The sequence below is a fragment of the Anthonomus grandis genome, chromosome 3 (assembly GCF_022605725.1).
Source record: "Anthonomus grandis grandis chromosome 3, icAntGran1.3, whole genome shotgun sequence".
NCBI lineage: Eukaryota > Metazoa > Arthropoda > Insecta > Coleoptera > Curculionidae > Anthonomus > Anthonomus grandis.
The window spans coordinates 46,323,017-46,387,445 of NC_065548.1; the positions used below are offsets into that span (position 1 = coordinate 46,323,017).

The following is a 64,429-nucleotide window of genomic DNA, read 5'->3' on the forward strand; positions in this document are numbered from 1 at the left end:
TTTCTTGAACAACGAACAATCCAAGTAGCCGTCGATGGATACCTCTCCGACAAATTTAACATTAACGCTGGAGTCCCTCAAGAATGCATTCTATCCCCCACCCTTTTCTTGGTATATATCAACGATTTGCTAGGAACCACTGTCAATTCAATCTACAGCTTTGCGGACGATAGCACACTTATTTCCACATTTAAGTCCGCCAAACCAACGACAACCGCAAGTTCTCAGAATCTTAGGCAGCAACAAGTAGCTTCAACCAACAACGATATTAGAGCAATCTTGAAGTGGGGCGATATCAATTTGGTCAATTTTAACGCTAAAAACACGCAGGCTGCAGTATTTACGATGAAGACTAACCTTGGTGGCCCGGAACTGGTTATGGCAGGGAAAACATTGCCAATGAAATTATCTTTACATCTTCTAGGAGTCGAGGTCACCAACAGTGTGTCTTGGCATGACCACGTTGCCGAGGTCGCCAGGGTGGCTTCCAAAAAACTCGGAGTGCTTTTCAAAACGAAAAAACTTTATACACCAGAACAGCTGCTGATTCTTTATAAGGCTCAAATACGCCCTTCCCTTGAGTATTGCTCGCATGTCTGGAGCTCTGCACCCAGGCATAGTTTAAACCTGCTGGATTCTATACAGAAGAGAGCTATTCGTCTTATCGACAAACCAGAACTGACAAAGAGTCTGGATAGTCTGGAGCACAGGAGAAAGGTGGCTGATCTCTGTTTATTCTACCGTTATTATCACGGTAAGTGCTCCTCTGAGCTGGCAGGCCTGATTCCACCCAGGGCTGTTCTGGCAAGAAGGACGCGTCTAGCAGTTGCGGCTCATCAACATCGAGTCCACCTGCCTACCCCAAGGACGTCGCTGTATCGGGACTCATTCATCTGGAGAACATCTTCTTTGTGGAACGGGCTTCTACCTCACATATTTCCCGACGCATACAACCTACAGCGATTCAAAATAAATGCCCACAAATATCTTCGCGCAAGCACCACTCCAAGAGTGACATAGGACTTTCCTCTTGTGCTTATGTTTACCATAAAAAAAAAAACTAAGAACAAAGAATTAAGAGCCAAAAGCCACCTAAAATAGGGATTTATACAAACAAAAATACTTAAGGCATAGTAATACATATTCAACCCTATCAGGTAATATTTAGGAGTAAGCTTAATATATATATATAAGAATATTCGTCGGATTTCCTCGTCTTGAGCCCGGTTTACACGCGCAAGTAGACGGTCAAGTTGAGCAGTAAAATCAAGTATTTTTTTCTACGTGCATCATCTCAACAACTTCGGTCAAGTAAAGTAGCGACTCAAGTAACGAGGCAAGTCAAGTGGTTCTGCATGGTAAAGTTTAACTGATAGTAACTGGAAGTAACTTTACTGAACTGCTACCTTCACTTCACTGGATCAATAATAATAATGATATAATAATATCGTTAAATATATTATTATTCGATGGTTTTTTAGTAAATTTTAGGTTTTGGCATATTTATCAACTCGTATATGATCAAGGTATATTTAATAAACTGTAGGACATACGTTTAACATATTATACTATTCTGTTTTAAAAAGAAAGAAAATTTTGGCATTTTAAAAAACTAACACGGGATTTACATAATATCTAGTTTTTAAACTCGACTATTACATCTCAAATATTTGATGCTATTCTTCTAAAAAATAACTGTTAGGCGGCGGTTACATTGGACGCGAATTCATGCGAAATTTTATTCGTACGAAATCAATTCGTAAGAATAAGTGGTTACATTAGATGCGTTTAAAATTATTAATTCAGTGTTTTAAGTCAATTTTTATAATGGACAGAGCAAATTCGGTTGCAAATTTGTTTTACTTATATGAGACATCAACTTATTTAAAAATACTACTACTTGAAGAAAAAGAGAAACGGGGTTGACGATTATGTCTTGACACGCACCCAAAATGGAGAGTTTCAAAGATCCTTTAGAGAAATTAAAGAAAACGATGAAAAGTTCTTTGAATATACAAGGATGTCAAAACTGTCCTTCAATATTATTTTGGAAGCTATTAATAATGATCTTCAAAAATATTCAAATTTTCGAGAATGTATATCACCAGAAGAAAAGCTCATTTTAACGTTAAGGTAAGTAAAATAAACCAATTAATATTATTGACCAATTAAACCAATTATTATTACCCATTATTATTTATTTTAAAGTGGTGATAACAAAGTACATTAGGTTTATTGTTAAAAATATAATGTTTTCAATTTGGTTGGAAATTTGAAAAGTATGTAGAAGTATTATTAACTTTTTGGGCAGTGGTGTGCATTAAATAGAGAGAGAACTCTTCGTTTGCTGGTTGTGCTGGAAGTGAATATTCTGAAGTGGAACTGAAATATGCAGGCGAAGGTGTTGGAATTGGTGTGAAAGACTGAGAAATGGTTGAGGTTGTAGCTTGTTGATAAGTACCTTGACGATAGATGAGTTCATGTTCTTTTGTAAGTATGTCAATAAATTTTCCTCTTACATACAACTTTTTGTGCATTGGCAAGTCTTTGAAAAATGGTACCAAACTTAAAAGAAAATGCGAATCATCATTTACGTTTTGCTGTTGCGGCCTTTGCATGCTCTCTTGAAATTGTTTTAATTTTTGTTCTTCTATTTTAAGACATTTTTCCAATGTCTGCCCTTTTATATTATTTTCACTAAGTTTCCTTTTTTGGTGGATTTTTTTCGTGAGAACCTGTATCTATTATTGCCTGTCTCTTTTTAGGGAGTGGGGTGTTTATTAACGTGTCGTCGATTTCATGATCACTTTCTTCATCGTAATTTTGCGAATCCGCATAAGACGGCGATTCAATTTCTTCCATGTCAGTTTGACTTTGTGTATTACTGTTGGGAATATTTCCAGTGGTTTTCCGAGGCACAAATTGGTCTTTAACAAAGAACATATTATCAAAAAACTGCCACTTTGATTCTATAATTTCATCCGCCGCATCTCCACTTCGTTTTTGCTCTAATTTCGAAAGTTCCTTCCTAAATGTGTCCCGTAGGCCTCTCCATTTTTGTCGAACAAGACCATCTGTAAAAAAGTATTTTCATGGAAAAGCATTAGGCAAAAAAATATGATTTTTGATTGATATGATATGGCGAAAAAGGCGTTTTTAAGACTGAGAAGCCTATAAGCAAAGGGAATAAAGCCGGCGACCTCTTTTAGTTGAATACCCGGTACATACAGTGGTGGCCAATAAAATAAAAGTGGTCGAAAATTTAAAATAAAAACAATACTGCAGCAATTATTAAAGAACTAATAGTGTATTTGGAAACTTCAATCCATTTCTCAGTTGACCTGTTTCGGCGATTTTTTTCATAAGGTTTTTATAGTGCCTTTTTGTCCCCATTAAAAAAAGCTAAAAAATTAACTCTTTTCTGTGTAGTTCTAGGTAAAATTTCTTAAATTATGATTCCGATCACGGTTCGCTCTCGGTCCAGTCTCGATCCGGTAAAATCAGCCGACCTCTACATTTTCGTTCTAGCATTGGTTATGGTCCAGTCCTAGATTCATCGTTCGTTGCGTGAAGACGTATATAGATTTCGAATTTTTCACCAAAAAATGGCATTCAATTTTGATTTTGAAGATCTAGCTATTATGGCTATCCTGCTTGATGAGGAAAATTAAAATAAAAAATTAAGAGAAAAGAAAATTTCGAGATGAAGAATGTGGATTCATCCAAGTTTAATAAATAGAAAAACCTTTTAAAAAAACCTAAAAAAAAGTTTTTTGCAGTACTGCCGAATGGATTCTGGAACATTTGAAATGATCCTACGAAAAATACAAGATAAAATTTTGAAGAGAAATACAACTTTTCGTGAAGCTATTTCTCCACGTGAAAAATTACTCGTATGTTTAAGGTATGTGATCATTTTTATTATAAAAGTATCTAATAAAATCGAACAAATATTAACATAATACTAATAAATGTAGTAAATATAATAATCTGCGAAGAAATATGTTAATTATTATTATTATTATTGTTATGTGAGGATTGTGACTGATATAAATTTTGTGACGATTGATTTTCAACTTGTTGGTATTGCGGCGATGGTGAGAGATAACGTGGCGGGTATGGCATGGAATCACCGAATGTGGATGCGAGTGGAGTAGTTGCCTGTTGATGTATGTAGGAATATTGAGAGGATGATATTGAAAAATCGGGTGGAGAAGCGACGTTTGTGGCGTAGAAATTCGATGAAGATGATGACGACGCAGATGGAGCAGGTGATGGAACAGAAGATGGTCGTTGACCATGATAGTTTGGTGGTGGTAGCAAGAATTGTGAAGTCGGACTATCTCTTGAGCTTAAGTATTTTTCCTCGATTTGGCTAACTATAGTGAATATTTTCGTCTTTATTATATGCTGATCAATTCGTGTAAAGTTTTTCACAGTAGAAGCCATCAAAGAAAAGAAATTATCTATTGGATGTATGGCCCGTTCTTGATCTTTTTTTTCTAAAATGTACTTCATTAAATTGGACGATGCATTTTCTTGTTGTGTATGGCCTGGTCTATTTTTTACTTTTTAATTTTTGAAGCTGTCGGAGTGGCCTTAGTTAATGTGTAATATTTTTCGTTGGTTCAGCATCCTCATTTTCAACGCATCTAACCGAGCTGGTTTGCACACCTGGTGAATCCTCTTTCTCTACTTCAACAATTCTCTCACTGTCTTTGTCAATAATTGATGACGTTCGTGTCCTATCAATATTGACAAAGTCATTGAGGAATTGCATATGATCACAATGCCGCCATTTGGAAATTTTCCGTGCTGCTTCGCCACTTTTAGTTTTTAATTTCGACAAATATTTGCGGTATTGAGATCTCAAAGATTCTCAACGATTTTTGGAACCTGTAATTAAAAAGGGAAGCAGATAAGAAATACAATAATAAAACTTAGTGCAGATTTCTTACCAATTAATTAATTTTATGGCTGTCATTACTAATTAATACTAATTGAATTATGATCTAACGTTATTTTTTTTCATTGGTTTTCAGATATTTGGCTACTGGAGATTCTTATAAAACAATTGCTTTCAGCTACAGTCTGGGCCAACAAACTATCGTACTTGAAATATGTACAGCAATCAATGAAAACTTATTGGCAGAATATATTCCAGCTCCTTCTCGGGAAAAATGGCAACAAATTGCGCATGAAATGTGGACAATGTGGAATTTTCCAAATTGCTTAGTAGCATTAAATGGCAAGCATGTCATTATACAAGCTACAGCCAATAGTGGATATTTTAATTAAAAAAAAAACATTTTCGATTGTATTGTTGGCTTTGGTGGACGTTAATTGTAAATTTATGGCCGTAGACAAATTTTATATCTAGACTATTTAGGAATAAATAGTCTAGATATAAAATTTTTAAACCCCTAAAAACAGCAGGTTTTTCATGATTTCTGCAAAAATAGGCGATTTTTCGCAGTTTTAAAATTTTATATCTAGACTACTCGTATTTATTCTTCAATTGTCATGAAATTTTCAGGGGGTGTATAATTTTTCCCGCTCTTTCAAATGCGACTAGTAAATTTTACCTAGAACTACACAGAAAAGAGTTAATTTTTTAGCTTTTTTTAATGGTGACAAAAAGGCACTATAAAAACTTTATTAAAAAAATCGCCGAAACACATCAACTGAGAAATGGATTGAAGTTTCCACATACACTATTAGTTTTTTAATAATTGCTGCAGTATTGTTTTTATTGTAAATTTTCTGCCACTCTTATTTTATTGGCCACCATTGTACATCAAAATTGGGCACTTTTATTACAAAACCAAAATTATTAAAAGATACCGCATATATAAATTAATTTTTTTTCTTTGGTTTAGGTATCTAGCCACAGGAATTTCTTTTCGTGCTTTGGCCTTCTCATTTCGAATGTCTGATACTACAATAAGATTAGTAATTTATGAAACATGCGACGCTATATGGAATGCGTTGCATCAGAAGCACATGCCTTTTCTAATAACAGATATGTTTACATCAATTGCGGATAAGTTTTATAGAAAATGGAAATTTCCCAATTGCATCCGGGCAACAGATGGAAAACACATAAGAATTAAGTGCCCTGCAAATTCGGGGTCAATGTACTTTAATTATAAAAAATCTTTTTTTATAGTTCTCCAGGCTGTAGTGAATGCGGACTATAAGTTTATTGCCGTTGACGTGGGAAGCTATGGAAAGCAATGATGGTGGTATCTTTACACTTTCTTCATTGTTCAGTCACCTTGAAAACGTTACTTTTAATATTCCCCCACCAAAAGCCCTGCCAGGTACAACCATAATAGTACCACATGTTTTCGTTGGAGATGCCGCATATCCATTAAAGACATATTTAATGAGGCCATTTTCGGGAGCAGTTCTGACACCACAGCAAGAAAATTTTAACTATAATCTATCCCGAGCGAGACGCCTCATTGAATGTGCTTTTGGAATTATAACATCAAAATGGAGAATTTTAAAAATAGAAATTGAACTTCATCCTGACAAAGTAGATTTATTAATAAAATGTATATGTCTATTACATAACATAATTATAGATATAGAAGGGATGCCAGATCTGTTACAGAGTCACAATAAAGTGAATGAAAGCAAAAATAAAACGCAAGGGGGACGTCATCTTAACAGAGCTACAAACACAACCTATCAGATCCGAAATAATTTTCTACAGTATTTTACTCAAGAGAATAAATTTTTTTATTTAAAAGTTGTGTTATATTGTCATTAAGTTAAAAGCAATAATATGTTATCTAAAAATCACTTACCACTTGTTCGCAAATTTTCAGCCACTTCCCTCCATAGTTTTTTATTGAGTTCCCTATTATGGTAACTTTTCCTTTTCTGATCCCACAGAGAGGGCCTTTCTTGTACAAGATTTATTAACTTTTCACAATTTATCATGTTTTAATAATTGTAATATTAAAAATAACCGATATCTTTGACAACACGTTCATGCGAAATCGGATGAAAAACAAAACTATTTGGTAGCGACAAGATATTCGTACGAACTGGGCGAACTCGTAAGAACTTGTCGTGAGCAATATAACCACCCAAATACAAAATCATTTGTTTATTTACGTCCGAACAATTCGTACGAATTCGCGTCCAATGTAACCGCCGCCTAATTTTGTTTTCGTTCATATTAACAAATTAATCCAAAAATTAATCCAATAACGCTGTTTTTATACTAAATATTTATAAATCACATTTAATCAGATAGTGCTATTATATTAAATATAGGACAGAAAATACAGTATAGCCCAAATTGGATGTACCGGGTGGCCAACTAAGAATGGACGTCGGCGATATCTCAGGCCCTAATAGTCGTAGCGCCTTGAAAAAAAAAATTTTGTAATAAAAGTGGCCAAAAAAAAATGCTGGAAATTATTTTGAAGTTCATTGGTCAACCGCTAGAGGGCGCGACAGCTTCTTTAAATCTTAAAATTGCATTTTTGCCAAAAAACCTCCAATAACGTACACCTCAAAATATTATATTAGTATTCTAGGAAGATTTCCTCACAAAAAAGTTTCTACAAAAATTTCTGCCAGTTGTCAAATAAAGTGGTGGGGGGCGTTTTTAGCTTGAATAAAGAAAACAGCTGAAAATCAGCTGTGACTGGACCGATTTTTTTTAAACATATTTTTTTTTAAGTCTATTGTTGCCTTATTTTTTCAACCAAAAAAAAAATTCAAATTACTTTTCCTAAAATCCGCTAGAGGGCGTTGACTTGTGACTAACCCTTTCTGACGGATTATTTCAAAAAACTCAAATGCAACTATATATATTTTTTTACGTCATTAAAAGCGGGGAAGAAAACCAAAGAAACTGGCACAACACGAAAAAGTAAAACAACATGGAAAACTGGAAAAACAAAGTTCACAATACGGCGAACTAACAAGAAAACTATTGGATGTTATTAGCGAGACTTAAAAACGCTTTAACAATCGCAAGAAGAGACGCTAAAATGACATTTAACTGAAATATTTACATATTTTGCTTCCATGGTTGCCTGCCACTTTTGTTTCCATAGCCTACTAACTTAACTTTCCTATGCACAGTTTTCCCAAAATAGGCCAATTTGGTCAACTTTATTTAGTAACACCCTGTAATAAATAAACGTATAACGATCAATTCTATATCTCGGATTTTCTAAAACACTACTGAGTTTGTTTTTTTTTAAAAATACTTAGTTAATACGAGTTTATTCAGCTTGTGTAAGCAAATAGTAATTTATGGGCATTTTTATCACTTTTATTTTCGAATGGACACTATTTTGTTAATAAGTTTAGTTTAACAAGTGATATCGAAGTGCCGTTTTCACCAGTTTCTTTGGTTTTCTTCCCCGCTTTTAATGACGTAAAAAAATATATATAGTTGCATTTGAGTTTTTTGAAATAATCCGACAGAAAGGTTTAGTCGCAAGTCAACGCCCTCTAGCGGATTTTAGGAAAAGTAATTTGAAATTTTTTTTTGGTCGAAAAAATAAGGCAACAATAGACATAAAAAAAAATATGTTTAAAAAAAATCGGTCCAGTCATAGCTGATTTTCAGCTGTTTTCTTTATTCAAGCTAAAAACGCCTCCCACCACTTTATTTGACAACTGACAGAAATTTTTGTAGAAACTTTTGTGAGGAAATCTTCCTAGAATATTAATATAATATTCTAATTACAAAAATTTTTTTTTCAAGGGGCTACGATCATTAGGGCCTGAGATATCGCCGACGTCCATTCTTAGTTGGCCACCCGGTACATGTATGGGTATCTTGGAAACTATAAGAGATAGAAAATTGGTTAAATGTAGAAAGTTGTAGGGAATTTAGTTACCAATTTAATGCCGCTTTCAGAACGATTTTTTTTTTCGATTTTGAAATATTTGAAAAAAATCAAAAAGTTGCATTTTTAAAGAAGGGCTGTATTTCTTTTATTTCAACGTATTTTTAAAATCTGTAAAAATATTATTAGGACAACTTGTTAAAAACAACGCATCCCCGAATTCAGTTTTTGTTCGCGACGTTTCGGTTCTGAGATTCCATCCTCAACTTCTATTTTTCTTATGGCGGCCATTTTGTTTTTTTGCTAAATTAAGAAGATCTTTTTTTTCCCTTTAAATTGATGTATAACACTTTATGAAAATATTTCATTCTTATATCAAAAAGTTACATTTTTCGCGGAGTTGGCCATGACTACGGACTTACGAATGCCATTTGTCGTATAAACAATTATTATTGTTTAATGATTTAGCGTCATTTACTGACAATTTTTCAAAATATTAGTTATTGGATTTAACTTTTTATCTTGTTTAGTAGTTCTTATCATGTTAATTTTTTGTTCTTGTTCTTGTTAATGTAATGTATGTTTAAAGTAACCATAGAATAAACTGAAATGCTTCCTCAATTTATATATTTTGAATTTGTGCGCGGTAACCCTGTATCACCTAAACTATACATAATTAAGTAAATAAGTCAATAAAATTTTCAATGGAACAGCAAATGGCAGAAAAAAAGGGCGAAAGGCGTGCGCGAGACAAAACAAGGGCAGCTAACAGTAAATACATATATTAATTTTACAGGATATCCTATCTTATTTTATTTTATTTTTGCGGGAAAATCTGACAACAGCCCAGCACGCATGGCTTGGAAGAAATGTAGGTTATTTTTGCTCATTAATAAGAAATTGCTTAGCGTATTTATGGAATCTTTTATAAGTAAATTCCTTTACTTCATCTGGTAAATCATTCCACAATTAAATCCCTATAAATGTAAAAGATTTCTGAAAAGCTGCAGTGCGATGTTGAGGTACCCTGTATTTATTAACAAATCTTGTATGATGCTGGTGTAAAAATGGATTAAATAACGCTGCAAGGTATGAGGATTGTCCAGTTTTTAAGATTCTATGTAAAAAAGTATAAAAATGAAGTTTTCTACGGTAACTCATATTAAGGATATTTTTATTATTTAAATGAGGTTTAATATGTTCTCTAAATGGAATATTGTAAGAAAAACGCATACAGCTGTTTTATATTTTTTGTATTTGGTGTACTAATTGAACCGTCAAAGATGAACCATAAACCACATCACCGTAGTCGAATAGCGATAATATTAAACTGTCACATAATTGATACTTTATTTTGGATGGTAGCCATTTTTTAAAATAATTAAGTTTTTTCAATCTTATATAAGCAATTTTTAATTTATTATGAATATGTGCTTGAAATGTTAGCGAATCATCAAAAATTATACCCAAATTTTTCACCTCTGAAACTGAGGCCAGAGGCATATTATTTATTTGTGGAACAAATAATTGCCTAATTCTCTCAATCTGATATTTAGCATTAAAAAATAGCGTACAGGATTTAGAGGAGTTTAGTTTTAAATTATGATCATCGGAGAATTTTTTTAAATTATTCAAGTCCGTGTTAAATTTGTCAATATTTTCGTTTACATAATCTAAAGAAAATGAAGTGTATATTTGAGAGTCATCAGCATATTGTTGAATTTTCGAGCTTTCAATAGAATTGCTCATATCTGCCACATATATGAAAAACAACAGAGGGCCCAAAATTGAGCCTTGAGGCACACCTGTGGCAATTGGTACAAATTCAGATCGAACGCTTTGAAAATCTCTCACAATTTCCACACAAAAGGATCTATCTATTAAATATTGTTCGAAAAATGTTACAGAATTATCAGAAAGTCCATAGTAATGAAGCTTGGCTAAAAGCATATTGTGGCTAATCGTATCGAATGCTTTGCTGAAATCGAGAAATGCCAGGCAAGTTATTAGTTTCTTATCTTCACTGTGACGAACATCATTTAAAAGATTAACTAAACAAGTAGAGGTGCTGTAACCAGATCGGAATCCTGACTAGCTCGATGAGATAAAATTTAACGTGTTTAGGAAGTCGTACAATTGTTTATTAATATGTTTTTCAAGAAGTTTAGAAACTACCGAAAGAATACTGATCGGTCTTAGATCCTTTAGTCCTTTAGGATTCGTATTTTTAGCTAGCGGTTTCACGATTGCTTTTTTCCATGAAAATGGAAAATAACTTTCTAAAATACAGGAATTTATTATATTTAATAAGGGTGGAATGTAGTATGGCAAGCAAAGTTTAATATCCCTCACTGATATACCATCATAGCCAATTGCCCCAGTGGATATACGATTCAGAATCTTTAACAGGGAATTCTCGTCTATAAGCGTAAAATTTAGTTTGATATTAACATTGGGAAGGACATTTGAACGATAAAAAAAGATGTTGTCATCTGACGCAGAGTTAGAAGCTTGAAAAGTAGATAAAAAAAAGTTGCAAATCTGTTCTGGATCACATAATTCATTGGGAATTTCAACAGTCTTATTGGATGATATATTTAATTTTTTAACATTGTCCCATAAATCTTTTCCTTTTTTTGAAGAAAATTGCTTAAAATAAGTAGTTTTCTCCCGTGTAATAGCATGTTTTGTAAAATTTCTTAACTGTCTATAATATTCTAAGTTACCCAAAGTTTTGTTTTTTAAATATTTCTTGTGTGCCTTATCCCTTAAACGCATTAAAAGTTTTATGTTATCAGTTATCCAGGGCATAAAATTTTTCTCTTTAACTAATTTTTATTGAAGTGGAGCGTGCTTATTTATTAAATTTAATATATTTGTATTAAAAATATCTAATTTTGTATTAATACTGTTTGTGAAATAAATTCCGTTCCACTCTATTTGCTCAGCATCTCTGCGAAAATCCTCAGGACTAATGTTTTTATAATTACAGTTTTACTTTGTTTTGTATTTTTGGAAAATTTTATATGGCGTATACTAAATTATGGTCGGTTAGGCTTCTTGACACAGGTGTAGAAACGGCTTTTATCACTTTAAGTTCTTGACTTGAAATAATCACATGAATAAGACTTGACCTATTTGTCAATAAATTATGGTGTGTAGGTTCAGTTATTAATTGTTTTAAGTTGAAGACATTTAAAACATTTTTAAGGTTTTTTGTATTCACATTTTCATTTAGTAAATTAATATTTATATCACCAAGTAACAAAATATAATCGTAAAGCGTCATTGCTTGCGCCAGTACATTTTCTAACGTATCAAAAAAAGTGACAGTATTTCGAGAAGGTGGTCTATATATAGTAAGGGCCAAAACCCGCTTACCACTCACTTCAAACCCAACACTCATATGTTCAAAATCTGGAGAATTGACATTGTCGATATATATATATATATATATATATATATATATATATATATATATACCTACATATATATGCATTAAACAATACCTAAATTATAATAAGTTCTGTACCTAGTAAAAAACTAAGCCTTTCTTATTGCATATTCTAGCCCATATATTTTAATAATGAAAAAATAAATCTTAGATTATAGAGACAAAAAAAAGAATAAAAATAAATTTTAAATAATAAAAGCCAAACATTTACTTTAGGTTAATCAAATATACTATGCAATATTATCCAACCCTTTCCTATTTATTCAGAAACCATGCGAAGAGGAAAATGAAACAAAACAAAAAAAAATTAAAAATAAAGTACCAAACATTCATTATTCCAATAATACTGCCTCTAACCAATGACTTACAAGTTTTTTAAATATGTCCAAAATAAAGTATTAACCATCCGTTTTGAAGTCGGCAAGCTCTGATTGCGAGGAAATGCGATGCACAACATTTTTCACTTTTATGTACACGTTTCCATTGAGTACCCACGCATCCTTTTCGAACAAGCGAACGGCACTAGTTAGTAAATTAAGACGTGTCTTAGTTAAGTCTTCTTTAATTTATATACCGGAACCTTTCAAAAGTTTACGATTTTTAAGTACCGATACCCGTGAAATATCGGTGGAAAACCGCACGAGAACTGTAGGCGGCTTATCACTAGGCATTTTAGGTGCGATCCGGTGACAATTTTTTATCTCGGTATGCGGTATGTTTACCTTTAATTTAGTATTTATAAGTGAGTGAACTTTTTCATGCAAATTTTCTCCTTCTTCCATTTTTACGCCGAATATGCGTATATTTTGATTGCGCAGCGACTGTTCTTGATTATCGATGAGCCCCTTTAGATGCTTGTTTTCATTCTCCAAACTTATAACCTTAGTATTTATGGAGTCGATTATTTTTCGCTGATTTTCCAGTTGCTGTTCAAACTGTTTCTTTATGACGTATGATACCTTTTCTACTATTTCATTTAGAAATTTGTCATTGAAAGTGCTAACGATGGTTGATTTAATTTCACGCATATCTACTGATGACAGTCCCATGTTTTTGGCGGTAAAGGCAAGATCCTCAGAAAAACACTATTAAAATTGAACTTTTCACTTAAATCGTCAGCTGTTACGAAAATTATGTATCACTACTGTTGTTTAAACACACATTAAATTTTTTCATGCCCTTTTATAATTTAGTAATTAGAAAAATTGTAGAGCACTGTGACAGGCTAACGCTACTCACTCTAGCGCCATCTATCGTTCGTTAAATGCTTAGCTACTTGTTCGGTTGATTTTAATATTACATGGATTCTTTTGTTAAAAAGAGAGGTAGAACAGGACATTCTCAAAATTTATTAATAATTTAAAATATTTGATATTCCTATATTTTCTGTCATTAAATTACATTAAGATCACACCCCTTCAATTTAAAAGAAGTAACCTTTGAATTTTTTGTTATCTTTCAAAGGTAGTTCTGCAGTTTAGCGGCTTTTGTCAAAAGTAACAAAAAATGGTTGGGTTCTTTGCAAAATGAGTAGATTTGGATATATATCTTTCACTAAGAGTGGCGGAAAGCCACATTTTATCACGACGTGATTAATCATTAGAATAATCCTGTATTCGATTAGTTTTTTCAACAAATAGGTGACAACCTGAGGTGAGGTTTAGTGTGGTGTTGCCAGTTCTGTCGTCAACTGGGTTTTGTTACTTTGCAGCTTAAGCCTTTCTTCCCAGCCTGGCTGACCTTGTCTAAAATCTAGACAAGGACACATTTTGACCTTGTCTAAAATGGGATGGGATGGGTTGGGTATATCTATGGTCTGTGCGCAGAGCCTTATGTTCCCCTCGCAGTGATAGAGAAACGGAACAAACCGAAACACTGCACACATACTCCCAGAGTCGACCGAAATAAATGCCGATTTAAATAAATCAGTTTACCTCCATTTATAAGTACTTTACATTATTTATAAAGAAACTATTTGCAAAATAAACCTTCCGCCACATTATTTTTTTTACGCAAAATTAAGCCATTTAAAAAAGAAAACCGGTGAAAATACGCTAAATTTGACAAAAGTCGCCAAACTGTAGAATCATATTATTTTGAATTCAGACCAAAATCTAAACATTACCAAAATAATAATACATTATGGGTGTCTTCGGTATGTTTGTTGCACGAAAATAATAGATTTAGTTACAAGAAAAGGTAAAAACAGTTTTTGTGAAATTATATTACTTTATTTTACGCATAATACCTAAGATTTCACGTGACTAAAAAAATACAAAGTGAATTCTCCACTTTAGAGAAGGCACTCATGAGTCAGCCACACTGGGGACAAGGCTGACGCTGCAGAGTGACAAAACGCAGTTAACGACAGAACTGGCAACACCACACCTAACCTCACCTCAGTTGTCACCTATTTGTTGACAAAACTAATCGAATACAGGGTTATTCTAATGATTATGTAGCTGTTGCGGCGAGCAAATAAGCACACGGTTTAGTTTAAACTATTTATTAACACTAAACTACATAAAACTTAAACTAATTAGCGTAATGTAATTACAAACTACATTCGAAACGGATCGAAAGTCGCGTCGAGATCGTTGTCGTTTTTTCTCTCCCCAGACCGCCTTTTTTTTTCGACGTTCCTGACGTTGACGGTCATCAGCTGATGCCAGTGTTGCCGGTTGTCTGGGGCGGAGTGTTCCTACACCTCTGTCCGCCACAATTAATCACGTCCCATAGTGAGTGATTTAGTGCGTGTGATAACACCTTTGTCGTGATGAAATTTGGCTTTCCGCCACTCTTAGTGAAAAATATATATCTAAATCTATCCATTGTGCAAAAAGTCCCATCATTTTTCGTTAGTTTAGACAAAAGCCGCTAAACTGCAGAATACCAAATGTGAGTAGAATCCTAAATAAACCCTACGAATCAATTTTAACTACAGAATACTAATAAAATAGTACAAAAACTAGGAGAATAATTATTAACGTATTTACATTTTCATAATAATATTTTATCTATATTAACTCTTAGTTTTAAGATCATTTAAGATTATTATGACCTAGTAAATTATTTGTATTGTACAAATTTTTAAACCTGTCACTCTGTCAGTTGTACTTTTTAAAAAGTCTTAGTGTCGCATAACGTTCATAATTTGCTACAAAATATTAATGCGTGTTCTAATATCGTTTATTAATTTTTTTTTGAGAAATCAACTTCTTTGGTAATAGTGCATATTATGTAGCTGGTCTTTGGTCTTTGGACTTCGCTGGGTTCTCAATTTGTTCCATATGTTATTTTTAATAATGAAATGGTTCTAAAATGGAATTTGTAGAAATAAAAACATTGTGAATTCAGATATACAGGGTGTCTCACGACGAATAGACGCGTTCGATATCTCGGAAACTAATTTTTCAAAAATTTTGAAAATTTGGTAACATGGCACAGTCGATGGGGGCTACACAACTAAAATATTTTGACAGTTGTGACGTTTCCGGTTATACCGGAAGTAGGTGTCAACTTCGTTATTTTAAATGGAACACCCTGTATATTTTTACATTTTTGGCTTTTGCGTGAAATTCTAAGTATATTTTGTGTATAATGTTCTATACCTAAGTGTAACCGTTTTTGACATATTCTTAATTTCATGTGAAAAACTATGTTTATAAGCCCTAACATAATTACCGGTTACTCCCTTTTAGTAGCCTTTATTTAATGGTTAGTCTTGGTTTTATTTTAGAGAAAGGACCACTTTAAAAGACTATTTTAATATTTAGCTAAAAAAAAGATACAGGGGGGTCAAAAACTAGCATTAAAAATTAAAATGAAAAAATCATTAAAAGTCAGTTTTTTTAAATGGAAACCCCCTATTTTTATAATTTTTTCATAAAGATAATTAAAAATAAGGTTAACTTTGTATAAGGTTATCTAGTCCAAAAATTGATAGTTTCCCAAATATTGGCAGTTTAAATTTGGCCTAATATTAAAACCCGTATAGTAACACGGCTTAAGTATTGTTGATTAGTTGGGCATGACGGTTGTCATAGTAACCGCTAGAAGCGGCAGTAAGATAATGAATTATAACAGAAATGTACACTTTTTAATTAAATTACACTTTTACGAAGAAAACTTAAATAGCAGGTAACTTATAAATTTAATGCATATAATCCATTGTCTTACTGCCGCTTCTAGCGGTTACTATGACAACCGTCATGCCCAACTAATCAACAATCCTTAAGCCGTGTTACTATACGGGTTTTAATATTAGGCCAAATTTAAACTGCCAATATTTCGGAAACTATCAATTTTTGGACTAGATAACCTTATACAAAGTTAGCCTTATTTTTAATTATCTTTATGAAAAAAATATAAAAATAGGGGGTTTCCATTTAAAAAAATTGACTTTTAATGATTTTTTCATTTTAATTTTTAATGCTAGTTTTTGACCCCCCTGTATCTTTTTTTTAGCTAAATATTAAAATAGTCTTTTAAAGTGGTCCTTTCTCTAAAATAAAACCAAGACTAACTATTAAATAAAGGCTACTAAAAGGGAGTAATCGGTAATTATGTTAGGGCTTATAAACATAGTTTTTCACATGAAATTAAGAATATGTCAAAAACGGTTACACTTAGGTATAGAACATTATACACAAAATATACTTAGAATTTCACGTAAAAGCCAAAAATGTAAAAATATACAGGGTGTTCCATTTAAAATAACGAAGTTGACACCTACTTCCGGTATGACCGGAAACGTCACAACTGTCAAAATATTTTAGTTGTGTAGCCCCCATCGACTGTGCCATGTTACCAAATTTTCAAAATTTTTGAAAAATTAGTTTCCGAGATATCGATCGCGTCTATTCGTCGTGAGACACCCTGTATATAGTCCATTTCTTAATCCGTAGGAGCACACGAAAGGGTCCATAGCCATAAAACGGTCGCAAACCATTGGCGTCCCCCACTTTTCAAGTACATTAAGACCTGAATGTTTTCATTTGTCGGGTTTATTTAATAGTGCAAGAAATAGGCCAATTTTAGCCATATATTCTATGAATTACTTAAGTATCTAATGAACAAGTTCTTTTTAACCCTTATAAGTAGATATTGTCTAGGTAGGTAAATATGGAGGTATAAGTATTATAGGTACCTAAATTGTGCAATCTTAAATGCAAACAGGTAGTTATATTTTATGGTATATAATGTAGATATATCCTAAAAACTTAATTTATTTTTCAGTATTGTTGCGCATTTGTTGTAAGAATGTCAAAGTTTAGCCCCGTAAAGTGTGTAAAGGTGTTTTAGATTTTAAAGCAAGGACTATAGTACTAAACGTACATGATGCACTTGTGCATCAAATGCCTCTAAGTACTATTAGAAATCTAGTTTCTATATGTGCCAATATGACAGGCATAAGTAAAGCAACAATTTACAGACTTCTTAGTGACAGAAAAAGTGAAAATCGTGAGAACTTGCCTAAGAAGAGTGTAAAGAAAACTGCCGGTAGGAAGCCGATAGCAGTTGATGAGACAGCAAAGCATATCATCAGGAGGACAGTACATTCATTTTATTTTAAAAATGAAATCCCAACTATCGATAAAATTTTCATACTTAAAAAAGAAGACGAAAATGTACCAGAAATGGGAAGAAAAAAATTATGGAAAATTTTACACGAATAACATTTTTCTTGGCAAAAGCAAAATAGAAAATTTATTTTAATAGATAAAGAAGAAATAGTATTTAAGGCAAATTAAGGAGTATCGAAAGGACGGAAGAAACAGTTATTATTTGAATGAAACCTGGCTTAACGAAGGACACACCGTGAGCAAGTGCTGGCAGGATAAAAATGTTGGAAGCTCCCGTCAGGCTTTTTTAGAAGGTTTATCGACTGGCTTAAAGTCTCCTTCTGGTAAGGGCCACAGATTAATAATTACACCTATTGGGAGCTATAAAGGATTTTTAAATGGCGGTCTGTTTGAATTCGAATCGAAATCAACTAAGGATTACCACGAAGAAATGAACGCTGATGTTTTTGAAGATTATTTTTCCGAAATGATCAAGTCAATTCCCGAAAATTCAATTATTGTTATGGACAATGCCAGCTACCATTCAAGATTAAAAGAAAAATTACCATCATCCTGCTGGCGAAAAGGGGAAATAAAAAACTGGCTTACCGAAAAAGAAATACCTTTTGGAGATGACGCGGTAAAAGCAGAGCTTCTGACAATAGTTACAGAAAATAAATCAAAATATAAAAGACACGTTGTTGACGAAATGGCAAAACAACACAATATAACTGTACTTCGTTGTTGAATTGTTCGAATTAATTGTGAATTAAATCCTATAGAGTTAATTTGGGCTCAAGTAAAAAAACCTTTAAATTGAAAGATGTGAGAGAACTTCTGAAAGCAGCAGTGGATAACGTTACCCAAGAAAACTGGAGCAATGCTGTGAATCATGCTATAAAAGAAGAAGAAAAGATGTGGACCCTCGATAATCTTCTAGAAAAAACTGTCGAACCCTTAGTTATAACAGTGAGAATGTCTGATTCGAATGAAAGCGATGAGAGTAATGAAATGTGTGATTTATAAATTGATTTTTTTTGTATATTTCGTAAATATTTTTATTGTTATATATGTAAATATGGTTAATAAATTAAAAGATCCTTATATTTATGTACCTTTCTTATAAATGACAAGATATGTTTGGAGAGTTGCATTTTTTATTGGTTGTTATTAAAAAAATGAAATTTTACAACAATTTTTTAAACATTTATAAAACAATCAAATTGCGGTATTAATCAAATTTTTATATTTCATTTTATTTGCCATAGTTTTATAATGAGGCTTTTCCGCTTTTAAAAAATGTTTCTTGTTAATTTAATAAATATAGGTTATACCTACTAACCATACTTTTTCTAAAAATCTTTATCAAATAGATAATAGATAAAATCCAACATTATTTATAAATTTTTCAAAACAGATAATTATTTAACTTAAAAATTAAAATCAATATCCATAGTTGGGACGACACTGGCAACCCGTTTGTCATAAAAATGAACTCGAAACCATTGTTCCGAATTTTACGACCTATTTTATTTGAGACCATACAGGACTTGTCCACTTAAAATTGGTAAAAACAGTCTGGTTTATCATTTTGTTACATGTAGAAAAATGGAAGACTCACCCTATATGTATGCTACTTCTGCATAAATAATGAGCCACTGTGCTCTCACCAAAAAGGAAATAGAGTATAAATTCTATTTACATCCATGTAAAATAAACAAATAAAACATACCTATAATTATTTTAAATTGCTAAGTATAGCAAGCCTCCAATCAAACTATAAAATGTTCCTATAAAAATATTATCTATTTTTTATGCGCTATTTTAAACTCAGCAGTGGCCCGCACATTAATTTAAAAAAATAAATGCAAGTCAGAATTACTTAGCTCGGTTGTTTGTTCAAAGCCAACTGCCACTCAACAGTAATTGAGAGCTTAATTTGGGCCCTTCTTAAGTATAAAAAGCAACTGACAGGTTTTAGTTGTTGGGATAGTATTATAAGGTCAGACACTTTACTGCTACCTGCGTTCCCATGCCCGATAGATAAAAAAAAATAGTGGGTCTTCGTTATATATAAATTAGTCTATTTTAAATTAAAGGATATAATAATATTTTAGATTTATTTAGGTTTATATTTTTCAGTACTTTTTAATTTTATATAATTTGATAACATTGTTTTGTAGCGAACAATTTTAGAGTTATCATATAATTTGAATTTTAGGTATTAGGAGTAGTCCTGAGGTAGTAAAAACAAAGTAACAAAAATACGAAAAAGTGGTACGCAAAATAAAAATGGTATTAATGAGCAAGAGGTTATCAAGATATTTAATCGAATTTTAAGTAGTGCAAGGTGTTGAGGTGCCGTTATTATTTGATACCTATTATTTCTGATTATTGTGGTAAATATGATTGATAAAAATTTAAAGAGAGATTTTTTGTTGTTAATTAATATTCGTAATTATAGCTCTTACCAAAACATTTACTGATAAACAAGAGTAATTGGAAATAATACTTAAAAGTTCAATTAATGTAACCCGACCTGTTTTTGATATTGAATGTTCGTTTTAAATTTAAATTCAAATCAAATATGCTTTATTTTCATATAACATAAAAATGTTGTTGATAAAGCTGACTTAAACATAGAGAAAACAAACATACAATACAATAAACAAATATGAACACATAAAAAATAAATTAAAGAAGATTTAAAATAGTAGTAACTAAAATTAGACAAAATCTGTATAGTAAATTCAAATTCAAATTCGAATATTTTTTGCCCATATATAAAATTATAAAATACGGTTATAAATCTAATTAAAATGTTGACAAAAAGGATTAATTCTCAATTATAAAAACCGTCAATCTGTTGGTACAGATGAAATAACCCTTAAAAATAATTAATTTATATCAAATAAATCAAAAGGAAACAATTAATAATAATAATAATAAAAGGGGGGTAGTAAAGCGACTCTTATAGCCTCTTCTACCCAATTCCTAATCGCACCTTCAAGCTGGTAGGCCCTGGAAACTTTCCCGGAGCCTGAACCCAGGTAACCCAACCCGGTGGATGGCAAAGGGTGAGGCTGACGCGATAGGGAGCAACACCGTGTTAAATAAAAAAAATTTAAAAAAAATGAAAAAAAATAAAGAATTATTTAATTATAATTAATTATTAACAATTTTATTACTTTAATATCACTTTAATTATACTTGGATTAAATGAAATTTGAATGGAGGGATGGGGAATAACAGGAAGGAAAAAGGAGAGTAAAGATATGGGGTTAGAAAGTGGGTACAAGGGAACCAATGGAAGGAGGGAGGCTTACTATAGGCTATAGAGACAGCTCAGGGGATCTTCTCAAAGGGAAGCCGACTAGCACTAACCACTTTGGTAGAGTGGCGTGGATTCAACAAGAGATCAATAAAATATAAGCGCCACCTGTTTTATTCCAGATGGATAAGAAAATCCCGATGACCAAGAAAACAGGAAATTACTAAAAGCACTATAGGACCTATAAACCTGAAAGAAAATCTCACAAGGAAGAACAGGCAGTTTTAAGTGAATCTATATTAAAAGAAAAATTAATAATCAAACTTATTATTCTAAGAACAAGTTATGTTGCCCTTCCTAAATATAGTGTTTATATCAAAACTAAAATCTTGTATTATGTTGTTTGGGGCTAAAAGTTCGCATGAGTACTTTCGAAATAGGCCTATTTATCCAGTTTACAAGATCTATACGGTCTATTTCAATAAAATAAATCAATAAACTAATATGTACCTAGTTATTATGAAACTATTCAAAACAATGGTGTGGTAGTAAAATCTAATGATGAGAGTGGTAACAATGTAATTTTGAGGTTAGTATTTAATCTAATATACTACAGTAAAGCTAATGAATGTTGACAGGACTTTGGTTTACTGGTTAGGTTGTTTTACTGACTGCATGGTTCACTAAACGTCACAAACACTAATCAAACCTGGCTCCAAAAGGGCTGCATGATTGCGGTGGGGGACCTAGGTGGATCGGTTTAACAGTGAATGTCAATGTAGATGTTGTGGACGTTATTGGAGTAGATGAGTGGAGATTTCTACCTCTTATAATCGTGGATAAAGACCATACTGGGGGATGAAAAAAAAAAGCCTGAAAGTGGAAGAATACCCAGATTGAGGAATCGCCAATAGAGTAAGTAGATATAAGCATTGATGGTTAAACTTAACGGTATGCGTGAGTCTACTTATATAAAATTACATGTGTAATATGTAGATTATCAGAAACCAAGATGCCAAATCAAAATATTAGGACTTACCAATGGAATTGGTCTTTTCTCGGGAACACAAGACTGGACACTTAAGCAAAGAACCTTGAAAAAGTTGGGATTTAACTACACCACTTATAATCCTGCACTATTGCAGTATGGCATTTAGTATCCACAAGGTGAGTTTTCAACTTTTCATGGGAGTAAAATCGGCAAAAATACCAAGAAACAACCTTCTTCAAAGGCTTGTTCTTCAAGACTCCTAGGGGTCAAAGATTTTCGCGCCAGAAATGGTTTTAGTAGGGATATAGGAGAATGAGCTGGGATCTTATTGGCTAGGATATGACTTCTGACATTAGTGAAATCGAAACAATTAAAAAAAAATTAATGTTATGATTAATAATTTGAGTTTCATCATAAGGGTTGAAAATAATTGATATCAAAAACATAATTAATACTGAAATGATAACTGTTTATTTTATTAATTTTAGCACCAGAATAACTTAGAAATTGCCTCTTAAAGTTCTATAATCGAGCTATGCTTTCGCTAACATTTTAGATTCATTTTATTTTCTTATTCTTTATGTATCTGACGAAAATAAACTGTAACAACCGTGTTTCAGGCTAATCCCCTGCTACACGTGAATTATGGTTCCAAGAACACAGAACACAGCCTCGGACGAGAGTCGTAACGGTCGAGGACGGCGCGGGAACCCTACGCTCGACCAACCCATTGACGACCCCGCTACCAACAATGACCTACCTGCACTCGTGAGCACCCAAGAACATGTCGCTCATCCTGCTAACCGTGTTTTGGTGACAAATCAGCCACTAACCACCAAAGCAGAAAAACTCCGGCAGCGTATGCAATGGACTGACCAACTGAACAAGATCTCATGCGCTGCTCTACAAAGTCACCGAAGGAGAAACGATTTCTGTAGGAATAAGACCGTTACTACAACGTGCTTTTTCCGAAATTCACCCAGATCTCGCACACTTATCTGAGCAAAGGCAAATCGATCAAAAGCGAGTAATAATCAATAATGGACGCCTATCAAGGGAGCTGCTGGAAGCACTAAAGAACGAGGCCTCCCATCCTATTAAGCCTCGAGAATATTCACGCAGCAATACCAGCAGGAGCCGCGCAACCAGATCCAGATACTCCACCATCACCGGATCGAATAGTACAAAACCAAGAGTCCGGTGATAATCCTCAGTTGGAGAAGGTAAGGAGTTATTTCATTGGGGTTTTGATAGAATTTTCAGGTATGGACCCTACAAAGCGACCAGTTATTCCTAAGCAAAAATGCAGCAGGCAACTTGCTATCGTGGTAAACTTATAAGATATGGCAATCCTTCCACATAACACCTTTAATGAGCTGCATACTGCTCTGTATGCAGCAGCTGTAACCGCTATCAGAATGAATAAATCGGACGTCCGAAAGCACTCGGATACAAACTACACAAAAAAACATGTCCGACCTTGGGAAAGGCGATTAAGCAACAAAATAACCAAACTTAGAACCGATATTGGCCAACTCATCGCCTACATTCAAGGACAAAGAAACAGTAAGTTAACCAAGCAAGTCGAGAGTGTTATGCGGCAAAACAAAACCCATGCCACATATAACCCTCCCAATCATAATATAGCAGAAGTTTTAGACACTTTGAAACAAAAACTAAGCGTTGCTACACAACGACTTCGAAGATATAAAGAATCTAACCTTAGGAAAACATCCAATAGGCTATTTCAGAACAAGGAGAAACAGTTTTATCGGAGGCTTAGAAATGTCACCAATAAGGACAGCGGTAAACCACCATCTAAACGACAAGTTAGGGAGTTTTGGGAGTCAATCTGGTCCATACCTACAACTCATAATGTCGAAGCACCCACTAAGACCAATGGACGAGCCGATATTATCTCCTGAGCTGTTGAGGCAGATAGTGGAGAATTCCTTCAACTGGAAAGCAGCTGGTAACGACCGAATTCATAACTTTTGGTACAAACGGTTTAAATTCACTCATACACATTTAGCTCGTCATTTCAACAGATTTTTGCAGGAACCAACCACAATACCAACTTACATTGCGCAAGGACTAACATATTTGCTGCCAAAAGATAACGATACCGAAAATCCTGCAACATATAGGCCTATCACCTGCCTGCCTACAATCTATAAACTGCTTACAGCATGCATTGCAAAAATAATATATAAGCACTGCGAAGACCACGGAATTATCGGTCTAGAGCAAAAGGGCTGCATTAAAAAGTCTCAAGGGTGTAAAGAACAGTTACTTATAGACACTGTAATTATGGAACAAGCAATACAGAAGCAGAGAAACTTATACACCGCCTTTATAGATTACCGTAAGGCTTTCGATACCGTTCCACACACTTGGCTGCTTAAGGTCCTTGAGATTTATAAATTCGCTCCACCGCTTATCAATTTATTAAAACATATGATGGGTTTCTGGACCACTCAGTTGAATCTTAACTGCAGAAATGAAACTTTAACGATTGAGCCTATTAAAATACAACAAGGCCTTTTCCAGGGAGATTCCCTGAGTCCCCTCTGGTTTCGTCTGGCTCTGAATCCCCTCTTTCATATGCTTAAAGTCAACATGGATTTACCATTAAAGATAACAGGGAAAACCTATATAATATTACACATCTAATGTACATGGATGATATCAAAGTCTATCCTGGGACATCAACGCATGTCAACTCATTGCTGTGAACAATTGAAATATTTTCCCACGACATTAAAATGAGCTTTGGCATCGATAAATGCAAAACTCAAACAGTTATCAAACGTAAACACAACACCAACAACTTTGAATTACAAGATAGGTAGTCTTATTTGGGCTATGGACGAAGGGGAAACTTATAAGTACGTGGGCGTACATCAGTCAGCCTACAAGAAAATGAAGCAGAACCTCCAAAAGGAATATATCACTCGTCTTAAGCAAATTTTAAAAACTAAATTGAATGGTAAAAACATGATTAAAGCGGTTAATACCTAAGCTATCCCTGTCTTAACGTATTCTTTTAGAGTCATTAGGTCGACAAAGACTGATATAGAGGAGATTGAAAGGAATACCAGAACAACCCTCACGACGTTTCGAGCACACCACCCTTAATCAGCCATCGAAAGACTTACTCTTCCCAGATCCAAGGATGGCAGAGGACTAACTAATATTTCTTTTCTCTTCAAAAAACAAGTAGCAGATCTTCAGAAATTCAGGAAGCAGAAGGCAATACACGGAAAGCATTCTCTCGAACTTAATGCCGAACATTTCGATTATGAAACGTCGAACTACTGGTTGACTCGTGGAGATCTATTTCCTGAAACTGAAGGCTTTATGATGGCTATACAAGACCAAGTGATTGCTACAAGAAATTACCTTAAGTACATTACTAAAGATGAGAAAGTAATCGTCGATCGATGTAGAAAATGCCTGCACGTATCGGAGACAATTCAACATATAACATCAGGACGCACATCTCTATCAGCTGCCGAATATCTGCACCGACATAACTGTCTGGCAAAAATTATTCATCAAGAACTGGCAAAACTTTATCATATAATTGGCGAAACTTGCCCCTATTACTAGTACAAACCAGAAACTGTACTTGAAAATGACGACTTTCGCCTCTACTGGGACAGAACTGTTTTGACCGATAGGACGCTGACTTCAAACAGACCAGATATAATCTTAATAAACAAGGACCACAAGAAAACCGTTCTAATTGACATAGCAGTGCCAAATATCAATAATGTCCTAGAAATGACACACGCTAAACTTGCTAAATACGCAGATCTAGCTCACGAGATAAAACAACAATGGAGGCAAGATAATGTATATATACTCCCTCTAGTTATTTCATCCACTGGAATTGTCCCTTTAACACGGTCCAAAAACCTTAACGCATTGGGTCCTTCCTCCTGGACGATTACCACTATACCGAAATCTGTTATACTGAATACATGCAACATTGTTTGAATGTTCCTAAATCTACCATAGCAAAATTCATCTTGCCTTTAGGCCGATGAAATTGACAACACCGCTATCAGCGAGCTAAAACAGAATAATAATAATAATAATAATAATAATAATAATAATAATAATAATAATAATAATAATAATAATAATAATAATAAAGGGTAATAATAATAATAATGAAGTACAGGGTAAAGCGCAGTAAGTACAAACAACATTCTAATTCGAACAAGAATCTTCCAAGGAGACTCACTGAGCCCATTATGGTTCTGCCTTGCTATGAACCTTCTTTCGAACCGTCTTAACTCTACCAACTATGGGTTTAGCATCCGAGATAATAACACCGAGATTGCAAAGTTAAATCACTTACTGTATATGGATGATTTAAAAATAATGGCTGCAACTAGGAACCAGCTAAACCAAATGCTGCATATAGTAGAAGAGTTCTCTAACGACATCGGCATGCAATTTGGACTAGATAAATGCCGTACTCTCAATATAATCCGAGGAAAAATTCAGCCAGGAGAATATCAGATGTAGAATTTCCAGACCATCGAGGCCATGGGCGAACACGAAATTTACAAATACTTGGGGATGAAACAATCACAAACGATTGAACAACAAACAATGAAATGCGATCTGACTAACGAGTTTGTGAAAAGGGTAAGACAAGTTTTGAGAGCCAATCTCAACAGCAAAAATATGTTTAAGGCACTTAACTCCTACGCATGTTCAGCTCTTAGTTATTCTTTTGGGGTAATTAATTGGAGTAGGACAGACATAGAAAGGCTACAAAGAAAAGTGAGAACCCTACTTACTAAAACGCACAACCACCACCCTCGAAGTGCTACTGAAAGAACAATGCTTCCCCGCCACCTTGGAGGAAGAGGATTAATAGATCTGGGTGAACAACTTGAAAAACAAATCACTAACTTAGGATCCTATTTTTACAGGCAAGGAGATCATTCCACGCTGCATCGCACAGTAAATGAAATAGACGATTCCACTCCTCTACAACTTAAGAGCGAGGAAGCGCGCAGCTACCATCATACGGACCAGCAAAAACTCCGCATCTGGATGGAGAAGCCCCTTCATGGGCGGCATCCTAATGAGATCAGCCAAAATCATGTCGACACTGCTTCGTCGAACTATTGGTTGGTATCAGGCAAGATGTTTCCAGAAACCGAGGGCTTTCTACTCGCCATCCAAGATCAGGTTATACCAACAAGAAATTATCTCAAGCACATCGTCAGAAATCCGTCCGTACAAAACGACAAATGCCGGTATGGATGCCAAACATCAGAAACAATCCAACACATAACAGGAGGATGTCAGGCCTTTCCAGCGACAGAATACAAAGAACGGCACGACTCAGCTGGGAAAATTTTACATCAAGAGCTGGCAATGAAGTTGGAACTTATTACAACAGAGAAGGTTCCGTATTATAAATATACTCCAGAACCCGTAGTGGAAAATGACATATAGATGATATAAGTTATATTGGGACCGCAGTGTACTTACCGATCAACATGTAAGGCATAATAGACCAGATCTTATTTTAATAGATAAAATTTCCAGGAAAACAACTCTAATTGACGTAGCCATACCTGCAAGAGAAACACACTGAGAAAATCGCCAAATACAGAGATCTAGAAATTCAAATCGGAAGGCAATGGAGAATGGATAATGTTCAGACCATCCCAATTGTTATATCGACAACGGGTGTAATACCGAAGAGTCTACTGGAATATCTTAAACAACTAGGAACTGGCGAACATCTATATAAGCACATGCAAAAGGCAGTACTACTGGCAACTGCTCGCAGCACCAGAAAATTCCTAGGAGATAACTCTACATTTCAGGTCACTTAAGGGCACCGAAAAGGCCCCCATAGACCACAGAGCTTAATCTTTTTGATATCGCAGGTATCTGGGATAAGTAAATGATCCCCCCCCCCCTTAGAGGGAGTGCGAGCCTTAACTGGCTGTAAAAATAATAACAATAATAATAATAATAATAATCAAGAAAATTAATGAAGAACGGGCGAGGGGGAGATGCAGCAGCGAATAAAAGAATCAAGGAGCAAAATGCAAAATGTCGATGTCCACAAGGGGTTAAGACAGTATTCAACTAATGGCAATTAATAATGATTTTTTTTAGATTTTCTTTTCTTAGATTCTTACCCTCATTTGTATCTGATGTTAATTAACCTATTCTTTGTTAAACTAGCAACTGTGATTTATTTTTTTTAGAAAATATGTGTAAAGATAGTTGTTTAATGCTGGATAGAATACTATTCCACATTTTAACCCCCGGAAATGTAAAAGAGCGCTGAAATGCTGTGGTTCTATGGCGTGGCACAACAAAAATATCATTGTTTCGCGTCATGTGTTAATGCTCAAAATCCAAAAATCCATCTCGCAAGTTTGTTTTCATCATGCAATACTCCAAAAATCACCCTAAATCAACTTTTTTTTGCGCCTGTCTGAATCTTCCACAGTAAGTCAATAAAGTCAAAGTCAAATAAACATAAAAATGATCCAAGAAGTATTCTTCTATAATGTAGTAGCCTTTTATAACTAAAATTAACATCTTTCTTACCTTTTACCTAAATAACTGTCTTACGAAGAGGCTGTGAAAGATGGTTAAATATTTTCTTACTTTCATAAAAACTTGATTTTTTATTTAAGGAAGAAATAGGGATTGGTAAATTTATATTGTATATTTTGTTTGTATGATTTATTTAAATAATAGCTTTGTCGACAAAATTTTAAATTTTATGATAATAAAGCATTGATTAATTGATATTACATGAGGACCAAGTATTATTAACATTTTCCGATTGGATAACTATAGAATACTTCTTGTGCATTAAGCAAACAGTCTCCAATGTAAATAAAGGAGGAAGAGTCAAGATTTTCTGGATAATAAAGTGAGCTTTGCAAGACTCATGATACTTAAGAAGACATTAATGTCTTAGGTCACGCTTTTGCAGCACAAACACTGAGTTAAATAAATTTGAAAATGCGTGCTCCCAAAAACAAATCTCATAGCGTAAGTGTGATTCGACCAATGAAAAATAGACGTCCTTAGCTACTAATATACGTTGATTACTTCTAATTGTAAGTATAGCAAAACATCCAGATGCCAACTTAGAACAGAGCTGCTTGATGTGACCTTCGAACTTTAATCTACTAATTCTTTATTCATCTCATTACAACTTTCAAGATATTAACGTACGTCAACAAGACAAAGATAAGAACCAAATATATAAATAATTTTGTTCAGTACACTAATTAAAATTTACTTAAGTAAAAAAACTCTAGGCAAAATACACTTAATTAAAAACAAGGCACTGAACATGGACATAACTTGATTAAAAACACATTAAATACTTACGTCAGAATTTGTAGCGTTTTTTTTTTTAATTTTTCCTAGCTTAAATCCATAAAAAAAATCTACAGTTCTTTTTTTATTTCTCTTTTAGTTTTGATTTAATAAGTGAATTAAATTTATTAGCTGAGTAAAATTCTTAAACATATTGAGATCTTATTCTTCTTATTCAGGTTTATTATGAATTAACAACGCTTATAACACACGCTATACAGGGTGTTTCTTAACCTATACGCATAAACTTGGGAAATTATTGCTAATGATAAATAATGACTAATAGTGAAAAAAATTTAAGTAAAATATTTTTAGTTTCTGAGATAATTCTTTTTTTCAGAAAATATAAGAACTTTATCAGGTGGAATTTTGTTTTCAAATTAAGAAGTAAACAAGTCCGGATGATATTTATTATGTTTAGTAGTACCTACTTTGCTATCAGTTGATACAGTTGTGGTCGTATTTCGTTTTTTATTAAAATTATGCCGCATAATGTTTCAAATGAGGAACTAATGGACATGTTACTGGCATACGGGACATCAAGACAAAACAGTGTGGCTGCAGCTAATCGTTATGCACAAAAGTTTCCTCATAGGTCATGTCGCGTGAAGCTTTTTTCCGTGTGGTTCAGCGGGGTAGAGAAACTGGAAATTTGCGGCCGAGGCCAGGGCAACATGGTGGAGCCATTAGACCTAGGCGCATTTTAAATCTGGAGAATTTGATTTTAGATATCGTCGAAGAGCATCCTGACATAAGCACTAGAACAATTGCAACGCAATTTGGATTATCACCAGTCACAGTTTGGCGAATTTTAAGGCATGAATTACTGCATCCATTTTACGTCCAAAGGGTACAAGCTTTACTTCCAAGGGATCATGCGCCACGAGTAAACTTTTGCGAGTGGTTGTTACATCAGCAGCAATTAAACCCAAACTTTACCAGGAACATTTTAGCTACGGATGGAGCAGTTTTCACACGCAATGGTATTCACAATTTTCGCAACACGCATTTTTGGGCAATCCGCATGCCATTCGGCGAACAAACTTTGAACAACGATTTTCAGTAAATGTGTGGGCTGGAATTGTAAACGGAATACTTATTGGCCCTTCCATTTTGGATAATCGTCTAACTGGTGCTCTTTATTTACAGTTCTTGCGACAAAATTTGCCGGTACTCCTTGAAGAAGTCCCTCTTCACATTAGGCAGAGTTTGTGGTTTCTTCACGATGGTGCTCCACCACATTTTGCGCGACCAGTGCGACGGCATTTGGATCGAATGTGCCCCCAACGATGGATAGGCCGAGGTGGTCCAATTGGATGGCCTCCTCGATCACCCGACCTTAATCCGCTTGACTTTTATTTTTGGGGCCACCTAAAATCTCTGGTGTATGTAACTGAAGTTGGCAATGAACAAGAATTAAGAAATCGGATATTTGCTGCCGCCGAGGAAATTCGACTACAACCTGGATTAGCTGCTGTCTGCAACTCTTGGATTAGGCGTGCTCAATTATGTAATGAAAGTCATGGAAATAACTTCGAACAGTTACTATAATAGTTAAATAAACATTTATTTTGGAGAATTTACTTTTTTTTTTAATTTTAATTAATAAGTCGTTTATCTCCGTAACTAAAACTATTTTACTACATTTTTTTTCACTATTAGTCATTATTTGCCGTCAGCAATAATTTCTTAAGTTTATGCGTATAGGTTAAGAAACACCCTGTATAACAACGCTTTGACTTTCGTACACTAAACGTATTTAAAAATATTTTAACTAACGCTTTCCCCATACCTTCACCATTTTAAGTATTTGTGACTATGCTGGGTTGCATACATTTAAAAATCTTTAAGAGTGATTTCGCCAGTTAATGAATTATTAAATTAATCGGGCCGGCTTATTCAAGGGTATTTATTGAATAAAGATTCATATACATTTGAATTGAAATACTAAGTCGTATTTATTTAGGGGAACTACGAACAAAATAACATGACGAAGAAAGACCATTATTTCATAATTCGCGCCATTTACCACCCTACCGACTAGTATGTCACGTGCTCCAAGCGATTGGCGATCACCTGCGAAGCGGGCAATATTCAAAATTCAATTAGGCGGAGGCAGTCGTATAGTGAACGTACATGGTGTTCGAAAATTTTCAACGTGTGAATTTGTTTTTCGATTTTTTGGTAAGTTTTCATTATTTAATCAATTGATTTTGTTGTAAATCAATGCTCTATTGTGTATTGTAAGACATGGATCCATTACTTTGATAAATACATAACATTTATTGTACAATTTCAATATTAAATTGTTAAGTTTTCAATATGGACCAAATGACATAATGGTAATCGGGGCAAATTGACATAGTATGTCATTTTGTCCGTTATAATTTAACACGCTAAAAATTATCATTATATTTATTCGCTTATAGGTAACAGTGCTAGTATGCCGTGCGACTATAAAAGAAAAACCAATCGGCAATCTTGGAGTGACCTGTCCATGAAAAACGCAATCGAGGCTGTTCAGCAAAATAAAATGGGTTGGCTTTTAGCGTCCAAGACGTTTGGTATTCCTCAGGCGACTCTTAGACGACATGCATTAGGAAAGAATAAATCATTAAATGCCACTGATAAAGGATTAGGCAGATTCAAACCTATTTTTCCCCCTAAAATTGAAAGGCAGCTAGTTAATCATTTAAAATTACTAGAAACACGACTTTTTGGTTTAACTCGTAAAGACGTTCAAAACTAAGCTTTCCAGTAGGCCGAAAAAAATAAATTTGCCCATATTTTCAATGCAGAAAAACAAAGAGCTGTACAAGAATGGCTAACCGGATTTTTAAATAGGAATAAAGATATTTCAGTACGCAGAACCGACTTCAGCGGCTAGGGCTCAGGCGTTTAATAAACCGCAGGTTTATTTTAGCAGAAAATTTTAGCCACATCTGGTCGGAAGCAAGTCGGATGCTTAACAAGTGCTGAGCGTGGATCTCATGTTAGTGTTGTTTGTTGCATGAATGCAACAGGCTCTTATATTCCACCATGTTTAATATTCCCGAGGAAAAATTTTAAAAATGAGCTTTTGGATGGAGCTCCAACTGGCACTCTTGGAATTGCACAGGAATCGGGCTGGATGACCACAGATTTATTTTTCAAATGGCTCAAATACTTTCAAACCTATGCAAAGGCTAATCTTAATGAAAAGGTTCTCCTCATCCTCGATGATCATGCTAGTCACAAAGGATTAGAATCACTGACATATGCTAAAGGCAATGGTATAGTCATATTATGTCTGCCACCACATTGCACCTATCGGATGCAACCTTTGGATGTATGCTTTTATGGACCTTTAAAAACCTACTTCAATCAGAAAATATCAAAGTGGTTAAAGCTTCATCCAGGCCGCGTAGTGACTCATCTGCAGATAGGGAATTTATTTAATCAGGCATATGGCAAATCCGCTACCGTGCAAAATGCTTGCCAAGGATTTAAAAACACTGGTCTTTGGCCTATTGCTTCCGATATCTTTCCAGAATACATGTTTCAGCCTGCCCAGACAACAATTGTTCCAATAATGACTCCTGAACCTATGTCCATAGAGATATCAGCAAGCTCAAGATCTGATAATAATGAAACTGCTTCTACCCTACCAGATGAAATAATCCGTGATAAAGAGAAGCCTGGACCCTCTAAAGAAGCTTTACTCGTTCCGCTCGAAGTTTTATCACCTATACCGCAAGGAAATCTAGTCAGAGGTCAAGGAAAGAGAAGACCAAAGAAGCAACAAACTCATTTAGTCCTCACTTCTACGCCAAATATGGTGGAGGTAAAAGCCAAAAATGACACTAAAGTCGTCTCCGAAACAAAGAAGAGAAGGATTACAAGGACTGTATTTGATTACAATGAGAATGACAAAGATGATAAAGATCCATTCACAAGTGATACGCAAATTGACGAAGACGATTGCCCTTGTATATATTGCAACGACCTGTATTCGCGTTCGAAACCTGGTGAGAACTGGTTACGATGTAAGGTATGTTCACAGTGGGCTCATGCTATTTGCGCCAACATACCTCAAAAGACAAAAATGTTTATTTGCGAACTATGTGTTCCTGATTCAAAGTAGTTTTGGTGTTTGTCATTTTATCCATAGAACATATGTTATTTTGTCCATTTAGTATGGACAAAATGGTTTTCTGTTACATTTTAGTGTTTAGCTTTTAACTTTTTATACCTTTACAATTATTTCCAAAATATTTTGTTACATGAAAAGTTGATGTGTCAAAGATATTTGTTACATATTTTGACCTTCTTCACTGTTTAAATTAAAGTTTTATAGAGCAATATGAAAACTGTATGTCATTTTGTCCATAGTTCCCCTAAGAATATTGACTTTTGATTCAATTATTTATTTCCGCTCCCGTGTTTCGTATGCTGATAGCTTACGGATTCATTACTTGAGACACTCCCGTTTTCTTGGAAGTTAACCTTCATCTTGAAATTCATCATTAGTTACCGCTGATCTGTAAAAAGTAGTTTGTGTTATTGTTTTAAAATTTATAATGAAGTGTTGGTGTAATTGCCTGTTGATTAATAAAATAGATTTCAGTGATTTTCGAGAAGATTTTCCATCATGATTTCGAGTCTCAAGTGTGGTTTTCCAATATTTTTGTTTGTTTCACAATACTACTCGAAGTGGCCTGGTATAGTGAATTTTAGTAAAATGCATTGGCAACAAGATGCTAATCGTTGTCCAAACGTCTTCTTGGATTAAATTGTCCAAGGATGAAGCCTATTCGAATCTTGACCGAAGATCTGAGAGGTCGTTCGTTATTGGTTACCCTAAAAAGTAAAGCGCAAATGCAAGTTAAGGTTTCCTTTGGGATCTGTTACTAACTAAAAAACTTCAATTCAGTGCTTACTTACTTTTCTGAGCATTTCCTTCCTTTTGGTATAATTTTTATAGGTACCGGTAACGCGAAATTGTGTTTTCTGCAATGTCATGTAACTACCACATGATCTTAATTCACAAAAACCCATTCCAAAATGCAAATGGTCGCCAGCTCAAAATCAATACCGCATTGATGGTCAATGGAAACATTATAAAGCGAGTATTACGACTTAAATAACTGGGTGCCGTAATCAACGATGAAACTGCAATGAAGAAGTTTAATTTAGAACGAATTATGCAAAAGCAGCATTTTTCAAATATGAAATATAGTAACTTGCTATTAGTTCGGAGTCTCCCCCTAGCATCTACCATTGTCATATCATTTCATTTGATTTTTTTAGGATTTTGTGGCATGGTGTTATAACTAGCTCCCTGGCGGAGAAGGATTCAAGTAAATTAACTATATTTTAATTGATTCTTATTGCCCAAGAAATGCTCTTTTCAACGATACTAAATTTGTTAAAATCGGTCAAAGCGTTAAGATGCTAAAGCAGGTTATTGCAAAAATAATTGAACACCCACCACCATCTTTACTTTTGAAAAAACTGTTTTTTTTACAAAAATGAATTTCTGGTTCTCTTAAAAAAGTGAAAAAAAATTAGTTTATTATGCGAAATTTAAAGAAAATGCAATTTTAAAATATAGAATGGCAATTATGCCCTCTGATGGTCATTTTTTGAACTTCAAAAATATTTTTCAGTGATTTTTCATGACCGATTTACATAAATGTTTTTGCTCCTATGACGAACGGTTCCCGAAATATAGCTGAAGAACAGTCTTATTGGGTCACCCGGTATAAAAAGTACAGACATTCGCCAACATGCGGCTAAAGGTAGGATGATTTACTTTCCGACACTGCGACATACGATAACGACGTGCGACACTGCGGTGGCCATGTACGGCACCATTATTTAATCTGGCACCAGTCAAAGTGTTGTTTAACCCACAGATGTAAATAGCTCCCTGCGGAGCTATTAACCTATCGAATTGCGGCACCGATACGGGGGCATCGCAGATGTCGTCGCGGTACGTCGTCGAGAAAAATAAAATAGTTTCTGAACGACAGCGACAGCGTAGCTAGTACTTTTGTAGCATCCCCGGCATCGGTCTATTTGGTATTTTTGGCGGTTAAATTATTTGTTTTTTTTTTCTGCCATGTCACAAACCATAGATGATGACTTCGACGAACGTTTAGTAGATTGTTTAGTGATAAGGTGGCCAAAGACAACGCATGGAAAAACATCTCGGAGATTTTGAGGCATTCAGGTCAGTAGTATTACTATTTGATTTTAATATGAATGCAATCTCTTATTAATTGTTTGGTGTTAGAGTAAGAAAGATTGAAATACATACAGGGTGCCGATACTTAAGGCCGGGTGATAATCCTTGGATGATTCTAAGACTAAAGGTCCATATGGTCCATAGGTCCGGCACACCCTAATTTTTAAGGAGCATAATGTTAAACTAAAAAAAATAATAAATATATTTTTTATAATTACTGTGATACTATTCTGGATATCTTTATAAAATTTGGTACATATCTTCTATACATCAATATGCATTTTATGATGTACACATAATTTTAATATGTTTACCAGTGGCGTCCGTACGGGTTTTGCCTTGAATATTTTCGTAGAGAAAAATTGTACACCACTGCTTTCTCTTAAAATAAGAATTAGTTTTCGAATCTCTATTTATTGCCATAATACCTCCATTTATTTCTATAATACCCAGGTATAAGTATTTATATAAAAAAACTGAAATAAGTTTTTTCAAATTTAATTCCATCTGTACTTCCCACTATTCAGTACGGTCAACATAGTCGTTTTGCCTTCGGGACTGCAGAAGTAATTTTTGAATTGATCCCTTACACCATATGCCTGAAAATTTCCAATTCGGCCAACTGTCAACGGTAAATTTCTGAAGTGGGTTGTCAACAACGTTGCCTTTGCCTTTGGCATGTCATCCATCACATTAGAAATATTTTCCTCCCGAATAAAGTTATGGATTATACAACATACTAGGATAATATCGTCAACAGTTTCTGGTTTCACTGCAATTGGGGTATAAAAGATACGAAACACCTGACTTGGTAGCCCAAAAGCATTTTCTACTGTTCTTCGTGCACGGCAATGTCTGTAATTATATGTTCTGTATGCTTTATTATCTTTTGCTTGGTTGTGTGGGTAAGGCCGCATCAGACTAGTGGTTAGTTTGAATGCTTCGTCGCCCAACACAACATAAGGCAAGATGATATTTGCACCTGGCATAGCATCTGGGGATGGAAAATTAAGAGCTTTAATTAATAATCGTTCCTATAGGAGATTTGGCAAATATTCCGGCATCACTCTCTTTTCCTAAAGATCCAACGTCAACAGCCAAAAGCTTGTAATTTTGATCAACAAACGCAAACAAAATCACGGAAAAGAATTCTTTATAGGCGAAAAATGAAGATCCCGTATTTGGAGGACAGCGAATTCGAATATGCTTTCCATCTATACTACCCACACAGTGAGGGTAGCTCCAACGCCGCTCGTAACCTGCAGCAACTTTTCTCAATAAGTCTTCCGTGATTTCAGGCAATGCTGTCTTTTGTAGATTTCTACAGATGGCTGAGAGGGTTTTAGGAATAATTTTGCGTGATATCCAAGTGTAATGAATACGAAATTGATTTCCAAGGGATCTGTATGTCTCTCCAATCGCCAAGAATCTGGAAAGAACAAAATCAAACATTTCATTTATACACCATTTAAATATTGGGTGTATCGTGGTGGTGGAACACATGGAACATGGTGGAACACAACAAGACTCTTCCAACAGGTGCAAATACCAGCATAATTAAACCTACGATTTGTCAGTTAGCAAGTTTAATTATGCCTATGTTTTCAATATCAGGTATTTTTTACTTGTTTAATTCTATAGCTGCAAAGAGATACATTTCTTACAAAATATTAGTAAAATTAATAAAACTTTAGAAGCACGTCATCATTGATACTATGCGTTATCTTAGTTTACTGGTAGCCGTACATCTGAGGTTTTATTAATTTTACTGTGAAACCTACTTATTTCAGAGGAAGACTGCAAAAAACGATGGAGAAATATCCGAGATGCCTATAAAAGAAATAAAAAACGGGCAATAACTGGTTCTGCGGCAACCAAATCGAAGTATGGCGATAATGACCGCCTTAAGTTTCTGGACGCCTCTTTAGCTGAAAGGGAGTAAGTATATCTATGTCACATATTATTTTTTCATGTTTTCCTGCTGTTTGTTGCATATTTTATCTATTTTTTTTGTAGATTCACTGTTCAGTTGAACAAAATGAGCAAGAAGAATCGACGCAACAATCTAACAGAACTGATGAAAATGAAGCAGGTAGTTCATCTAGTGTGCAGCACATTGGTGCATCTAAAGAAGGTATGGTTGACAATGAAATCTTAAGCGATGTATTTCCGAATTCCGGAATCTGACAATGAGGCAAGCAATGATAAGACATTAAAATCACAACAAAGTTATGGCGAATGTACCACTTCCGACGAAAATACAATAAAGAAGCCAGAACGGCGCACTAAACGAAAATTTGAATGATAAAAATAAACGAAGAAAAACTCATCTTGCACCAGATGCAACTCAGATTTGGAACCAAATTCAAAAAAAGCAAACAGAACGATTCGAAGTGATTCAAAGTTTGCTACAAAACTCAAATAAAAGTAAAAATGTTGAGAACGAACGGCATCCTATTTATAAGTTTATTGAAAGTTTGGCAGAAACTGTAGTACAGTTCCCTCCGGATTTAATTGCTAATACGAGAGCTAGGGTTGCTCAAGTTGTTACAAATTTCGAATTAGAAAGCATTGCAAGGTTTTCACAACCGATAATGCCTCTAGAACGTCAATTCCTACCTTCTACTGTGCTCACACTTGATAACATGTTGAGAAGTAACTCTGCCTTATCTTCAAGTGAAGATTCATCTCATTCAGCAATAACCAGCCCTCATGATTCGGTTATTAAGCCACCTGAATATAGTAATGCTTTAGTGAAACCTTGTGAAAACTCTCGTGAACACTACTATGAGGAGTCTCAAAATATCGATGGTATGATTCAGGCAGCATTTAAATTACTTAATTAAATTATGTGGATTTGTTTCATATTTCTGTTTAGCGTTACCTACTTTTTATTTTGAGTTTATTTTCTTACCTACTACATGTATTGTATTTATTTTCTCCGAAAATTAATATTTAGTACAGACATTCGCCAACATGCGGCTATTTTTTTTTTAACAGTGGTTTTCGATAAATCCGTAGTGTTTAATCCGTAGTAAAGTTTTTAAATGAACACCCTGTATAGATATATATATATATATATATATATATATATATATCTAAAAGCATAAATTCGATAAAAATTAGAGACATGATTTTTTGAGAAAACGCTCGGACCCGTCGATTTTTATTTTAAGTTGCGCATTATTTCACATAAATTTTGACAGGAAACATTGAAACAAAAAAAAAGACGTCATCGGTCATTTTTTTAAAGGGAATGCTATATTTTTTATTGTATTTATGAAACATAGGCGAAATTCCAAGCAAGTTTCGTATAACACACCTTATCTTAAAACTCAAATGTTTCCGAAATATCTACATTTAAATAACAAGAAAACAAATAAGTTCGCTTATTACTACAAATTAAGGTAAAATCGAGGATAAAAATAATGTTATAAACAATGCCAATTGTTTCCATTTTCATGGTTGCACTTGTAAAGAATCTCAATTTTCAAATGTCACTGTCTGTTCGAAAATTAATAGTTTTTATAAGAATAAATAATGGCAAATTTAACGAAAACGCAACGAATTGAAATTTTAATGATGCTAGGGTACGGGGATCGAGTGCGCACGCAAAAAGAAGGGAACTGTTTAATGCCAAATACCCAGACCATCCTATTTCTTAGTCAACAGTTAGTAGAATAGAGCACAATTCATAACTTTAGGTCATGTTAGGGATTTGCCAAGATCAGGTCGTCCAAAAATTTCTGAAGAAACAAAATTAATCATTCTGCTGTCCGTCGAAGAAAATCCAAACAATGCAACTTTTACAAATTTCAGTTGATAATAATATTTCGGCTATACAGTGTGGCCCAAATTGGGTGTACATGTATGGGTATCTTGGAAACTATAAGAGATAGAAAATTGGTTAAATGGGGAAAGTTGTAGGGCATTTAGTTACCAATTAAGTGCCGCTTTCAGAACGATTTTATCTTTTTCCGATTTTGAAATATTTGGAAAAAATCTAAAGGTTGCATTTCTGAAAAAAGGCTGTATTTTTTTTTCAACGTTTTTTTAAAATCTGTAAAAACATTATTAGGACAACTTTTTAAGGACAACGCATAACTGAATTCAGTTTTTGTTTTTGACGTTTCGGTTCTGAGATTTCATCCTCAACTTCTTTTTTTCTTATGGCGGCCATTTTGTTTTTTTGCTGAATTAAAAAGATCTTTTTCTTCCCTTTAAAATGATGTATAACACTTTATGAAAATATTTTGTGTTTAAGTCAAAAAATTAGATAGTTTATTTTTCGCTGAGTTGGCCATGACTTTTATTGGCATTTTGTGATACACACAATTTTTATTAACTTACTAACTTGCTAACTTATACTTTTACGTAATTTCTAACTAAAACAATGAACTACTTGTAACAATAATATTACATTAAACTATTCAAAATGACGGCCATTTTTGTTAAAACATTCTTCACATTTCTTTAAAACACTTCTAGTTACCTTGCGCAGGGTGTTTCTATTTATATTATTTAAGACAGTCCGAACCCTATCCTCTAGTTGTTCGAGTGTCGCAGGAGGTTCAAATTCGTAAACTTCATTTGTAACATATCCCCAAAGATAAAAATCCAGGGGTGTAATATCTGGAGACCTAGCTGGCCAATTTACAGCACCGCGGTTCGCGATAAGTTTATTATTAAATGCTTGCGTTAACAAATTTTGAACGTCCCGAGTATTATGTGCGGGACACCCATCCTGTTGAAACCACACATCACTCAATATTTGTTCTTCAGGTATTATAGCTCTCACGGCAGGTAATATCTGCTCTTCCAAAAGATTTAGATATCTTTGACTTGTCAGTGTTTGGTTATAAATAAAGGGCCCAATAAGGTGATTATCTAAAAACAATTATAGCATTTTACTTGAAAATTATTTTGTGGAGTGGGTAATTAACTTACCTTACATACCACACCATACATTAAATCCAAATTTTACTTGTAGTCTACGTTCAGCTACTTCATGAGGATTCTCAGTAGCCCAAAAGTGACGATTATGCCTGTTAAATACTCCGCAGTTGCTAAAAAACGTTTCGTCGGTCCAAATAATTTTTCTGCTGAAATTAGGTATTTCTTGACATTGCCTTACAAACCAGTTTGAAAATTCTAATCGTCTTGGGTAGTCTGTATCCCTTAAACCTTGAACAATAGTAGGCTTATATGGATGATATTTATTTTTTTTAAGGACTCTTTGAATGGTAGTCCTTGGTATATTCATATAAGTTACAGCTTTTCGGGTCGATGTTTTCGGGTTGGCATTAAAATGATCTAAAATGTTTTCATCGCGAGCTTCATTGTCCCTTTGATAATTTTCTGGCGTTGGTATTTAAAAACTTCCATGAGTTCTAAGGTTCATGACAAGCCTAGCGAATAGTCTTGGACCTGGCTGTTGTCTCTCAGGATACAGTTCCAAATACCTAGCGATTGCAAAATTTGCATTTCTATTACATGTAATATAACATTCCAATATGTCAAATTTTTCTTCACTGGTATATCTCATGGCTATTTTCGGAAATTAAAAATTTAAACAAAACTCACTAAAGACAAACGAAAACAACTAGATACGAAAAAACTATTTAACACTAACAAGAACAAGAACAAAAAATTAACAAGATAAGAACTACTAAACAAGATAAAAAGTTAAATCAAATAAATAATATTTTGCAAAACTATCAGTAAATGACGCTAAATCATTAAGCAATAATAATTGTTTATATGACAAATCGCCTCCGTAGTCATGGCCTCCGCATTCATGGCCAACTCTGCGCAAAATGAACTTTGTAACTTTTTGACATAAGAATGAAATATTTTCATAAAGTGTTATACATCATTTTAAAGGGAAAAAAAGATCTTTTTAATTTAGCAAAAAAACAAAATGGCCGCCATAAGAAAAAAAGAAGTTAAGGATGAAATCTCAGAACTGAAACGTCAAAAACAAAAACTGAATTCAATATATATGTGTATATATATATATATATATATATATATATATATATAATAATATAATAATATATATTATATAATATAATAATAATATAATATATATATATATATATAATACATATATAATATATATATATATATATAATATATATATATTTTACTATATTTTCGTAATCTAGGTGACCCAAATAAGACGCTGGTAATTTTTGGTGAAAAAATTCGATACAGGGGGGTATACCCGAAAAATGAAAAAACCCAAATTTTGAAGGTCGATATCTCGGCTTCTATGGCAGCTATCGGGAAAATTCTAACGGTTTTGTCTTAGTTTCGTCGTTCTGAATCTCATACTCTTATACTCATACTCTTAGTTCTGCTCGGATCCTTTTATAACCCGGTGTTTTCGTAATCTAGGTGACCCAAATAAGATGCTGGTATACCTAGTTTGATTTTAAAAAAAATCAATTTTTGGTGAAAAAATTCGATACGGGGGGGTATACCCGAAAAAGGAAAAAACCCAAACTTTGAAGGTCGATATCTCGGCTTCTATGGGAGCTATCGGGAAAATTCCAACGGTTTTGTCTTAGTTTCATCGTTCTGAATCCAACGAGGCCATCCGCAAGATCGTAGCTTTTACGATAGCTGAGATATGGCATTTTTGATGCTCATTTTTGGCCTCAAAAACGGACGTCGAAAACGACTTTTTCAGGATTTTCAAAGTGCTCTCATTCCCTTAGTTCTGCTCGGATCCTGTTATAACCCAGTGTTTTCGTAATCTAGATGACCTAAATAAGACGCTGGTATACTTAGTTTGATTTCGAAAAAAATCAATTTTTGGTGAAAAAATTCGATACGGGGGGTATACCCGAAAAAGGAAAAAACCCAAACTTTGAAGGTCGATATCTCGGCTTCTATGGGAACTATCGGGAAAATTCCAACGGTTTTGTCTTAGTTTCATCGTTCTGAATCCAACGAGGCCATCCGCAAGGTCGTAGCTTTTACGATAGCCGAGATATGGCATTTTTGATGCCTATTTTTGGCTTTAAAAACGGACGTCGAAAACGACTTTTTCAGGATTTTCAAAGTGCTCTCATTCCCTTAGTTCTGCTCTGATCCTTTTATAACCTGGTGTTTTCGTCATCTAGGTGACCCAAATAAGACGCTGGTATACTTAGTTTGATTTCGAAAAAAATGAATTTCTGGTGAAAAAATTCGATACGGGGGGGTATACCTGAAAAATGAAAAAATCCAATCTTTGAAGGTCGATATCTCGGCTTCTATGGCAGCTATCGGGAAAATTCTAACGGTTTTGTCTTAGTTTCGTCGGTTTGAATCCAACGAGGCCATCCGCAAGGTCGTAGCTTTTACGATAGCCGAGATATGGCATTTTTGATGCCCATTTTTGGCCTCAAAAACGGACGTCGAAAACGACTTTTTCAGGATTTTCAAAGTGCTCTCATTCCCTTAGTTCTGCTCGGATCCTGTTATAACCCGATGTTTTCGTAATCTAGGTGACCCAAATAAGACGCTGGTATACTTAGTTTGATTTCGAATTTTTGGTGAAAAAATTCGATACGGGGGGGTATACCCGAAAAGTGAAAAAACCCTAACTTTGAAGATCGATATCTCGGCTTCTATGGGAGCTATCGGGAAAATTCCAACGGTTTTTTAAAATTCAAAAAATTTTTAGTGTTAGTGGCTCACTATAAAAATATTTTAAAAGCTTTATCCCATAGACTAACTATGAAGCAACTAGAAGACAGATTCAGATAAGACATATCAAAAGTTCGAAAAGTGACCTCGAAAACCGCCTGAATAATTTTTGGCTAAAATGGGTAAATATGGTCAATTTGTTCAAGTAGGAACAAACGTAGAAATATGAAAAAAGGAGTTATCAAGGAGCACTCTTACTCTTCTTCTTCTTTTTTTCTTTTTTAGACAAGTTACTTTCTTAATACCAAATAGTAATAAAACCAACTATCATTTCTTAGGAAAATGTTAAATAGTAAAATAAGAATGTTCTGTGCTCCATTTGATATTAATTAATTCACAAATATTAACTTATCTATTATTAATTTAATTACTTCCTGATGGAAAACACAAAATGTTAACTAATTTATAAAACTCACCCTAAAAGCACTAAACGTGCACTTCATTTATTATTTTAGCGCGGTAATAAAAAGTGGTGGGTTTTTAACAGAAATTGCATATAATGATGCAACGTTATAAGCCGGACGAGCCCTGTGCCAAAATTTGTTACGCCTTGAATGATTAATGGATTGATACCTTAAATTAAAGACGTAATACGGGCCGTGGAAAAATGGCAAATGTGGTCATTAGGTTTTTCGGTTTAAAACAAATGATCGTATAGGTGTAATTAAAAAAATTTGCTTTTGGTAGCAAAATTAAGTATTATCGTGTCATGTGGGATCATTTATCATTAAAACATCTGAATCATTAATATTATACTATATTAAACTGAAAGTTTGTGACAATATAATTTTTTCTGGTGTGAACATTTTAAAACATTTCCCCTAATTTGAAATAATAGGGTAATTTCTTTCGTTGTGAATAAGAAGTGAGTAATTAATTCGATTAGACATATTTAAAAAAAATAATAATAATTTCTATTCTAAGATCGCTCTCAAAATCCAGTGCATGTTTCTTAGAATTTCTAGCTGTCAGATAAATGTGCAATTTTTGACATAATAAAGGATTTTTTTAAAACCAGTTACTCTAACTAAACCAGGGCCGTTCCTAGGGTATCTGCCGCCCGGGTGCGAGAAAAATTTTGCCGCCCCTCCTTTACCCCACCGAATCCGGCCTTTGATAAACATTTGTAAATAAATAACTTGAAATAATTTAACGTTAAAAAAAACAACATTTTAGAAACATAAACACTTTATTTTATATTAAATCATAATTTTATTTACAATTTATTTGTAATGTAATGTATTTACAAATAAGTTGTAATTAAATACAAACATTTAATTAATATACATACATTTATTTTGTAATTAAATACATACATACATATTATTTACATACGCAACATGCACTTTATAATATGTATATGTATACATAAAGGGGCAGGTAGCTAACATATGCAATGATTATACAAAGTTTGCTTTTCTCGCTTTTTTTAATGCAAATGTTTTAACAATGTTAGACACATCTATATTTTCTGCTATTTCTTTTTCAATACTAATTATTGATATGTCAGAAAGCCTCTCTTGACCCATTGTGGATCGTAAATATTTTTTTATTATTTTGAGTTTAGAAAAGCTTCTTTCTCCACTAGCTACTGTGACAACTGTAATGTTAAAAAAATTCTAATGGAAATTCCTAAATTGGGAAAAACATAGATGAGGTTATTTACAAATAGGTAGGTAAGAACATTTAAGGCATTCATTTCAGGGGAAATATAGGGTGCAACATTATCAATTTCATCAGATAAATCTTGAGCTAAAATATCTTTTTCATTTTTTGATGGATCGTATAAAATTTTCTCAAGAGCTTCACATTTTGCAAACCTAATTGATTTTTCTGTTTGGAGAAAGCTATGTAGGTTGTTAAGAAAATTAAACAACGTATCATGTTGCTTCATTTGCTCGAATCTTTCTTCCAATTTTAATAATGTGATATCTAATATAACAAAATAAAAATTAATTTTAAACTGATCAACTGGATTTTTAGGGGCCTCGTCTACACACTCATGGTCAAATAAACGCTTTTTTGTTCGGGGTCTAACAATATTAATCGGTGGAAACGAAGGGTCGCAATCAATATATTCGGCAACTTTTTTGGCCTCCTCTAAAATATCAGTGAAACCTTCATCTGATTCAATAGTAGATATATATGTTTTCGTCTGTTTTAAGATTAAAATAATATTAGGTAAGGCAACATCGGATTCCTGCATCACTTTACTTGCAATATTAATTTTTGTTAACACATTGTACCATATAATAATGAAACAAATAAATTTAAACGACTTAATTTTTAAGAGTAATGAATTAGTCATAGTTTTGGTATCGGAGTCCCGGTTATTATCAGAGTAAAGTGCAAATAAAGCGTCATATATTTTTCCTAAATTATGTCTAAGAACTTTCAGAGCATCTATTCTGCTTTCCCATCTAGTACTAGAAAGAGGTTTTAGTGTTAACGTTGGGATTTCATCTTTTAAAACTTGCCAACGTTTAGTTGACGCGGAGAAAAAAACGTAAAGTTCCTGCACAATAGCAAAGAAACTTGTAATTTCTAAAGATGCTTTTGCAGCGTCATTAACAACTAAATTTAAGCTACATGCTGCACAAGACACGTAAAAAGCTCTAGGGTTCAATTCAATAATTTTTTTTTGTAAACGATTATTGCGACCCCTCATATTCGCTCCATTATCATATCCCTGACCCCTTAAATCGCCTAAACAAATGTTGTGAGTCTCCAAAAAATCCAATAAAATATTAGTTAAGCCTTGTCCTGTCGAATCTGATATTGAAATAAATCCCAAAAAATGCTCTCTAATTTCGATTTGCTTTGATGTATTATTTTATAAAACAAACTTTATTACAATAGTTAGTGGGTCTTGATGACTCACGTCAGGAGTCGTATCCAAAATAATTGAAAAATATTTACTAGCATTTAACATAGATATAATGTCATGTCTTATTTGCTCTCTCAGAAAGAAAATTAATTCATTTTTAATATGAACACCTAAATAATGAGGCATATTTGATGCATATTTGAGTTCTTTTAATCCTGTTAATATGATCGCATATTGTTTCATTAAAATTGGCAATTGTTTTGATTAATTTTAAAAAGTTTTCGTTTTGTTGCTCGCATATCTTGTTATTTTCACCTCTAAAACTCAAATTTTGACCGGCTAAAAACTTGACAACATAAATTATAATTTCAGATCCACAGAAATCCATCTATCTTTTTCCATGTTTATTAATTTCTCGTTTAGTGAATCAGTTGTCGTTTTAAAAGAAATTGTTTTAAATCAAGCCAAGATTTTGTATTACAAATATGCCCCTTTGACTTTTCATGTCTTTCTATAAGTTGACTTAAATGTCTCCAATCGTTATAACCCTCAACCAAACCACTACCAATAGAAAAAGTTTTAAATATTTTGCAAGAAAACCAATATACACAATCTTTTGATTTAGAATATACTAGGCAAACCCTCGGAATTATTTCTCCATTACACGTTTTTTTTTAATAATAAATAGATGAGAATCCTCTATTGCCTTTATTTAAAGGAAACGTCATATCAGCCTCCGTTAGTTGCGTAGGCCCTAACTCTATCAGAGTTAATTTAATTTTATCCAATAAAACATTTGGTTAATAGCCAGGATCCTTATAGACATTAATATTTTCAAAGCTTACTTCAGATCGTTGTTCTGCTAAAATAAAACATCACCTTCCACTATAGTTTTGGTATTCGATGAGTTCTTCTTCTCTTCTCCGCTATTGACCATTATACATATACTCTCCGTCACATTTTCATCTTGGGCTTGGGAACTTGGTTGAAAATGGTTTGTCATGTGATCTTGTTGGGATTAAAAACGCTTGGAGTAAACTGCAAGCCTTTTTAGTTAATTCTTCTTTTTCACGTTTTCGTTTTCTGTACTGTGCTCCAGAAAGCTTTTTTCGATTATCAGACATCTATAATAAAACAATTCCAAAATTAAAATAAATCCAAGTTATCCTATATTTTGCCTGAATGAATAAAGAGATATATTTTTAACATTTCAAATTAAAAAAAATAAATATTAACATTAAATGCTTCTTTTTTATTAAGCAAATAACTAATATTTAAAAGGTGAGTAGCCAAACGGAATTAGTGAATGAGTGCGACTACTAGCTATTCGTAACTCATATCATTTTTTCATTTTTTCCTCAAGTTCAAAATTAATTATTTTTTTTAGTTATTATATTATTTGACTCTAAATAAGTCAACATTACTTTTTAAAATAAAATTAATTGTGCTAATAAAATTTAAAAAATCTCAAGAGTAAAAAAATTGGAAGATTTCTAATAGGAGTAATAGGTATCTAAAAAAAGGAAAAAAAAACTCCTTAAATTTCAGAAAAAATAAAAAAAATATTATGCATAATAAATAGGCAGTAGGTTCAATCATCGCATTTCTATGGTGTATAATAGTTTTTGAAACATATTATTACATTTTAAAAATATTTATTAAAAAAATATTTATTTAGTTACTCTGACCTACCGCCCGGGTGCCCCGCACCCCCTGCACCCCCGGGTCATAATGGCGCTGAACTAAGCCAATTTGTTTATTGTAAAAAATAATTTTTGCAAACACCATGTTATGTTTATATCTATTTATAAAAAGTTCGTTTTAATACAGACCTCAGATATTTTGGCAATATTATTGCTATCACCGATATTAGGCTATAATTCGAGTGTTTTATGCGCTATCTTTAATTTGTAGTTTTTTTTGAATTCTTGCTTTTTTTCGATATTGATATCGTAATCCTGGGTTATAAATGATCCTATGTAATAAAATTGGTTTACTCATTTAAAATTGTAGGTATTCATGGCTATGCTTTGTACTATTTTGTCCATACTTGCTACATGTGCATATACTTTGGTCTTATCCTCGTTAATCGTGTGGCCTACCTTCTTGATCTTCTTCTATATCCATAAACATTTCTTTTGTTTTAATCGTACTGCTTCATATTCTTATTAATTATAAGAATATGACCTCATCTGGTACGTCCTCTGCTCTTTGATATACTTTTTTCATGTTCCTAGTTACTGCATCTATGCTTAACAGGTATTCGAGGAATTATTTTCATGCTTCCATTACTTCTTTTATGTCAGCTCAAACTTGGCCCACTTTGATAAAAAGCAATTGTGTTTTACGACTGTTCAGTCCTATGCGAACAAGGTAAGTGAAATGCTCCATATATACTGTCATAATTCTTTGCATAAATGCAGTTTGACCATAACTTATCCGACGACTCTCTGGTTGAAACAATTGTAATTGTCCTCGGAGGGATCTTAAATCGGAGGTTACTAACGAGGTAGTCCTAAGGCATTAGACTATTGCGAGCTTATAAAGAGGAGTAGCATAGGAATTCAGACGACGCATAGCAGTCTTATCCCATATGCAATATCTTGGACTAAGAGAGTGTTTAAACAGCAGATAATTGTTAAATTTTCCCTGAGTTCACCATATACCTTTCTGTATTACAAATACAGGGTGACCCATTGAAAACGAAGCATTACAGGGTGGGAAAAAACTTTTTAGCAAAATCCAAAAATACGTCAAGTATATTTGTCAAGGGGACAACTCTTGACATAAAAACTATTTCAAAAAACTCAACCCCCTAAGCGGGGGTGACATGATTTTTTTAATAGAACGTCATTCCCTATACAACGCTGCTTAGTTTTTAAAAATAGAGTCACTCGTTTAATAAATATGGGCCCTTGAAAGTTAAATAATAATGTGTGACGAAAAATACAAAAAGCGATTTAATGTTTACCATATTAATCAAGTAAATGCTCGAAGTGCTATCCGCCAACGTTTATACAGTGATACAAATGAACGTTTAGAAGAATTTGCGGTGTCAGTTCGCGACATACGTTAATAATTCTTCTTCGCAGCTCTTCTAATGTAGCAGGTGGAGTTTTGTGAACTAAGGATTCTATGTGTCCCCACAAGAAAAAATCTAAGGGACCTAAATCGGGTGACCGAGGTGGCCACTCAATTGCTCCCCTTCGTCCTATCCAGCGTCCTGGAAATCTGTCATTTAAGTAGTTGCGTACATAGAAATGTGAAGGAGCTCCGTCTTGTTGGAAAATCAATTCCTGTTTATTGTATACGCGGTCCTCTTCTATGATATTTGTTAGAGCTGGGTCGATGGCCTTTTGTAACAAATCTGAGTACATATCGCCTGTTAAATTTCCAGGGAGGCAAAAAGGGCCCACAATGGAATTTTCAAAAATACCAGCCCATACATTTAATTTCTAGGGGTGTTAACTAAACCATTTAGGAAGAAACAACACTCTTTCGAAAAACACACATTAAATACTAAAACTTCGCAAAACTGCAAGCGACGATCAAAGTCGTCTTCATTAAATTCATGCACTAAGCGAATTTGATAGGGAAGGAACTTGTAGTTCTTCAATACCCTTTGGATACTTATTCATGGCACACCCATTACAATGGCCAATTGTCTTGCACTTAACGTACTATCCATTGCAACTTCCCCCAATACTGCAATCTCCATAGCTTCATGTAACCCTGCATTTTCAATATTCCTCTTTTTGTTATGAACTGAACCTGTTTTGCGAAACTTTGCAACCAATTCCCGAACAGTTTTCGCAGCGAGATATTTCTCACGATGCCGTTGATTAAATAAATCCGCGACTGATTTAACTCCGATTTCCACACTCAAGGTGTTATTAAAAAAAACTTAATAATCTCCACTTTTTCTGCAATTGAGTACACCATAATTACTAATAAATTTAAAAGTTCAAAAATTTTTAAACACTTTAACCACAAATCAGGTATCTAACAAAACTACTTGATCTAATTTAAACGTAAAGAAAGAAACCGGATATTTTTATTAACTAAATGTGTTCTCGCATTCTTATCGTTTGTTTACTTGAAATTATTAAATTAGTGTTTCGACTTAAGAATGTGTTCTATATTCACTCTGGGTTTAGTCTCACTCTCTTAATAAATTTTAATTATCTCGTCACAGATTAATATTCAATTATCGAAAGTCCCATATTTCTTAAACGAGTGACTCAATTTTTAAAAACTAAGCAGTGTTGTATAGGGAATGATAAGGCCCTTTTAAAGAGGTACCACTTGACCCCTCCGTCTATCTGAGAAAAAATTTAAAGATTACCCCAGCTTAGGGGGTTGAGTTTTTTTAAATGGTTTTTATGTCAAAAGTTGTCCCCCCGACAAACATACCTGAAGTATATTTGGATTTTGCCGAAAAGTGTTTTTCCACCCTGTAATGCCTTGCGGTACGTTTTCTATGGGCCACCCTGTATAAGCTAGGGACTATCTAAAGCTAGAATATTCAAGAATACTTCTTACTAAGGCATGTTAAAGCTCTCGCACGGGCTATTAAAGTACAATGAAACAACGACAAAAACTATGTTCATGCCAAAGGGGGAAAACATAAGACCGCCAAACATCAAAATAGATGCAAGCACATTAAAATAAGAAGACCAAATCAAGTATTTAGGTCTCATGATAGACAGAAGGCTCGTTTTTATAGAGCATATGAAACATACGAGAAATAAAGTGCATAAATTAACAATGAGGATCACTGGCACCATAAAGAGAAAATATGACTATAACTGCAATATTTTTAAAGAAATAATACACAAGGTAGTAATGCCAGCAATTCTATATGCATTAGAGATCTGGGGCAACAGAGCAGAGGCTCTCAGACCGATCCTCCTAATAACAAACAGAGCATATAGAACCACCTCAAACTCGGCTCTACAAGTAACTTTGGCATGGGCAGAAGCGACAGTGAGACAACAAACATACGAACTGTTTAGACAAGACATAAATTGGGATAAAACATTACCGATAGACAAGCCGCACCCAAGCTTCGGAGATGTAAAGACAGGAATAATACAAGACGACCAAGACATAACACATATATACGTAGACGGAAGTAAAGGGATAAACAGGTATGGTGTCGGAGTTATAACCGTTAAGCCTGGTTCGGACTAGGCTAGTAATTTAGTCGAGTAGCAAGTAATTTAGTAACTAAATATGTGTGAACTTTCAAAAATTTAGTTAATTAGTAGTAAGTGATTTAGTCGAGTCAATCCATATTGCTCTATTATTATCGAGCGAGTAGCCTTCCCACCCCGCGTCCCTGCTTAGTAGTTTAGCCGCTAAACAAGTCTCAACGTGTCATTTTTTTAGTCAAGTGAAGAGTTCATTAGCTGTTGCAAAAATGTCGTTTTGATAAAGCGAAGAAACTATTTTCAAATTTGTTTTTAAATATTTAGCACATGAGTGTTTGCAGAATGTCAAGTCCCAACATTATAAAAATAAACAAATGAAGCAATCTGCATATATGGACTTGGAACATATGATGAACATATTTGGTTTTGGCGAGAAGGAAATTAAATTAAAAATCAAAAACATCAGGTGAGTATATATTTTTGGTAATTATATATTTTTACAAATCTACATTGTCAATACATATTATATCGTCCCTGTGGTTTTTTTTATTATAATCAAGAACGAGGCGTTACAATATTTATAGTGTCAACACTAACTTAAAATAATTTTTTTTTCAGATCATCTTACTCCCAAGAATTAAAAAGAAACTAAAGATTCTGGCGCCGGTATTGGCACAATCTACATTCCTACAGTAAAATGGTTCAGTTTATTTGATGCTTCTTGACGAAACATTCCCTTAGTACTGACAGAAAGTGAAAGCAACTTGGTGAGTACTTTTTCATTTTTTAATTTTTTTGTTTGTAAATTTTGCTACTATTAGAAAATTGTGGAAATGTTTTAAATGAATTTAGTTAGAAATAAAACTCGTCTGTTCGTCGTTTTCCTTTTTATCTATCTATTCGTCAGATTTTAATGTCTCATTCTTGTCTGCCAGGGAACCGATCCATCTTCCACAAAGTAATTTGCATAACTCTCTCGAAGATCCACAGACCATTGAGATGAACGGTTGCTTAAACTATTTGGTAGCGGTTGTAATCCTTGACACTTTGGCTCATTTCTCCAATTACCAGGAATGACAATTCCTGCATCATGATTTTCTATGTCTACTGTATATTCTAATTGCTGGTTCTGTAGTTTTGTTTGTCTGAACCAATTATGTCATGCGCAACATGCCTTTACAATGGTAACAACTTTTGCAGGACTGTAGACCATCGGTTTCTCAAACACTCTGAACCTGGCAGCTAGAATACCGAAAGCGTTTTCCACTATTCTTCTTGCCCGAGTCAATCGATAATTAAAAATTTTTTGCTTTAACGTTAATCGATTACCTGGAAAAGGTTTTAATAGGTACTCTTTCAAGGGAAATGCATTGTCACCAACTAGGACATGACCCTCTGGTAGTATACCACTTTCTAACGCTTGATATAAACTACAATTACGAAATACGCCTCCGTCAGGTGTTTGCCGTCGATTGCTCCACAGCATCCGGGAAAATTCCATTCTTTTCGAAAACCATTATCAATAATTTTCCAGTCTGTAGTGGCAGGATTCTGAAAAAAAAACATACATAATATATTCATAAATAATTGTTTTATTTTATTTTCAGATTTCCGACAGTTCAACTACTGATGATGTAAATAAAACTACTCTAGATTCTTTTCGTCAACCGGACACGGTTAACTCAGCACCTTCAACAAAAAAGAGAAGGATTACCCAGCTTGCGAGTATGACTCATCATTTAAAAGATATAGTCGAGACTGCTAACTCGAGGGTCGAAGCTAATGAATTTGACATCTTCGGTACACACGTCGCTGCCCAACTAAAAGCGTTGCCCATACTTTAGGCATTAGATACACAGGAATATATTCAACTTCACTTAAATAAAGTTCGACGACAATATCTTCAAAATGCATCTGAACAAAACTCCAGGACATCAGAATCGCTATGTAGTAACACTTCAATATATCGTAACAACAATCATGATTATTTTGAAAAGCCATCTTCACAAGCAAGTGAATCCACATCTCAATTCACATCACCAGAATATAATACGGAATATCAGCTTTCCCCGAATATGGTACCATCTGATAATATGTATACTGGTGAAAAGCAGAAAAATACTACGAATGACCTAATTATTTCAGCAATGAGAAATGCCGATGTTGATTATCAGTAGTGATTGGAGAAATTAAATTTAAACCTATCTCTGGACAACAGTTGTTTTCTTTGATAAATAAATGCTTCTTGTAATGTATTGAATAATAGGATTTACGCATGGTAAATATGGCAACCTCGCATAGGTATTTAAATGTACGAGTTGGGCAAAATTCGATAAAATGCAATGCAGTTCAGTTATTTTTGGGGAAGAGCAACAATAAACGGTTACTGTTCATCTCGTGTTTTAATTACCATTCCTGGATATTACACTGGCGACGATCGATACTCACGTTAGTAAATTGAGGAATAGGAGAGCACTTATGGTGGGTGAACAGAACAAGTATTTAAAATAGTATAAGTTAAAATAGTAGTGAGTTAGTGCAATTGTATACCGACTGTGACTGACGACATGGCGGGTGTCGGAGACATGGGTATAAATTTAGTGTTTAATCTGAAGGCAAGTGACTGGAATGTGTTTTATAGCAGACTTACTCAGTACTTCGTAGCAAAGCAGATTACTGATGATGCCATGAAAAGAGCTGTATTGCTTTGTAGTCTCACTGAAGAGGCTTACTTGTTATTGCAAAATCTTTGTGTACCGGATAAACCGGAAGCTGCGAGTTTTACGACTCTCACAGATTACTTATCAAAGTATTTTGAGGAGAAAAATGTAGTGTGGGTAGAGAGGGGTAAATTTTATGCTGCCTATAAAGATCAGGACGAAACGGCACAACAGTGGTCAACTCGCCTAAAAGGATTATCCAGTAAATGTCAATTTGGCACTGCTTTAGAGACTAAGCTGACGGACATTTTCATTAATCACTACAATGAAGGCAAGGTAAAAAACAATCTCTACACACTTAAAGCTACAGTTGATTTGAGCAAAGCCGTAGATACTGCCGGCATACAGGAAGCAACAGAGTCTGGCATAAAAGAAGCCGCTTCCCTACCCTTGGTAATCAAAAGAGAACCAGAGCCATCAGCAGAGATACATAAAATAACGAAAAGCAGAGGAGGAATTAACCCAAACCAATATCAGGCAAGGCCAGCAGGATTTCGCGGAAACAGTGGCAACCGAGCAGCAGTACCTGTCCGAAACGTAGGTCGCGTTGGAGGCGCTGGGCATAGTTCTTGGTCCGGAGAGGGGCCAGTGTGGGCTGACGAAAGATTGGCAGGTGGGAGAAACAACAATAACAGGTGCAATAACGGAGTCAGAGGTAAGTGTTTTGGATGTGGAAAAATAAATCATACGGCAAATCAGTGTCCATTTAAAGAATATGTTTGTAATTTCTGTCACCGGCAAGGACATTTAAGGGCAATGTGTAATAATAATAAATTTGTAAATGTTCTGGATGTGGCTGAGAATAATAGCGATTTGGAATTATATCCTGTTTATACATTGTGTACTGAAACTGATGTACCAATTTTTGTAGAAATAGTTGTTGAAGGAATTAAAATTAAATTTGAATTGGACTCAGGCGCCGCTGTATCAGTTATGCCACAAATTTTGTATAAAAAATATTTTTTTGAGATGGAATTGTGTGAAACTAATGTTGTATTGGTAAATTTTTCCGGGCATAGAATTAAACCGTTAGGGAAACTGCAATTGAAGGGAACCTTTAAGAATAAAAGTAGGATTATTGAATTTTTTGTCTTAGCTACAGACGGTCCCGCCTTATTGGGCCGGAATTTTATAAGGTCATTTAGTATGGGGTTTGAGGAAATTAAAGATGTTAAAACAATTGATGTGGATTTTGCAATTGAAATAAAAAATGAATATGCAGGCGTTTTTTCTGACCAATTAGGTACTTTTAACAAGTTAGAACTGAAATTTAATATTGTTCCGGAGGCAGTTCCCAAATTTTGTAAACCGAGACCCCTTCCTTTTGCACTAAAAGAAAAGGTTGACAGGGAACTGGAGCGATTATGCAAAACGAACATTATTTCACCCGTCGAATTTTCAGAGTGGGGCACGCCAATTGTGCCTATATTAAAAAAAGATGGAAATGTAAGAATTTGTTGTGATTATAAAATAACAATAAATCCATTTTTAGTTGCAGATAAATATCCAATTCCCAGATTAGATGATTTCTTTTATAAATTGCAGGGAGGTATCCATTTTTCTAAAATCGATTTGAGTCAAGCGTACCAACAAATTCTATTACATGAGTCCGCAAAACCATATACTGTTATTAGTACACATAAGGGTTTATTTCATTTTAACCGTTTACCTTTTGGTGTGTCTTGTGGCCCGGCACAATTTCAGCGTATTATGGAACAGATGTTTGACAAAATGTCACACGTCGCAGTATTTTGAGATGATATTTTAGTTACAGGGGTTGATAAAAATGCACATATCAAAAATTTAAAAGCTGTCTTGGATGTATTAAAATCAGTGGGGTTGACTGTAAATAAAGATAAATGTGTATTTTTTTCGGATTCCATTTCGTATCTGGGTTTTGTGATTGATAAGGAGGGCTTACACAAATGCAAAAAAAAATTGCAAGCAATTCAGGAAATGCCTGAGCCCTGTAATGTTACACAACTCAAATCTTTTTTGGGTGCCGTGAATTACTATAATCGTTTTATAAAAAATATTCCAGATATTTTAAGCCCACTATATAAATTACTAACTAAAAATGCTATGTGGAATTGGACCGAGGAATGTAAGCAATCTTTTTTAAAGATTAAATCAGCTTTAATGTCTGATAATGTATTAGTGCATTTTGACTCGGAATTAGAATTAAATTTAACAGTAGATAGTTCTAATTATGGCTTGGGGGCAGTACTATCACATGTTTTTAAGAGTGGGGTTGAAAGACCGATTTGTTATGCATCGCGAACATTGTCCAAGTCTGAACAAGGATATTCAGCCTTGGATAAAGAAGCAACAGCTATTGTGTGGGGAATTAAAAGATTTTCTCAGTACGTATATTCCAAGAAGTTTAATTTAATTACGGATAATCAGGCTCTTTTAGCAATTTTCGGGATAAAGAAGGGCATTCCCGTATTAGGAGCTAATCGGTTGCAAAGGTTTGCACATTTTTTAAATGGGTTTAATTTTAATATTAAATATGTAAATACGAAAGAAAATATAGCAGATTTTTTAAGTCGCCTTCCTATAAAAATGAGTGATCAAGAAGTAGAATACTCGGAATTTAGTTTAAATTTAATTGTAAAAGAGTCTGAAATTCCTGTTGATATAAATTTAATTGCGGAAGAATTAAAAAAAGACTTGGTCTTGGCAAAAATTTATGAATACGTTTTATTTGACACATGGCCGGTTGACAATGATAATGAAATTAAAACTTATTTTTACAAAAGATATGAGTTAAACATAGCCGAAAATATTTTGTTATGGGGAGACCGGGTGGTTATTCCAAAAAGTTTACAAAATTATTTTCTTTCTGTGCTTCACAATACTCATTTAGGTATAGTCAAAATGAAAAGTATGGCTAGGGCATATTTTTGGTGGCCGACACTAAACTCGGATATTGAGCAAATCTGTAAGAATTGTCAACAGTGCCAAAGTGTAAGGCCAAATCCTCCAAAGAGCCCCTTATTATGCTGGCCTATTCCGGAAGGAAATTGAGCCCGCATTCATATTGATATTTTTGAACCAAAAAAAAATTCATTTTTTTTAATATTATTGGATGCTTTTTCAAAGTGGATTGAAATTTTTCAAATGTCTTCTATAACCTCGCTAGTTACAATTAAAATCCTTAGAAATGTTTTTGCCAGATTCGGCTTACCCAAGCAGTTAGTTTCAGACAATGGGCCATCTCTAGTGTCAAGTGAATTTGAACACTTTTGTAAAGTTAATGGCATAGAACATATTACATCGCCGCCTTTTTCTCCTCATTGTAACGGTGCTGCTGAGAATACGGTTAAAACTGTAAAACATTTTTTATTAAAAGTAAAGGATCATAAGGATATTAATGATTGTTTATGTAGGTTTTTACTGACGTATAGGAATTCAGTGCACTGTTCCAGTGGGGAGAGTCCAGCTAAGGTATTTTTAGGTAGGTCCTTAAGGAATCGATTAGATTTTATAAAGCCATCAAAATTAAATTATAAAAATAGTTTTGATGGAAAGGAAATTATTGAAAATAATTTATTAAAAGCTCAAAAGCTAAACAAAAAGTATTTTAGGGGGAAAAGGCAAGTCCAGTTTGTGAAAGACGATTTAGTCTATGTTAAGGATTACAGAGGGGTTAAGCCAAATTGGTGTAAAGCAAAAATTGTTAAAATTTTAGGTAGAAATACTTACATAGTGCAACCTTTAAATAGTAAAATTTCTTGGAAACGTCATGTTAACCAAATTAGTTTGAAAATAACACAGGATGATGAGGAGTATAACTTAAGGGGTGAAAGTGATAATGAAACTTCGGTAAAAGAAACTATAGTGATCGAATCGGATATTAGTGATGATGAAAATGATTTTAGTGACGTCCACGAGAGCTTAGATAACAATATCAATATTTCAGAAGGGCGACCACATAGGCTTGGATATTAGTTTTTATTGTTAATAATTTTAGTGTATAAATAGAGAAATAATTTTGGGTTTTAAACTCATACTAAATTAGGAAATTATGTTTAGTTGATATAAAGACTATTAGAAGGGGGTGGTGTAATGTATTGAATAATAGGATTTACGCATGGTAAATATGGCAACCTCGCATAGGTATTTAAATGTACGAGTTGGGCAAAATTCGATAAAATGCAATGCAGTTCAGTTATTTTTGGGGAAGAGCAACAATAAACGGTTACTGTTCATCTCGTGTTTTAATTACCATTCCTGGATATTACACTTCTTAAATTATATTTATTGTGTATTTTATTCTTACCTTGATAAATTCTTATAATGTTTCATAAATGGCTTCACAAACTTCTGACATGAATTCTGAAATAGTTGATTTTCTGAGACGAAACAGGCGTGTGAGGGTTCTTAAACTACATCCGGTAGCAGGAAAATATAGAACTGCCTGTAATTTTATAGTAGCGGGTATTGCATTTCTTAAATGGATATCTTTACGTTGAATTTATGACTTCAGTTTCATTAAGAGAAAATTGAAACAACTTTCAGACATTCTCTCAAAGTTCCAAAGTATTCTTTGGGAACTTCTAATGCTAATTCCTTTAAAAGAGAATTTGTAGCACCTAGTTCTTCTCTTTTATTAATCCATTTTCTTACCCATTGTTTCTTTTTCATCACACAAATTTCTTCTTCTATCTCCTCGATAATAGCTACTATCATAAGTTTTATTAGCCGATTCACTTTATTGCGTTGCACTGTGTTCATCTCGGAAAACAAAACTAGCCTAGTCCCAACTAGGCTTTAACGCCGATAGTGTCATCAAAGAAGGATACACACTACACAGACGAAATAACAGTTTTAACATCGAAAAGCTAGCGGTACTCCAAGGCATCGACACAGTACAAAGAAGACACATTACAAACATAACAATAATACATACAGACTGTAAAATAATAAAAAAGGACTAGGAAACAAAAAGAATAAAGGACAAACTAATAGGATATAACACTAAAATGGACAAGCAGAAATAACGGACATTCAAAGCAAGCACACGAGACTGCAAGAGAACATGCACACAAAATACAAATAACATAGGATGTACAAAAATATTGCCCAAAAACTAAAAAGGACAGATGAACGGCACATACTAGACTGGTAACAGACAAATGGCAACTAGACTGAAATCAGGTGGATAAGGGACGAAGAACCTACAGAATGTGCAGATATGTGGGGTCAGTATTAATAACATTAGAACAAAAAGCAATGCAAATGGTAACTGGGCACGGAAACTTCATGAGCTATCTGGCCAGATTCAAACTAAAAGAAACGGATGGTATCTGCACTTGCACAACTGTCCCAGCACAGACAAACGAACACTTGATGTATGAATGTACAAATGACAGTCTAGTTAGAATTAGACAGATAATAAGGGACAAATACGGAGACTTAGCTATTAACCTAAGAAGACAGGACAGACTAATAAAGAAAACAGACATACAAAATACAATCGAATGGGCATCTCACTTGGTCGATGATCCCGATGTCCCGCTCGGACGAGACTAGTTTTCTTTTTGAGGTGCTGACGCCTAGAATTTTTGTAAGGCATTTGTTGTTTATTTTTTATTGTAAGTAATAAGTAGTAGTTCATAAGTAAAATTTTGTGTGTAATAATAGCAAAAACTTTTTGTAAATTAGTATGAAAAATAAAGAAAAAATGAGTCCTCTTTCCTCGCTAATTTTTAGGGAGGCGCGAACGTTGGCAACGCAATTTGTGCTGTAATCGGTCGCGTGTCAGGCGGAGGTTGGTGGGTTGCCTTGGTAGTGTTTTCGACGGAGTGGGTGGCTTTTTGGCCGCAAAAAGGATTTCACATTGTCTTGATACCGAAAGGCGGGTAAGAGTTTAACTTCATTCTTTGTCCCTACACACGAGGGTATATTGGTAGGTTAGTGGGTTCACCTTGCGAATCGTGTGTGACGCTCAATGAACCACCTTTTTAGACCCACACCCTAGCAACACAACCTTGGCATATAGGGGGCCAACTGTAAACCCCCCAAGCCAACCCATACAAGCTAGCCAAAAAGCCTCAGCATAGCTGAGTATTTAAATATGGTGTAACCAAAGGTTACATCATAAGACCAGTTGCTGACAGTTTTTTCAAGAGGAGAACATGGTTGACACTATCAAAGGCCTTTGGTAGGTTAGTGTAGAGGGAGTCTACCTGATAGCTCTTCTTCAAAGAATCAATGAAGAAGTTTTAATATACAGCCAGGTTAGAAATTGCTAAAGGTGCTTTGTAAAAAGCGTTGTTTGTATGTATGAAACAATTCATCTATCGATTCCATTATTGATTCCAAGTATTGATTCCATTACTTTTGGTATAATAGGAAGAAGATAGATTCTTCTGTAGTACATCAGACTTATTACCCAGTAGGAGGAAAAAGTGGAGGAGAAAAAGTTAGGCAGTTCTTTAAAAACACAGATAGAGTTTCGTTGCTTCCAGCACTCTTACTTGCAAGACGAAAGATGGCGAAGAGTGACAAAGCAGAGTTACAAAGTGAGCTTAAAAAGTTAAATAATGTGGATATAATTGAATTAAGTGTTATAAAAACGTTACCAAAAGGTGTATCCAGTGCAATTCTTGGAAAATTATTAACGAGTTGATGCAATTGTGATGATAATGGTGAAAAATCGGTACAAAACGACGAAAACAGCCATGACGTAATTTCTTGTTGTGATAAGAAAATAATGACCCAAACACAGATAGTAAGCCAGCAGATCAATGAAACCAATGCAAATCAACTAGAAAAATTTGGTTTTTCTATCCAGCACGAAACTCTAAAATATAAAGTCTAGGAAAATGTTTTGCTGAGTGGAGGCTTGAATTAATTAAATAAAAAATAAGTTCATCTTAAGTTTAAATTACAATATTTTTGTAGCGAATAAAGATGTTCAATGTAACGCCGCTGTGTTCTTTCATGCTTGTTATAATCTGAACTTTATACAGCTAAGGCGCTGGGAGCAGACCAGGTGTCGACAAGTGACTTATGTAGCTTTAAACTAAAACATCATACGAGAACTCCTTCTTTTATAATCCGATTATGCACATTATTTGAATATTTATATACATAAGACGTCGAAAGGAATTTGTCTTAGAGAGTTTCGCTAAGTCCATTTGTAACTTTGCTATGTATTATTTAAAACTGCCGCATCCGAAATAAAAGTTGCATCGGGACCATCTGCATTCGGTTTTGTTTAAAATATGCAAAAAGTTTTTCGGGCTAAGGTTTTCGGAAATTGGAAATAGACAAAGTAGAGGACGGCTATATGAATGTACGAATAACTCTACGATTTTTTTTGTTTCCTTCTAGCATTACCGATTTATCTGTACTACTAAGCAAGAGTTTGTACTATTGCTTAAGTTTTGGCCCATTAATATAAAAAGTTACAATATATTTTGTGGCTTACAATTTGTTATAGTTACAAATAATATATAAGTTTCATATTTTGTTTTGTCTAATATGTATTTAATCAAGTACCATAAATTCCAAGTACTGCCCCTTATTTTCAGTTATCATTTATGCCGATGTCTGGTTAATTTTTAGAATTAAAAGAGTCATTTCAAGTTTAAATGTTTCATAAAACACAATTTTGTTTAAACCATTTATTTTTCCATGCTCAAAATTTGATTTGCCATTTCTAATACATAATCCTATTTCTTGCTTCGGTAGTCACCGTTAACATCATCTCTTCTAATAAAAAGGCTTCATCTATTTTCTCAAAAAGACCAGGTACAACATAAATAAACGAAGAAAAGCAACCAAGTCACGGTCTCACAAACATTTATTATCGACGACACGTGTTTCGCTCTATTAGAGCATCATCAGGTCTAAAACTAAAACACCAAAATACACATCACAGTTTACATAAATATGTTTAATTGTTCTTATTTCTGTTGTGTATACGAATTCGACCCCAGACGAAAAAATACAGAGGAGTCAGGCGATCAAGGAGGCCAGATCCAATGTGCGAGATAGTTCTTGTTGGAAGATTTTTGGCCTTTCTCGTTCCAAGAGAACAGCTTCTGCTAGATAATCGAAAATAAAATTTTTCAAGAGCCGTAAATAAGTAGCTCTATCCAAATGCTTTAGTAGATAATATGGCCCAATTAAAGTTCCGCCTATTACTTCGGCCTACATGTTGCCAGAAAATCTACTCACAAATGATTTTTCTAGTATAGGTGTGCCCTTATTAGCCCATTCCGGACATCGCAGAACCACAGGATAAGCAGAATGTACAGGAAGGCCGAAGATGGAATGTGGCCTTTTCTGGGGTTTATTTAATACAAAAAAAAACAAGGAGCCCTATAAACTCTTAGGCCTACTTAGTAAAATCAGCAATTAAGTTATCCTAGCACATACTAGCAAATACAAAAAAATTAGACCAAGACTTTACATTCGCATTAAGCGAAACTATCTGTCATACTCTATGACCAGATAAAGAATGAATCTATTACAAATAGAATTGTCAGTTTTTCCCAGATTTTAAATAATGCACTTATCTGTCAAGTACCTAGGTGTTGATATGCTGGGTTTAACTACTAGGTACAATTTGGTACCAATATTGGTTTAAGTGATTTGCAACTATGGAGCAACTTATAACTTGAGGCCATGGTTTAGCAACAATGATTTACAAAAAAAAACTGACAGACCATTGTTTACATTAACATTCTTATCACTATTGATCCTTATGACTTCAACAAAATAAACAAATAATCAATATGTGCTTAGTATTCATTAAAATCTAAAATAGGCCAAATTGACTTGCAAGGTAAAATCAATGGTAGTTCTTAATGCTATTCAACTATCAAAAATATAAAACAATACCCTAATAGATGATATCTAAATGTTTTGGTCATATTTTCAGCAAAAAGAATCAGCATGTTACTGCGTTCGCAACTTGACCGATCGTTTATATAGGAATGAAACAGTGCCCAACACTGAACCCCCATAAGCTACCGTTAGCATATGTGACACTTTATAAAAAACTGTCAATTTAAAAAAAAAACAGAAATCTAAAAAATAAAAGGTGGCTACACTGTAAAAAATAATAGGGTGGTAAAAAGAATAAACAGCGTGGTAAATTTCTTGAGTGTTAAATTTAACACTATGAAGTATACTATGTAGTATTTTTTAACACTTAAAGATTGGTTAAATTGACTTAAATTTATTTTTATTTTTTTGCGTGTTATATTAACACTATTAAAATACTTCGCGCCGTGCTAAAATATTTTTATATTTTTATTTTGTAAAAAAAATGCGTCCAGTGTAAATATTCCCTTAAAACTGGTGAAATTAACACTAAACGTGTGCGTGATTCACTGCTACAAGTCGTGAAATTACCAACGCTGTGTCTCTCTACTTTCTTGACGCTTCGACCTGGGGCCGTATTTTTGAAACCATTCGACTTTGATTCGCATACGAAAATAGAGGATTTCACACGAAAAATCGATATTCGTATTTTCGACCGTTTCGTATGCGAACATTTTCGCATGCGGTGTCTCGAATGGGTATATACCATTCGAATTTCAAAGTTCGTGTGCGATTCTGCCGCTTGTCTTGTTTTGATTTTAAACTAGCTTTGTTTTTTTTTTTAATTTGTGGGTTGGTTAAGTATTTTCGTAGTGTTTTCTTGTTGTTTATTGAAAAAAAAATAAGAATAATCAAATAGCAAGATTAAACAATATTGTGCAAAGAAAAGTCGTCAATGCACTGGAAGAGACTAAAACTCTGGCAGATAGAAGGAATAGGATGTACTCTTCATTTCTTGACCCATTTGAAATGTATTCAGATTCTCAACTTAATAATATAGATTAAACAAGCCTATTACGATAGAATGATTAAGCCTATTACGATGATGTGCTCTTTATGTGCTCCAGAGACTGTGTAAGTGTGTAATCTGTCCGCTAGTTTTATCCACAAGGCTTGTGCAGTTTTAGCCGAAAAATTTTGGGTGAATTTGCCCGACTTTAATTCCGGGTGCTCTTCCATAAATGAAATTAGTTCTTTCTTTCGCTCGCTCGACACAAAACCGCAATATTTTTTATTTTTTGAATTCATTTAAAAAAAAAAAGTCAATTCGCAAAAACCCAAGAAACGCCATGAAAAAACCTCAAAATTCCCTGATGTTTTTAAACTTAAATTTTAGGTTAGGTTAAATCTTTATCGTCTTCATCCCGGTTGACACGGCCTCCAATAGCACTCGACTTTGCTACGTTGCCACTACATTTCATGTTCGCATGTGAATGAAATTTCGAGTGCTGTTCAAAAATGCACTTT

General features: G+C 34.0%; 1 long non-coding RNA gene across 1 annotated transcript; it reads left to right on the plus strand.

The window, feature by feature from the left end:
- Window positions 1–35,560: 35,560 nt before the first annotated feature.
- Window positions 35,561–38,628, plus strand: LOC126734510 (uncharacterized). Its single transcript, XR_007660073.1, has 3 exons — window positions 35,561–35,705; window positions 37,511–37,658; window positions 37,737–38,628. It is a non-coding gene; the product is annotated as an uncharacterized LOC126734510 (long non-coding RNA).
- The last annotated feature ends 25,801 nt before the right edge of the window (window positions 38,629–64,429 follow it).